Raw genomic sequence first — 72,089 nt, 5'->3', positions numbered from 1 at the left:
AAAGTTTGCATATGGTCTCCAAACAACTGAAGATAATCCTATCAGTTTTCACGTGGCATATGTCTCACAATAAAACAGTGGACATAAATAGGCACCCACCACCAACCTGCCTTCCTGAAAATTGAGGTACATTACTTCGTGTGGTCTGTGCTGGACTTGATCCCGACTATCACACCTTACCAACTGGAACTGAAACCACCATGTAGATGCCACATATTTTCAGCCATTTACCATCCAACCAATATGTTCCAATGAATGTTGCAGCCAATAGCATTGAGTATAAAAATAAGACATTCAAGTTAGTCTAATAAAGTTCTTCAAAGAGCTGTCTGCAATGAGTCCATCATGTGCATAAAATCAACGGTTCTTGTAATTCCATGTAATGTGTCTTAATCATAACTCTATGCACAAGTCACTTATAACTTTTCAATCAATAAGCAAGCACGGTTCAACAAGTGTGTGGCAAGTAGTGTGGCTTTTGATACTTCAGTGTATAATAATAAGGAAATTTACTTAGAAATGACATAATAGATAAATAGAAGATAAATGACAATTTGAGAAAACGGGCTTTAAAACAAACTTAAACAATGAGAAGTTTACTGAACTATCCCTTTTTTAACAAAGAAGTGCGGCATTTAAATCTTGGCAGAACAAAGTAATCTTCCATGCTGATGACCGACCATAACATCTCAATTTTAGAAAATTTGAGTATACCAAATACATGCCCTCATTTTGAACAGTGGAAATTTTTCAGACTTATACTTAAGTTTGGAAAAAAATAATATTAAAAATAGTTTTTGGTATAAGATCCCCCCTATACATCCACATGCAAACAAGAAAGCAATTTATACTGGTATCATGGATAATTGAACATACACTGTAGCAAATACAATTTGTATATCCTCTTAAATACACTGTTTTCAGTAAAAAATTGAAAAAAAATATCAAGTTATATTTTAATTATTTGTCTTGTCCTTACAAAAGATTCCTCACTTCAAAATATACTTCTTTTAGTCAAAATACTTCTTTTAAACACATCTTATTCACTATATTTATTAACACAGATATGTTGGTTAGATTATCAGATGAATTTGAAATAGCACATTCATAAATGTCTAAAGTTCACTTGAGCTCAACAACAAATGCAGATTTTAAAAAAAAAAGTATCTTTTACTTGCAAACATGGAAAAAAAAATTAGTAGAAGATAATAAAAGTCATTAGCACAAGCGAATGCAATAAAAATGGCCTGAAACACTATATTTAAAGAACTCAGCCCCATGCAACTGACTTATAATCGAAACATTTATTTGTAAAGTTATTATCTCAATATTTAGACAATTAATATTAATTTCATATTTCTTATTAATCTGTAATTTATCAAGGTTTTTCATACTCTTTCAGGAGATAAGTGAAATAATCCACTGATGCACATGTACTGAAGAACAGCATGCACTTGACACTCTGCATGGAACGAAGGAAAGAGACTAAAACACTGAATTTTTTCTCGGGATCACACACCTGGATAAAAAGGGGAGAGAAAAACACAATTAACTACAAATAAATGAAAAAGTTTTAAAGTCTGCAAAATAAATAATCATAACAATGTCGTGAAGTGACCACAGCTTAAAACACAACACTCTCATGCTAATGGTTGTTGTCATTATTAAGTTAAGTCAATATAATTTTTAAGTCTGAACCCACAGGATTTTTGGAGCCTTACTCATGATGCCTATGAAAAAATGGACTTCATCCTCAACACTAGTTCTGATCTCTATAAATGAATAACTGGCATTAATAAACATACAAGAACAATGTTTTGATTCATTATCAATCTGATAGACCAATGAAAACAAAATTTAAAAGCCAATCTTTACAGTGATGGTTTCAAATCAAGAGCTACTTATAATATCCATTTTTAATTGGATTTTCTCTAAGTTTTTCAAACTCAGAAAGTCTTTAAGTCTAAATTTAGACAAATTTGATGAAGAATAGTATGCAATTTACATTGCTCTCCATAATATTTTGTAGACACCAGAAAAGAAATTTGACTTCACTGATTGTCAAGCTGCAATTCATAGTTACATAATCTGTCCCTCTGCCAATTAATTTCATTGTAAAAGCATCACTTTACTATCTACTGGAAAGGAAATAGTTTTGTAATGGATTCCTAGTCATTGCGAGGAAATGAAAAAGCAGACAACCTTGCAAAACAGGGATTTCTTTTAGATCCTTCTGAATCTTCTACTGACCTGAGAAATGACAAACACAAAATATTTGATGAGTAACTTTTTACAGAAAGCAAGCTCTTGATGCTTCTTGGGAGAAACTGTAACATCATGTACTTCCAGGAACCCCCCTAGGGCTTTTAGAGCTTCGTTTTTCCGACTACTGACTGGACAAGAATTTCTACAGTCACATCTACACCATATCTGACTCGCTTATTTCCCTGACTGCATTTTGTGCGAGTAATATATTAAAATGAATGATTAGCAACTCTGGATAAAAAGTTTTTGCTGGTTGGTATGCTGCAGTCCACTTCGTCATATTTCATAACCCTGAAAATACTCCTATTTTGATAGATAATACTCCTATCCTGCAGCAAACTTCTATGCTTTGGGGGTCAGAAATCCAAATTAGTTGAAAAAAGGTGTTTATTTAGACAAAAGTATGTTTTTATGTTTCATAATTTAAAATATTATTTGTATTTATTAATAAGCATAGTAAGATTAGGTCCTCGAATCATTAAGATTAATTCCTAATATGTGAAAATTAAAATTATTAGAACAAAAAATATTTAAGTTGTTTGATTTTTTTTGTGTGCACTGTACATTTTTATTTGTTAGCTGGGTGGACATATATATCAGATGACTCCTAACATTTAGCTATAGAGACACGTTTTATTAATAAAAATAAATGTTGCACAAATTAATATCAACACATAAATGGAGATCAGTATGTATACTTATTATTATTGAACATGCCATATAAAAGTTTGAAAGGGTAGAAGGCGTCCTCTGATCATGACTCAGGGAACTCTTTTCTTTAACAGAGATGCAGACAGGATTTCTCAAACCTGCTCTAATGAGGTCCTCCATTTCCTTAGTTTGTGTGGCAGAAAACAAACCAGTTTGCCTCTGTTTTGGAAGATAGCTTAATATTGTATTGATTCTGCAAGAAAACAATAAAAACAGACATTATTTCATAAGAAAAGATAAGAATTCAATAATGATGTTAATATTGGAGAACTCTACTCCATTTTGTTAGGTAGCAACTAAGGCAAAATGTATTAATTAAAATAATAGAACCAAAATTTAAATAATGAGGAAATAGTTACTAAGTAGAGGTACTAAGGAGTATAGTAAAGTATTCCCACAACAGCCCACTATGAGTCAGGCTCTTCAATTTTGAGACTAATGTCACAATTGCTGCAATGTAATCAGTAGAGTTCATGCCATTATGGTGACAATTGTTGCCAAAAGTTCCACAAATGTCGCTAAAATCATACGGGTAGGCAACAAAATTTGTCATCTTAAAATAAGTTCTAAAGTTAAAAAATAGTTTTTTTTTGCATGGAATGCCATGCATTTAAAAAAAATTGTTGCACTAATTTTATTAGACGCCCGGTGGCTGAGTGGTAGCGCTTCGCGCTGCCGTGCCACAGGTCCTTGGTTCGATCCTTGGGCCGGGCAAGGCCGACTCAGCCTTTCATCCCTTCAGTGGGTCGATAAAATGAGTNTTGCGTGGAATGCCATGCATTTAAAAAAAAATTGTTGCACTAATTTTATTATTCCACACATAGGTTAGATTATAATTTTATAATTTTTCAAAAGGAATAATTTAATGTGTCTGGTAAAAAATATTTTTTAATTTAAATGTTGATATTTCGAATTTACATGTGTGAGGTGCTTTGTACTCATGTACTGACAGCATAATTTTTCATCAATAAAACACTGGTTTTAGTTCTTTTAGACTTGACTTTATTTAGAATTACATAACTTTTAGATAATTGATTTTTAATATAATATTTTATTAGTTCTTACATTCTCTGTTTCCTTTCTTTATTTATTTGGTTTAAAAATTTTAATCTATATGTTAAATCTGTTTACCAATATTATCTTAGCTTCTTTTATTTATTGAATTTCAATGAATACTAATCTTTAATCATGATGGGGTAATGAATTAAGGATGGCAATTACTAATTTTTGATGTGTACAGGGGTAGAAGTGACCAATGAGAAAAAAATAGGATTGTTTTGAAAAAAATATAGGATTTTCTAGAAAAAATATATAGGATTTTCTGGAATAAAAAATAGGGCAAAAAAGATCTAAATTAAATTGAAAAGTATGGATCATATATGAATAACTTTAAAACTTAATTATTTAACACTATAAAATTCGATAAAAAAATTATATAAACAATTTTCCGCAGCTGAATGGTGACAATAAAATCATACATACCTTATTATTGCATTAAAAATTAAAAATCACATAAAAAAATTGACTTTATCAAACTAATGACTTCTTCAATAATTAACATTTTATTTACTCCTCTTTATTACATTAAATTATTTCAAAAATTATGCAGCATTGTTTTTATATTCATTTATCATTCTGCAAAGTCTTTAACTTTTTGTTGTCAGCATCAATAAGTGCTTGTCCAGCCTCAATATCAGCCATAGATTTCCATTTGAGTCCTTGTTTAAGCCTCTGGTTTCCTTCTTCAATCATAGCCTGAGCTGAATAAACATTTTCCTTAAAACCTTTCAATTTCTCCTCAGTTGATTTTTTTACAGAAGTACTGGGCCTAGGCTCTAAACTTTTTTCCTTGAGGTTTTTGAGCTTTTCCTTTTCTTTTTCTGCCTTATATTTGCTGTGGGCTTCTTTGTAGAACTGGATCATCTCTTTTGTTATTTCCACACAAGAAGCATTTTTTCTAACTGAATCTTTTATAAGTCTTAAGCCTACTAGCGTGTTTAAATTCATTCTTGACCTTTCATTTGTCATAATTCGTTTGCTAATTGAAAAGCCACGTTCCACAGAGGCTTGCCCATGAGAAACAGAGAGGACTGACTTCACAAGTTTAGTTAAAAAGGGATATTTTAAATTACCATTACCATCTTTAAGAACAAACACATTGTTCCAGTACTTGTCAATGGGAATGTTTTCAGTTTCCTCGGGAACATCTTCATTTGCATACAAATGCCACTCGTCAGTCAGTTTATCAACACAGTTCTGTGGTACGATGTGGGGTAGCATGTTACACAATCTTCTGATTGTAGGCAAAATATTCACTACAGGTTCTTTCTTCACAATAGGGTGCACAATTTGTAAGGATTGTAACAGTTTATTTTTCAAAGGCAATTTCTGGAGGAGGTATTCAATTATTATAACATAAAATTTCTTAGCATTAAATAGAAATAACTCCTTTTCTTCACTTTTTACCAAGTTAAGTACCCTACGAACATTATTGCCCACATCGATCTTTTTTAGGGGCAAGGCATCTTTGTTCAAATCTACCTCAAGTAATTTGTCGCCACCTTTGTCTTTCAAAACTTCTTCTTTAATAAAGCGTTGCATGATTTTTATTATCAAATCACATAACTCATTGTATAAAGTGTGAATCAATGAGTTTTTTTCTTGTAATAGCTTTAAAATATTATCAAAAATTGATCCAACACTGATAAGGAAATGCAAATAAGCTGATAATAAAGGATCTTCTAAAACTTTTTTAATGCTTGGAAATCTATAAAGCTTTATCAAACTACTTTTCTGTTTAGGTAGATCTTCTATAAAATACTCCTTTAAAGGAGGCAAAAGATGCAGGACTCTTTCGCAGACAGTAACAACAGAAAGCCATCTGTTGCTCACATATCTCAACACTTTAGAATATTCACAACCAAAATGATCAATTTCTTTTTGGAGATCCACTTTCCTGGAAGGAAATTTGGAAAACCATGAATAAATGTTTTCCAAAAAATCAATAATATTCCCAAATTCTTCAATAGCTAAACCTTTTCCAAAGGCATTATGAATAACATGTAAATTACATGTACCCACATTTATTAATCCATACTTCCTAACTTTCCGTAACTTCTTTGTCGAATAGTTGAAAAACACATTTATTAACATTCGGCCCATCAGACCCAAGCATCACTATATGCTTTAAATCTATTTCACAAGAATTTAGAATTGATTATATTGCATTAAAAATGTTGAGAGCAGTTGCATGCCCCAACAATTCTGAACCCAAGTATCTCTCGGATATACCACCATCACAAGAGCACCAATATCGAATGTGCACATCAAGTTGTTTCAAGTTTTGCTCATTAAGGGTCTCGTCAAACATTAATGAGTAATAAGGTTTTTCTCTCTTGAATTCGTTGGTGATTTGCTTCAAAAAGTAAGGACCAAGTCCATGTGATATAGAATAAGACACTTTGGTGGAACATAAGGTCATCCCAGTGCACAAATTTGAGTCTGGGAAGACAGATGAAAATACTTCTTTTATAGCATCCTGCGACAAAAAAGGAATAATTGTTCAGGGCAACATGGATTGTCCATATAATTTCAGATCGCAATATTTTGTCTTCAGAAGTAAGAGTCCATACTTTTTCTGATTCAGTAGAGCTGGATCCTGGCTCCAAACAAACACTATTGCCTGCAGCAATTATGAGACGCTTTTGAGAAATATCCTTTTTCTCATTAAAAGTCTTTTTATGTTTTTTAGTGTCTGAATGCTGCAAAAGCTGAATTTTGCCACTATTGCTGATGTTTACAGTAGCCAGACAAACAGTACAGTAGGCAGAATATTCATCTTTACCTTTTTGGCACCAGTCTTTATCTTTACCATTATTTTTTATCCTCTAAATCAAGCCAATCATCACGAAATCGTGTCAAATGATTTGGCATCTTTTAATTGTACTTATTGTACATCTACTAATCTTTAATTGTACATCTACTCAGAAAAAAAAGTCATACAAAGTAGTATAAGCTTAGAAAGCACTAAAACTAATTTTCTGTGTAGTCAATGACAACACTCACTACTTCCAAAGGGTAACTTAAAATGGGTGATGAAGGTCCAATCAGGTAACAAGTTATATTCAATCCTCTGAATGAACCAATGGAAGTTGACAGAAAAACTCCCCCAAAAAGAGGAGGAGACAAAATTAGTTAGGACAATTCCTGTTACTTCCATAGAAGAAAATAAAACTGGTGAATAGAAAAAAAACTGACCTTGAGGTGTCTTCATCTTTGAATAGAATGAGTGACCCGTGGATATTGAGGAGAGATACAGCAGATAAGGAAAGAAAGAGTTTGACAGACAACTGCAATTTCCACAAAACTCCCCTCTGACTTTTTTAGTGACATTGATAAATAATACTCTATGATACATTCCATTCATGCTACTACTGGTTCTCTGTTATTTCACCCTTTATTGACAAAAGGGGTGTTGTTCCACAAATCTACCCAGGCCCTAACAATAGGACTCCACACACTAACTTAGTCATTGTACCTTGAAACTTTTGTTAAACTACAAGAGATAGGGAGGGGGGGGAGAACACTATTTATGTGTTCACTTACCCATTGTCATTAAGCAGTATTGAGGACAAGTGAATTTCAAAATGATCATAACTATCTAAGGAAAGAAAAATCTATAAAATTGTCTTCTATAGTAAAAAAAAAATATTAGAGGGAAAAAATATAGGCCAATTTTGAAAAATATAGGAAATAAAGGAAAAATAGGAGGCTTTCTTAGCTTTTTATAAAAATATAGGAAAAATAGGAAATATAGGAGGACTTCTACCCCTGTGTGTACCATAATATTAATTATGCAATTGTAAAATTCGATTTTATTTCTCAAGCTTGTCTACCATATTAAGTTTTTGGTCTACTAAATGAATACCTAAGTGGTGGATTGGCTTGTGTGCCAATCTTATAGGGGCTTATTGGTGCCCTGTAATTTGGTTGTACTGGCTGTCCTGAATGGGTTTTTAAATATATGGAGGAAGGAGCTGGAGAACAGTGGCTTTCATTAGATTAGCACAGAAGGTTCTTCTTAAGAAGGCTAGAGCCCACAATAGTGAAAATTATTAACCTTGTAACAGAACGGATCGATCTTTCAATTTGATTTCCACACAACATAATTACTCCTAATTAGGGATGTAATGAATATTTGGCATTAGGAACTTTTGACGAATATACAGTTGGCCGAATATTTGGCTAAATATTCAGCAAATTATTTTTTGAAAAAGTATTTTTTGACTAAGTTTATTTATTTTTGCTTTTAAATTTCTAGCAGGTGTTCTCCCTAAGCATTTTTAAAAGTGTGGCCCGCCCTGCCTGCCCAGTGATCCCTATAAATGTGCCATCTTTTCCCTTCTTGCAAAAAAATAAGCTGCCATCCCAGAAAAACATTTTTTTTATTTATTAATTCATATTCCATTCTGAAAAAAACTCACTGTTTAAATAATAATTACACACTGGTAAAACTATCTGTAATAGGTTTTATAGGAGGTTGTATATCTGTTTATAGGTTCAATTCTGATTACTATTACAAATACTATTTACTTTGTTAGGATTATTCTCAACTAGTTAAATTTTTATAAATATCTTTTTTTCGGGGATATATTAATACATTTTTTAAGTGATTTTAAATTTAAATTTTTTCTAACAAATACCTTTTTTTAATAAAAAAAATGCATTTTTAAACATTTATTTTCTCACAGTTTTCAGTTTAAATTATAGAAAAAAGCTCAAGTTAATCAATTAATCATATTTCGTTAGTTTACTTTTTACTAAAAAAAATATGCACAGAGAATGCCTTTAAGCATGCTTGTAATTATTTTTATAAACTAAAATTTTTTTCTTTTATTTTAATAATGAGAGATAATTATTTTCTGAAAAATACTCATAAAATAGTATAAAGGGTAATTAAACTTTTTCATGGATAAAATTTAGTTATTAGATAATGTTACACATTTTGATGTATTTTTACAGTGCTAAGTGAGAGCCCATTTTAAATTCAAAGTGCACTGCCCATTTTTATTTCTAGTGAGAACTGCGTGTGTGTTATATATATATATAAATTTTTCTATCCTTTTTGTATTTATTTATTGTGCTATATATATATTGATTATTTTCATGGCTTTTATTCCAGGGATAACCGAGTTCTAATGGTTTCTTAAAACTTTAATAAATGGTATATTTTTTCAATATAAAATTGCTCACAATCAATAAGAAATGAAGAACAAAAATAATATTGCACTAATTACTAAAAATTTAAGTTGGCTGTAAAATATAAAGTAATAAATTTCGTAAATATAAATTTATATACAATTTTTTTTATGATTATAATCTACTTAAATGCATAGTTTGGAATAGTTGTAATTTATTTCTGAATAACATATTGGTTTTATAATTTTGCTAGTGCTAAAAAGTAAATATTTTTGCTAAAAGAAAGATGAAATATTATGTTTGAAGGGAATTTTTTCGGGATATTTCACAATTTTAAAAAATTTCGTTCAAAACTAAAAAAGAATTTTAGATCAAGAAATCTAGAAAAATTCAATTTAAAAATTTTAATAGAGTTAGTAACTCTGCATTTTATTTAAAATAAAACAAAAAATAAGTTTACTTACGCTTTTTCAAAACCCATTTCAAGTAATTTGTCTGCCTCATCTAGAATCAGAATTTCCTAATACAAAATAAATAAATTAGTTAACAAATATAGATAATAACAATAATGAAAGAAACCAAATATTAAATCTTACCAAAGCTTTAACAAATGCAGCAAGCCTTAGGCTTTTATGGTGGTGGCTGAAGAGGTCAGCAAATCTACCAGGAGTGGCAATTATGATGTTTGCTCTGAAAACATAAATTAGGATTATTACACAAACTTCAACACTTTTGTGTGCCAAATATCATTTTATATATGAATAACATTAGATAAATATTTGAATGAAATTGAGTTGAAAATTAAGATTCTAAATTAAGGAAATTATGAATAATATGTTATGAAATTGAACATTTTCAGAAAATGGTTTCAATGTGCATGTTTCAGTTTTTTTAAGTATTTCTTCTAGCCTTTTTTTTTTTTTTTTTTTTTTTTTTTTTTTNTTTTTTTTTTGTTTTTTGCCAATAACAACAACTGCTTTATTCATTTTAAGTAAATAAAATGCTATTTAATAAAGAAGAAATGTTAAAATGCTATTTAATAAAGAAACAGCAAATTAATACAAACAATATGATATCAAAAGTTTAATCAGAAGAACAATAAAAAAAATTGGTGACCCTTAGTATTAAATTTACTTTTTGCATACGTCACTACATCTATAGAACTATTAAGCTTTTTTTTGAAGTGGGGAACACAAATTTAAGCTTCATTTACCTATAGCTAAATTCATTCAAAAATATTTTCTCCTAATTATTTACCATTTTTTATGTATTTAATTAAGGTCAACAAATTTTTATCTTATAAGGTAAACACATTTTTATAGCTTTTAAATCTACGTAATTCGAAATAAAAAAGTTCAAAATTGGTCAAATTATTTCTGAGTTAAGTTTTATACTTAAAAAGCTGAACAAATTTTTTAATTTTTGTTTCTTGAAAATGGTTTGGCAAATTACATTTATATTTTTTATTTTGCAATTATATATTACATGGTTTTAAAATGATGTAAAAAATATTATACATAACAATTCAAAAAATCTATGATTAATAAATTAAATAAGTACAATAATAGCTCCAGTAAGGAGCACCCTCTATTTGAGGGACAATTCTGTAAGTCCTTTAGAAAAGAAGTCTTAATGTCATATAAATAATCTCATGAAACTTAAGTCGTACAATATCACCTGATTAAAAACTTTGTTCGCTTCAAAAATATAAAAATAGGAAATAACAGACATGTTTCAAGTGTGTTAAAAAATAATAATCAATTTTCAAGACTTGCCAGACAGAAAAGCCTTACACACCTGGCAAAGCTTGAAAATGGGCATCTATTTTTTATAGACAAATTTAAACAAAGGCGCAACATTATAAAATACTAGGAAGCCTCGCCCCCTACTCGCTGGAGCTCGCCAACCCTCGGAACTGCTTTCGTAGTTCATTTCGGATTGCTTCGCAATCAATGCTCGCTATGCTCACTCATTGGATACGTTCTTAACGTCTAGCTTTAGTATACTTTTTTTAATACTGAAGTTCCGAAAACTTTTCACTGTAGAAAATTCTAAACCTGTACATTTCAATATTAATTTGAAATTGCAAACAGTTCACATATTTTTCTTAATCACACTATTCTAAATTTCAGTTGTTGAGAAAAGTAACTGTTGTAAGTTTTGTTTTAAAGTCTTTCCCACCNTTTATTTTTTAAGTTGTTTATTTTTATTTCTTTTAGAATTCGTTCTTTTTTTAGCAAAATGTTTTTTAACCTAACAGAACTCTTTGCCGACTGTTTTCTCTATAAATGAAGAAAATAAAGTAAATATTTAAGTGTTGTGAAAAGAATCTTATTTAGTTGTACAAAGTACTTCAGAAAAGCGCTTTCGACAAAATACTAAAATAGAGATCTACTACTCACTTCTGCCTAGCTTAATAGTATGAAATTGCGGCAGTTGAATTGAACAAGTTGATAATGCTCACTCTGGTTATTGTTTCCGTTTTTAAAAGCGCTACATGTTAAGCCACCTCACCTAGATTTGGCATGTGACATTTTTAGCAGCAATCATTGGTCGATTTTCCAACGTTGCCATTCGGGGAGTTGTAATGAGGCTTTTTTTTTTCGGTGTAAGAGAAATATATATATAGATTTATAATAAAACAGATCAACATGTATAATATTTAAAGAAAATTTAATTTATTTCATAATTTTTAGTATCCTGTGAATAAGGAATAAAGTGTCTGGCCTATTTCTTCTCGGAGGTATCACTTTATAACAAATTATTAAATTATTTTTAGATGAATAAGTTGTATTTAAATATACTTTCAAAGTTATAGATAAAATAAAAAAAAGTAAAAAATTAACATTACAGGTGCTTAAGATTTTAACTTAGTAACTATTAGGACCACATAATTGTTTTCCAAGTTAAACAGTATAATAAATAATATATCAAACAAAAGATGTAAAAATATTTTTTAGTTTGAAAAGGACAATATTTCATAAAAAGGAATCTTTTAATCGAACTAGAAAACCTATCTCAGTAAGTAACAATTTACCCTTTTTCTGACAACTGTCTGATGTCTGTGTTAACAGACCCACCTCCAATCAAAAGCATGCTTGTAAATTGAGGCAATTCTTCTAGAAAAATGCTGACAATGTCAGAGATCTGAACTGCCAACTCACGTGTAGGCGAAAGAATGATGGCAGCAACCTACAGAGAAATGCATTACAAGAAAATAATAATAGAAAATATATATATATAAAATTTCTTTAACACGAGGCAATTTCTTCAAACCCACCCAGATTTTTTGGGACGGCATACTTGAAGAAAGATGGGTTTCTTCAAAATTTATTGTACAAAATCAACAGATTTTAAATCAAAAGTAAAATAATTGTAAACTATTGTCATTTTAAAAAAACTTCCAAACAATTCAAGATAAATTAATTGATGATGTAACTTTAATTATTATAAAATTAGAGTTTTATGTCTCATTCGAAATACATTAAACTTTTTTCAAATGCGTCTTTAATTCGCAGTTTTAGGAAGAAAACATTGTTGATTGAGGATTGTAAAATCTTACAAATATTTTCTTTATTTATATAAAATTATTATTTTGTTTTTATCAATCAAAATTTCATCACAGTCTCTTAACTTTTGATACAATATAAGTTTTGCATTTTTCAGTCATATACTTCATTACACATTTTTAACTTCACTGTGGAGAGTCCGAAAAATAATGTTATGTCTACTTTGAAACTATTGGAGTGACCCACAGTGTGTGTGAAAATTTTCTATCTTTTAACAAAGCTGCTAATTCCTTCACTCTATCACGTAGCAAAGTACCACTAATAGGAACTGCATTATTCAAATTCTTATGCTGTTGAAACCATTTAAGAAGAGCTGATTCTACCTCAGTAAAGGCACACTTTTTTATTCTTTTAGAATGAGGGTTCATCCATTAATGGGGTTTTAGGATGATTTTTTTATCTTTTAAAATCGTTGAAAGAGTATTGGGTGGAGCTCCATATTTTTATGCTAAATCTTATTTTTTCCAGTTTGTATTTCCTTCAACATAATTAATAGAATTCGCTTCAGCTTCTAAACTCAGAGTTTTTAATTTTCGCTTCAATGTGTTTGATTTTGTAGGAACTATTTTAGGCGTCAAATGATAGATGTAATGGAATAAACTAAATGAACAGCTGAAGAGAAAAGGGGCTTTTCACTTGAGTTGTCTAAATTATGATAAGCTAGAAACGAGTTATTGTACTTCAAATTATCGTGAATCGATTGTATAAAACTGTTATTAGGAATTAACTTTACACTAACATTACTAAACGATCTAGACAACATTAAAACGATCTGTTTTACATAAAACATTTCAATAATTTTATAGTAACTGTAAGTTGAATAGGAATTAAAAAAAAACAAAATAACAGATTAATTTTCAACAGAGCAAAAATTTTAATTTTCTTCGTAATCTGCGTTAATGCGATAAAATGTTTTGGGAATTAAATTTTTTAATTGAATACTTTCCCCAAAAATGTGCAACAAAACAAGGGATAAATAGTTTAATTTTCATGTTCCCAGCAATCTTATTAAATACCCAGGAATAAAAATTTTAAATACCAAAAGAAAAATTTTAAATCTTGACATATATCACGTTTTCTTTTTAAACGTTTTTAATTGTTTAAAAAAAAACATTTTTTTCAATAACTTCTAAAATTCTTTGAAAAAATAAAAAGGAATGCACGAAAAAATTGTATGCACAAAAAAATTATTCATCATATAATATCAATAAATTCTCATTAAAGCTATGTAATATACAAAGTGAAAAAAGGACAAATAATAAACAACAAGAAAAGACTTTACATCAAGTTTTCGGAACGGTGCTTTTTCTAATAAAATTTCAAACATAGGCACAAGAAAGGCTAACGTCTTTCCACTTCCCGTTACCGCTTCAACAGCAACATCCTTCTTCTTCAAAAATAATGGAATAGAAGCAGCCTACAATAAAAAATAAAAATGCAAGTAAGTTGCATATCTTTGAGAAAGCATGTTTATAACATAAGGCACTAAACTTAATTTTGAGAAACATTGAAAAGATAATTGGAATTATTTAAGTTAATCGTAAATTGTATAGAATAATTAACAGGATATTCCAGGATGTATTTTTACTGTTTTCAAGTGAACTGAATTTATTACAGCTTTTAAACTTTAAAAATATAGTTTTCAGTTTATTTATTTTGAAGTTATGTACAAGATACTTCTAAAAGTTTTTAAAATTCCTTGTATGTATAGGGAAAAATTAGAAAACATTATTAATAACCTGTAGTTGTATTTTTAAAAGTGGTGATTTTTTCAAAAATTGAATATTCTAAAGAATTAAAAAACAAATCCTGTTGATATTATTAATAATAATGTTAAGAATTTCTATAAACCTAGATATCTGAAACCTATTTCTTTCTAAGATATTAGCGAAAGAGGATGAAACGGGAGAAACTTAACATGACCATTACTAGGGACAGACAATTTCTGAGTGCCAGGTCACCCAGGTGACTTGAAAAATTCCTTCCTAACTTTTCCATCATATCATTCTGCTGGTTATTATTTATTATTATAAGCAAGAAGGAGGCTTCATTAGTAGAAAAAAAAATTTAAAGTTGATAACTTTTTCTTCGTTGTAAAGCTGAATCAATTGACAGAACAATTGAGAAAATTATTGCAAAATTCAATCAATTGATAATTGGTGTTTTAATGTTATAACTCAAAGTCAATGTTAATGTATATATCTATTAAATATTTGTACTAGAAGTAAACCAGGGATATATTTTATTCTTCTACAACATATTTCACCACTCAAATATTATTAAATAGCATATTTTCACTCCTTAAATTAGCAGGATTTTTTTTTTCTCATCTCAAAACACCAACAGAGTCTATTTTAAATAGGATAAAAACTAATCAAAGAAATTGACAGAAAAACTGTTGAAAATATTAACTTTTAATATGACTTGAATTTAAGGAACAAAACGTAAATATATTATTTGAGATTACAAATTTAATATTGCTGTAAAATTATGGAAAGTTTGAAAGTCAAAAAAAAAAAGATGCTACAGAAATTTTAATGAAAGTAGTTTATTTACTTGCTTTATTTTATTTTATACAAAATATGTCGAATATACTAAATATGAAAATTCTAAATCATACAAATTTCTGAATATGAAAAATCTAAATTATACATCCATAAAAATTTAGTTTTTTATGAAATTTGCTTCTGTAATTCATTATATCATATGTTTTTACTATTTTTGTATTTCAGTGGGCCAAAATAAATCTCAATAACTAATAAATGTCAGAGTACTTAATTTTTTAATTGAATATTTAACATCTTTACTGTGAACAGACACACACATGACCTATATCACTAAAAAATAACCAAGTATGTCTATAAGAAACAATTTCTTTTATTTATTTTTTTTGCAGCTAATGTGATAAAGTCCTAACAATTCTAGATGCTGTATCTTTAGATTTTTCTGGCTCCCAAAATTTTATAACTTTAGCCAATCTCTGTCCATTACTATTATTTAGCAATAACAAGAATCATAAGAGTAGGTTAAGTTTAAATTAATAAAAGTTAAAGTAATAAAATAAATTTCAGTTTTTCACATCTATTTTTTTAAATGGCTATTTTCATATTTTTTATATTAATCTTATACAAAATTTAAAATTCTCTATATCATCTTATTTAAAAAATGGTTCGAGTATTCATGTCTAATAACATTTGATAACAAAAATTTGAGGGCTATGTGAAATTATAAGATCAATATGTGATTTGTTAGTTTTCGATTTGTGTAAATATTCATTACATTTATTATTTTTTTTCCAATTATTACTTTTTAGTTTTCACTTGTTTAAAAATTATATATTAAATATCTTGAATGTTAATCTGGATCTCAATTCTGGTCTAACAAAATGAAAGTTAAAAATAACTCCGTATGTTATCAGCATAAAGGATCTTATCATTCCTCAAGGAAATGCAGATACAAATCAGCAACATGCAACTACTGCCATAAGGTTGGACAACCGACAAAAGTATGTTTGTCTGCCGCTAAGACAAAGCAAACTAAACATGCTAATCATAAACAAATTGGCACTGAACCCGGACTGGGGTTTGCTTACGTATCCCAGTTTATTTAGGTAAATGTGAAAACATTTTTGTTACTGATCTTTAATATCTCTGCACTCATGTTGTGTAACATGGATCACTGTCTTTATTTTGTCATTATCAATCTGTGCAGGAGGTTTCTTCAAATCAAAGTCAACAAGGCACAATTTCTTAAACCAGATTTTCCATTGACATTCTAGTAGACCATCGACAACATAACATTATGCGATCTTCACACGTTTTTCCCTCTACAGAAGTAAAATCTGGTGAAAGTCATGTGCATCATACTGTCAAATCTCCAAAACTCAATGAATACACTCAATTTGTTCTTTACAATGAATCCTAAGCAAATCAGCTATCAAAGATGTCATAACTACTATTGCAAAGACTTCAAGTATTTTTGAAACTTCAAAATGTTGCACCAAAAAAAAAATTAAAAAACTGTATGATTTTTTAGTCAATTTGATATTAGCTATTTAAATAGTTTCCATATTTGATATTCTGTTCTTATTTATTTCATTAAATCTATTTCTTCTAGGGTTGTTTTTTTAATCTGAAAAAAGCTCATCATCACTATTTAGAATCAACTACAAGCAAATGATGCATAACTTTTAAGTAAGCAACAGGCTATAAATTTTCATGGAAGAGTAAAATAAACAAAATCTTACAACTCAAAACAAAACTTTAAGTGTAAAGGTATTTTCATAAGAAATTTCACTTTCTTCGGGGGAAAAAAACTGTGAGCAGACTATTAAAATATTAAGAACAATGATTTGAAAAATGTAAAACATAAAATAGATATAATAAATTGAAATAATCATGAACATTACTTGCACAGGAGTTAAATATTTAAAACCAAGTTTTTCTATGCCTGACAAGACACCTGGGCTAAGTTTGTAATCATTCCAAGATTTGGTTTCCATTTCTAAAAGAAAAATTTAAAGATACATTATTTTGTAACACAACTTATAAATATCAAATTCATTAATTAAAAATTTAAATTTTATCATTTATTCCTTCTTAAAATAAACTTTTCGACATTAAAATATTTACGTTGTTTTTCAAAGGCTTTTTTCTTCCCATCTTATGAAATAGCATGTTTTAACTATTACTCGCAAATTTTTTAATAAACTGTTGTGACTTGCTTATCACTTATGTGTTGTAAAGTATTACTTATGCATAGAAAAAGTTATTCGCTTTTTCTATGCAGCATATATAAATAATAATATGAAGAAAATGAAAAGTACTTGTGATCTTATTAGTTAATGATATCTGAGAAGTCACTCCATGAGTGTATATTTTAAGCTAAAAAAACAAGGCAAAAATCTGAATCGCTAATACACTTAGGATAACTTTTTTTTTACAGAAATTAGCATTTTTTTTAAAAAAAAGATTAACTTAATATAATTTTCTTATTTAATTTGTAAAATATTTAAAAGGTTCTGACGGTTTTTTAAGCTAAGCAAGATTCATTACTTTTATTCGTATAATTGAATAAAAGGTATTATTAGGTATGTCTTTGTTTCAAAGAGAGTAAAAGACTTATTGTCGCACAATACTTATATTAGATACCCCACATGGCAGAATGCCAGTGACACAGAGACATTATTGCAGAAAGTTACAGAATTTTTGCAGAGAGATTTTTCAGTAACCCCTTTTTGAAAAGTGCTAGAGTACAATTTGCTTGATTTTGACTTCACGAATGTTAATTTATTTTTTTTTTAATTCAATGACGATTTACAAAAGACAAAAAAAAAGGAAACAATTAGGGCATTTTTCTCCCTTCAAATGTGAGAGCATCTCTTATAATATTAAAATATAGATTCTTTTATATGCAGAGGAAAAGAAAATCATTACATTCAAATTAAAAAAATAATATACAATTTTAGTTAGTCTACATGTGTAGGCTATTTATTTTATTTTTGTAAACATAAAGCGTTTCTGTTACTTCAAATTATCAACATAAATATTTGTTTGCTATTACAAATATATTTCAGAAAATGCTAAGAAATTTGCTGCAGAAAACCCCAAAAAATTCCGCCACAGGGATTAGGTATGTCTATTATCCTAATAATAGTAGGTAAGTACCTAATAAATTGAGCATATAATATATATAAATTGAGCACTGGCTTCAATAATTTTATGATTTTTTTTTATAACCACTCTGAAATTAAATAGTTATGCATGAAATCAAAGTTGTGCTCCATGTTAAAGAAACTCAAAACTATAGCTCTTTCATTTTTCTTGGAAAAAGAACTTTGAAAAACAACTTAAAGCAATGCAAAGAATAATCACTAAATAGAAAATTATAAACTTCTTCCAACTGTTATGCAATAACAGTTACATTTCACATGAGAATAATATATTTTTAATTTTTATACTATAACAACATTTTAACAATAGCAGGAAAAAAAAATTTTTTACAAAATGCAAAAAAATAACATAAGAAAAAATAAGCTCCTTAAAAAGATTACTAAAAAATACACAGTACGTCAGTAATTACACTGGGAACAAATTTTTTGCTGTATTTTAAATCTGATATTAGTTTTGCTTTTAAAAACTGCTGATTTATCTTAAAATGGCATTCTTAGTCCATTTCTTTTCAAAAATGTAGTTAAAAAAAGTAATATAACAAGGGGTCGTGTAAATGTTGCGACTAAATATCATATGTGGGTAGGTGTATACTTCCTCATTACTATCTGTTTAGAAGTACACAAAGAAACAGTTCATAATAAAAAAGCACCTCTTGCCACATATGACGACATTTCCAGGCATGGGTTCTTATACAATTTTATTCTTGATGATGTGATTTAACTTCTCTTAAAATTTGTTACAACATTTACAAATAAATCAGCGCAAATCAAACACATTAAAATGTGAGTACTTAAATGCACAATTTCAAAGTCATAATTTTATATTAATACCTTGAGATTTTATTAACGATTCACGTTTAAACAAAAAATTGGGGACAAATATTTGCAATTGATTTAATGTATATTTTATGTATTTTGTTACAAATCGGAATATTGTAACCCCAATAGACAACAACCATTTTATGTCAATAAAAAAATAGCCTTATCACATCATAGTATTTAAAATATATGTTTAAGAAAGTTTAGAATAATAGTAACAACTTTGGACTCAGCAATTTTTTAAATAAACAAGATTTTGGAACAACATTTTGTGGTATTGATTTTATACCACAATTGTTTCATTACTAGGGTGTAAAAGCAATCAATATAACATATGAACTATAACTCAATAGGAAAAAAATGGTATAGTTGAGAAAGAACGAATAAGTCCCATTAACAGGATTTTGCGAAAATTACAGAATTCAAATTTTAGATTTGTGGAACTCTGTGAAAGTTTTATCAGTATATAAGATTTCAATTAATGTTGCTTTATTATTTTAAAACCTGGAAGAATGAAACAAAAACCGAGAATTTCAAGGTACACTCAGAATACAATGACCCCTGATATAGGTTTGAGACAATGAGAAATTATAGGTCACAAGCAACAACAAAAAAAATCACAAGCAAAAAAAAAGTTTAACTAATACTTCTAATCATTATTGTAAATTTCAATGAGTTTTAAAAACTCACTGTTGTTATATACATGCAACTAATTACCTCAGAAATCGTAAATTTTTCCAAATATATGAGCAATTTAAATAATTAGAATAATATAATTTAATTACTTTCTATCATTCATTTATCTATTTTTCTACTATTCATAAAATTTTTGTTTGTATTTTTTCTGTATAACTTCTATATTAAAAAAGAGGCACAACCAAATACATAAAATTCACAGATATTTACACCAAAGCTATCAATCTAGCTTTAGGTATTTTTCAATAGTTCTACCTCAAAGCGTTTAACGAAGTAATAGTTTTTAATAATTTAATGCTCAAAAAAATACATAATATCAATTTGATTCGACGAAAATTCAAAATTTTGAAATACTCACTTTTATAAAATAAAGTTGATTTTTAACAGGATAATTAATATCGAAAAAAATAAAGAGTTTTTCGTTACGTGTTTAAAATTAAAACACATCAGGACTTATAAACAGAAAAAGCATGGAGCAGGATGGGGATGAAAGTTGAAGTTGGAATAAAATCAAAAATACTATGAAGATAGTTATAGGCAGGCATTTTTATTAGTGATCCATAAGAGAAATGTTTCTAAATGTAGCATTTGATAATATTTGTAGTTACAGAAATGATATTTTTTGAAAATTATCACTCAGTTTACCTAAAAAGCAAATNTTTTTAATTTTAAAATTTAAAAATTATAAATCTTTAAAAAAATCTGAAAAAAAAATTTCATAAAATTTGCGAATTTCAGATTTTTCTGGCAAAGAAACTAAATGTTATCAATTATTATTAATCATTACAACTTATATAAATCAAATAAAAAAAGAACAAATTATGTACAGCTGCAATAAACAAAAACCGCAGTTCACTAGAGGGCGTGGATATAGAGTACAAACTGGTTACTAGACCAGTGTTGTCAACGTTCACCGTGACGTCCGTTTGGTCGAGTGATTGATCTTTCTGCCTTTATATCTATGATCTGTGCTAAATAGAGAGATCAAATTTTCTATATCTAAATTTCTACTCTCTTTTATTCTTGCTAATTGTGTAAGTTATTCATTTATATTATGGTTTCTTGTTTTATCTCAGTTTTTCAAGATTGAACAAATTCCATTGTATTATTATAACAGGTTCAAATAATAGTGCTTTTCTAATATAATAATCGCTAATATTTTTTTTGTAAATTTCCCTAGTAAGCTTGAAGTATAAACCATTGCTTTCTTGTCCTTGTTATGATGAACTAAGCTTTTATGAATTCCTAATAAATAATCCACTATATTTAGGTCATCCACGCACTTCGTTTTTCTTTCATTTTCTGCATGGTTTTAAGACGATGCAGTTACAGAATAAATGAATTTTAACAATCCTCCTAATCACTTTCAAATATCGAACAATTCTTAAATGCCAACTGAACTAATTTCTTAATCGATGAATTGTTTATTAAAGAGTGGGTTTTGTTATGTAAAAAAAAAATGTGACTCTTATTTGCTGTAAAGAGCGATTCTAAATTAGCTTTTGGATTACTCATTTTTTCAGCTCAAAACTGTTTTTCATTTGTTCATTAAAAAGCTTACTTTATCATTACAGGCTGCGTTCCTCATTAACCTACTCCAAGGCCTTAACCTAGATTATTTCTTTGAAGGGATCTGGTTAAATCTAATTATATTAATGTATCTAGAATTAATCTTTAAATTAATGAAACTATAACAGTAGATATTACTAAACATGATGGTATTAATTTAGTTTATTTTTATAATTCAATTGTTTGATTTCTGTTTCTGAATATTAACAGAAAACTATATATTTTTTCTCTCTTATGCTCAATGTAAATTAGTTTTGTAATTCAGAATTTTTTTTAAAGGCAAAAACAAAAATGTCATCTGAAGTAAATCAATTGCAGTGCTACAATCGAGCTTGTGGTCAATTATTTGATCCAGAAACAAACAATGAAGGTTAGTTGCTTAAAGTATAAGTAGACCTTTTTTTTTATATATTGGTCTCTTTACTATTTAGATTTCCATTTAGATGTTCATGCTGAATTTCATTAAATCTGTCTTAGTTGTTCTGGAGGTAATGGACTGAATATGAAAATTCTCTTCTTAACATCCCCTTTGCAGAATCACAGGGACATTGTTGCAGAACGTTATAAAGTTGGTGCAGAAGTATTTTTTTGTTGTAATGACTCAGCTTATTTTTTTCACAGTTATCGCTATTGATTTCCTCATAGTTTTTAAAATCCGATATTTTTAATACGATATTTATTACAACAACCGAATTTGGAAACAAAGCATGCATTTAGCTATCCTTTTTTTAAAGAGTTCGATTCTCGCGATTTCTTGAGTTAGTTGCTACTATGGATTTCACGATTTTTAATTATTTTTTTTTATGTAATGATGATTTACAAAAAGCGAAAAATAGAATAATGAGTGCGTATTTCCTCCTACAAAATGCTAGATTGTCGTCCATAATATTAGAATAAAAATAATAATAATACATATTCAATTTATAAATTTATATACAATTTTATTTTATTCAAATAGTTGATTTTTTTTTTTTTTTCAAATACAATGTTTCTGTTACTTAAAATTATAAAGTATTATTTCAAATTCTATTTATTTTTATGCGAAAAAAGGATAAACTATAAGTTGTCATTGCTTGTTCCAGATTCTTGCCAGTATCATCCTGGAGTACCAGTTTTTCATGATGCTTATAAGAAATGGTCTTGCTGTGATAAGAAAACGACTGATTTTACTGAATTTTTAAATATAAAGGTTTTGTTCACCATTATTTTTTATGTGGCAGATTTATTTATTTTCATAATTGAACCTGTCTAAAAGTATAATGTTTAGATTAAAATATTCTTTTTGTTTTTAGAGAGTTATAAAAATTTTATAAAACTGTTCCTTAATAAGCTGTTTATTTGCTTATTACTTTATGAACTGAATATGCTTGTTTATGTTTTAAACATTTCTAATTTAAGTTCGTGAGGTTAATTTGTTATGTTACAACAAGATTTTAAAAAAAGTTTTTTATTTTTTTTTATTTACCTGGGTGACTTTTTTTAGGGTTTTGTTGGGTCTTTAAGTTTAAATTTTTTTAACACTCTTTAGGTTTAAATTTTCGCAAAAAAGAATATGAAACTTTTATAAAAAAATTAATTATTAAATTATGCATTAAAATTTTAAAAAAATAGCTTTAATTTTAATGTAGTACTATCTTTTCATACTGGCATTAATAAAAAGCTCTTAAATAAGTTATTTTTTTTACTAGAAATGAAACCATGATATTTGGTTTAGAGAAATATGCTGTTTTCGGTTTTATTCATTTTTAAATACTTATAATTTATTGTTTAATTTTTTTGTTAAAATAAAGTAAGCCTTTTGCAGACCAACTAACTGCAGAACTACTGTTTATTTTACAATTTTCTTAATATTCTTCTTGCTGTCTTCAGAAGATCCAGCTTTATATAGCTTCTACCAATTTTTGAGGAAATTGAGAAACTGCCCAGCAAGTTCTGGACTTGTTTAAAGAGTGTTTTCTACTTGTGGGCTGGTTTGGTCAAAATTGAGGAATTGTCTAGGTTTTTTAAATCGAAGCAAAAATAATTAATCAATCATGTAAGCTTTTATTAAATAAAACTTATTGTGCAAAATAAGTTAACTTTTATTTCATCTTATTCTGTATTTTATCATGTATTGAAATTTAATGAATTTTTATATTTAAATCATTATTTTGTTGCATGAAAATATAACTACCAACAAAATATTTTACTTCATTCATTTATGTCTTTTATAAAATAAAAATATATGTTTGAAAAGAATTTAAAAAAAAAACTATTTTTCAATTTGTTATATTAGTTATAAATGTTATACTTATATATATTATAATAGCTTTAAATTTTGTGTTTGAACACTTATTTATTAAGGAGATAAAAGAAAGACTAAGGTATTCCAGCCTGTACTCTGCACCTGTTCAGTTCATAACAAATAACATTAGGACAGCTCAAATTATTGTTTCTAAAAAAAGTGATTTCTCTTAATGTTGAAGCAAGAAAAATTATTATATTAATTCCTAAACACACTAAATTTTCAAGGTACGGTTATTTATATTTGTGTATTATGTGTTAAATAATTTGATAAATTTGTGTATTATGTGTCAAATAAGAAATAACAATTAATATAGAAAAGGGCAGATTTTGATGGCTTTTTTTAAAAAATATAAATAATAAAAAATGAAAAAAACATTTGAGCCTGAATTTGTCACTGGGAGAAAAACCCTGTTTTACAATAGTTTGAATTATATTTTGAATTATTCATGACTAATAGTCTTGATATTTCTTAATAAATTTTTTGTCCAATTAATTTAAATGGGAAAAGTATAATTTATAAAATTAAAGTATAATTTAAAGTATTTTTTTCTTTTTTACAGATACAATTTAGTTACATAATAGTTTTATATGTATATATTTTTTTAAATTTTGCTTATGTCTGAGATTTAAAGTAGTAAATTAACAGGGTTCTTGCTGTCCTAAAATGTCCTAAAAAAGTGCTAAAATTTTTTCCCAACTTTTTTAGGGCCTAAAAAGTGCTAAAATTTCTTCTGAGTGCTAAAAAAGTGCTAAATATTNTTATTTCAGTACAACTAGTTAACCAATTTAATTTTTTTTTTTTAATTGTTGTAGGGTTGTGCAAATTCATACCATAGCAATGTGAAACCACCAGAGCCTAAGAAACCATCAAAAGAAGTTATGGAAGAAGAAGTAAACATATCTTACTTGTTACTTACTTACTTCACTTTTTTTTAATTTATTTTTATTTGTTTATTGTTTGAGCTAATAGAACTTGTTTTATTGTTCAAAAGTTTTTTCTATCTTTTACAAGATAAGGAATAGTTGTTTAATTTGTTTCTATTTCCACTTTTATTTGTTGCTTTTTCTTAAAGATTTATTTACCAAAAGAGTGTAAATTTTAAAATTGATAGACAATGAATCTTAAAAGTCTCAATTTTTTTAGTTAATTGATTTTTAAGATTAATCAGTGTTTTATTTTGATTAAAAATAATATTGCTTCCTTTATAAATAGATCATTCAATTTTTGATTTGTATGTTTCATGGAAATAAATAATAATATGAGGAATTCTACTCCTACAAAGCTATCAATTTAATTAGTTAAATAATTTAAAAATTTCTTTTTTGAAGAAAATTTATTCACAGATATAGTCTTTCACCATGCCTTTAATTATTTTTGATAATCAAATTTTTCTGTTATTTTGATAATAAGTGAAAATTACTTTTTAAAATATTAATGTACATATTATATAGTATAAGAAGCTAATTTAAAAATTGTGAGGATCAATTTCAGCTTTTACATAATATTCAACATTTTGATAAGTTTTAATGATGGTAAGTGAGTGCCCTTTCTAAACTGAAAGTGCCCCTTACAGTGAGGAAACACCTTGCCTTTTTTTGCTCCTTCCATTTTTTAATAGGAAGAACTCTGATTACTTTGCAACTAAAATTTTATTTCTACAAAAATACAAAACTATTCTAACTAATTCTTAATGTATGTAATTAAATATTTTTCACAATTTGAATTATTTCTTAAGACAACCAAACAAAATGAATGTAAATAAATACTTAATGTATAACTAATTTTTCTACTCTACTTAAATAACTACTTAAAACAACCTAACAAAATGAATAATATCTATAGAGTTGTCAATAGATTGAGAACTAACCAAATTTGCAGTACCACATAAGAGAAATATATAGAGAGATAATCATAATATAGGATTAGTTATTTTAGTCATTTTTATTCAATCAGTTGGAAAAGTTAACATTTGTAAAACATTTTACCTCATGCATATTTATGTATTAAATTTTAGTTTTATGTTAGTATCAGTTACTAAGAATTTTTTTTAATCTGTTGACATAATTGTATAACAAAAGTAAGATAAACGTTCTCTCCTTTCTTAAAATGTAAATTAAAAATTGTGGTATATAGTATAAACTTCTTTTGCACGCAGGCTCCCCCTGTGCGGAAACCCTTACAACAGCAACAGAACAGGGTTCGACCTGATGTGAACGAACCAATGGAACATATTCAGTCGAAAATAGGAACATCACTCAAACCTCTCCTTGAAAAAACATTAAAAGAAATGGCTCTGGAAACAGAAAAAAGTAAGTAATGAAATTTGTTTATTTTTCATCTTTTGTGTTTAAAAGATATAATTAGACTATAGTGTGAATCATCTCAAAAGGTGAACAAAAGTACTCAAGGTACTAATGATTTTTTTTTTTTTTTCGTTCCTCTCTCCACAATATTATTTGAACAGTATAGCTGATGAACCAGCATTAAAAATGTCAAAGATCGTGATCCGAGCATCAGATCACGATCCCTCAATATGTTTGATCACTGTTTCTATCTCTCAGAACTTTTTCATCTTGTTCACTTTTTTATGTTTGGGATATCTATATATAAATGTTGTACTAATTGACTGAAATAAATTATCTTAAATCTTTAACGTTTCAATTAAAACTAAAAACTTTGAATGAATTTATATTATTATTTTGATTTCTGCTAAGCTTCTTTTCTTCAGTTCGGGCGATGCCTCTTACCTTACATAAATGAGTAAACATAAATGAATAGTGTAATATCTTGACATTGATGTCGATAATTATTTATTATAGACATGTGTGCTCCTAATTATTTTAATTTGTACTTAAACAACTATTCGCATATTCTGTTTTTATTATCTAATTTTTAAACACTAATTTTTCATTTATTTATTTTAATCAAAAGCTGGCAAATTATTTCTGAATAGATAGGTTAGGTCACAAAAGCTCCAAAAAATAATAAATAAATAAAATAAAAGAATAAATGTTTGTGGCTGAAATTAACATTAAAGGTGCAATGGTAAAGGTGAAGGGAGTATTCAGATTCTATTTAAAAATATGTATCAATCACACATGCATAAATAATTATTTGCTAAGAAAGATGATAATAAAAATATTTAATGTTAATGAATCTAAATTGTACTTGCAAAATTAGAAAGTAAATAATTAAGAAAAATGTATTGATATGCAGGAAAGAAAGAAAAAATAAATAAATTGTCTTTGTAATTAATGCTAAGATTTGAAATGCTTTGATGATAGATAAATAAAGCATTTTTATTTATCAATCATTAAATATTGTAAGAAATTATTATCAGTTTTAATAAAAATTACATTTCAATGCAAACATTTGACTCATCACTATAAACAAAAATTTCAAACAGAAATAGTTATAATTCAATAATCTGATAGGTGATCAGATTATTGAATAATCTGATAGGCAGTGAACTAAATTGGTACTGGCAGAGGGCGGCTAAAAAGCTTTTTTTTTTCTTTGATATTTTTTTTCTTTTAATCTTTAAGACAGTTTATTTTTATTAAAATGGATTTCAATGATGATCTTAAACCGAAGAAGCCGTAATTGTCTGCAAAATTCCTTTTTCTAATTTCAGGACTTATGGCATTCTGATAGTTTGCTTCTTGTTCTAAGTCGACAATCTTTTTAGCAATCATTTTGGGATTGTTGCCTTTTTACCACAATACATATATTTTGTTTTCTCCACTTTCACCCTTAAATTCTTTTCTACTTTTACCTTCGATTTCATTTCAGTGTTAAAAAAGTTTCACCCAATTCAGCTATAGATCATGCACTTATATCTACATCATTTGTATTTACCAAAATATGTGCTGATTTATTAAATATAGTTCCTCCAGTATTAATAACAGCATACCTGATTACTTCCTCCAGAACTTTATTAAAAAGAACCCATGTCAATACACCTCCTTGTCTATCTCCAATCTAAATCTCGAAAGAGGTGGCTCATTCCCCCTCAATACATACCAGTGAGATGATTTCAGTGAGAGTGAACATCACCTCAAAAGAGGTGGCTCATTCCCCCTCAATACATACCAATGAGATGATTTCAGTGAGGGTGAACATCACATGTTTGCTTAATTACGATAGAGCATTGAAATCTGAAAAGATCATAAGAAGCTCGTCTCTATAATTACTATCATAGGCTACCCTAACGTCTACAAACAAATGTATTTCTGTTCTGAATTCTTCGCTACAAGAAATATTTTTTTCAGGATAGGGGGTAAGATCTATGCCCAACCTAAAGCATCAAGGTGTTCCTTTTTGTCTGTTGCCTTTCTTTTGATCTGTCGAGCTTGGGAGAAAAGTGGGAGCACTGTCCCAAAGAATGTAGAAAATTAAATTTTGTTTCTGTTTCACTAATTTGTATCCTCTAAGAAATTCTTTCAAATTTAGTTATCAATTTTATACAAAGTTAAGATAGCTTGACTATTTAGATGAGTGATAAAAAAAATTGTTAAAACATTACCTGTAATAAAAAATGAACAGTTATATATTTTTTTAAATAGTGGATTATTACATTTGTTTTTCTATAACGTTATAGATTTCTTACAACAGGACTTGTTATATTATTTATTAATACGAAGACTATAAATGTCTCTGCTACTATAGATGTTTTTCAGTCGTTAACCATATAGTTTTATAAAGTATTTCAATTATGATGTTACACAATTAAAAAATTTTAAAGTGTTTTATTTATATTGTTTTCTTTTACAGTTAATGATGGGGAAATTCAATTAAATACTCCTTGTCATAACAAAGGTTGCCGAGAGGTACTTGCAAATTATTTTTATATTTATCTATAGAATTGTTTATAATATTTAGTCTAGTTGATTTTGGATGCAGATCTAATTATTAATATTCGAAGTGTATCTTAAAGTTTCATAATAAAGTAATCTAATTTGATCACATGCTAATTCTAAAGTAATCATAGAAGTTGCCTCTTTTCTAAAATTTTACTGTGTAACTTAAAAACTCCCCTGGTAACAATTTCTTCAATAGAATGTTTAAATTTATTATGATGCTAAGACAATCCCCGAGATCATTTCTGCAAATGCTTTTAACTAAGATTTTTATCACAATTTTAAGTAAGAAAGATATTCCATTCTCAAAGAATTAAGTTTTTTCTTCACTGTAATTTTTTTTTTAAGTGTTAATAACTAACTTCTTTTTTAAATATTTAGACAGTGTGACAAACTCGTATTATTCTAGTTTCTTCAAATGTCATTATTTTTGTTTGTAAGAAATTATTAACACTAAAATCTGCTGTAGCTTTTGAAATTTCAAAGCTATATCATTTTATTTTTGAAGTAAGGATTTTCATTATATTTTTCTTTATTTCGAAAAATGACATTTTTTTATCAGTATTTCATGTATTGCACAAAGAAATGTAAATATGTTTAAAAAGTTGTTTTTAACTGAAATAATTTATGTTTTATTGTTTTTAATTGAAATAATTACACTTTAATTTATTAAAGTATACATTGCAATTCTTTTTTCGTCTAACGATCAAAACTCTGAAAAAAATTATAAATAATACTTAATATTATTTAACAATAGTGCAACTAAAATTATTAACACCCCAATGATAAAATTGTTTATAGTATTATTTAATTATATCAAACTAATTACTGAATAATTTACTTCTTTCTATCAAACCCAAAACCTTAATGAATTATAAAGACAGAAAATCAATTTGCTAAATAAAAAGTAAATTAATATGGATCAGAAAGCATTTTAAAATTAAATTATTTTTGACAAAACAAGTTTTTATTCTTTAATTACATGTATATACATTAATTACACATTAAGATTTAAAATTACCTGTATTAAAATAAATATGTATAAAATTAAATGGGTATAATTGAAATTTTTTTACTGATAGTGAAACAGCAAATTATTTTACATACTACAATGATCACATATGAATTCATTTTGCTTTTAGCTAATGTACTGCAAAAAATTATCTACTTTACTGCCAAGAGCTTGAAACTACAAAAAATTGGTACTATTTGTTGGCCTCCCAGAATTTCTGTTTGAGTCTTTTGTGCACAAACTCTACTTATCGCACATAATGTTTAAATATTGCATGAAAGGGGAATTTTTATAAGCTCTATGTTGCTTTGGACATTTTTTTTCCAGCTTTAAAATTGGAATGCTTTTATTTTTAGGTTTATAAAGGAGAATACAGTAATATTGAAACTTGCATGTACCACAGTGGAATACCTGTTTTTCATGAAGGGTTAGTATCAGACCTGTATAATATATGTGAACACCGTTTGTGGAAAATTTGTCACCACCGTGGAAACTAAAACTAAAAAAGAAAGATAATTTGCCTCTTCAAAATTTTCCTACCTTTGCTACACTGATTTAAAATTACATTCACATGATTTAAAATCACACATTGCTATTCGTATTTACGCGATTTGAGACTGTTCAACGTTTTCTGTATTTTCACAATTTTTAAAATCAAATTTTACTTTTCACATTCACATGATTTAAAAGCCACTGTTATGATTCGTGTTCAAGTGACTTAAAAATTATACATCGGCTTTCGTATTCGCACCATTTTATAATTAAATATCAAGATTTGTATGAGCGTGATTTTAAAACCAAACATTGAGAGATTTGTCTTCTTTGTGATTTGAAACTCGCACATGGAGATTCATATTCACACAATTTAAGTAAATAAAATCTCACGCCGATATTTTTATTAAAAGGTTTATAGCATCCTGTGGATAAATATTTCCTACATACATTCCGGTTGATACATCAGCTTTTGGTTAGGAAAAAGTTTTTATTGAAACTTAATAGAAGTTTATTTACTGTAATGTTTAAAAAAAAATTTGAAGTTAAATCATTACTTTAAGGACTTAAAAATATACTTTTTTTGAAAGTTTGTTGATCAATGTAGGAAGCAAATGTGTAATGTTTGTATTTGATTAGGAATTATCTAGATTGCAGGCAAATAATATGAAGTTATATTGATATCGATGTATATGGCTTTAATTTTTCATGCTTTTAAGATTTTACTAATATATTTTGTCCACTAATATTATACTCCTATTTCCTTATGTGATGTATTTTATTGATTCGTCTATCAGTTTTTGATACAATTGCTCTAAATAATGGGGATTTTTTTTCTGGACTTAAAGACGAACACTGAGTAAACATTTTAAAATAAATGACTTAATGTCATTATTGTATAATTGCTCATCATTCAAAAGGCAATTTAAAATATGACTATGAGAAGAAGCAGATAAAATTATATAATTATTATATATAATAATTAATTAATAAAACAAGAATTCGAATCTTGCTTGTCTGGGAATCTGTTGCTTAAGAAGAATATTTCAATTACTAATGTATGAAACCTGTAATCTATAAAGCCTGTTTTACACTTTAAAAATAATTTCCTTGTGCTTCTGTCTGTATATTACTTTTTAAAGTACTTTTTATTAATATATTTTAAATTAGAAAGATAACAATGTGCTAATCCTATTGTTTTAGGAACTTAAAATTAAAACTTTTGCACGAAAAACAATTTTACTAATTTATTTGTAATGAAGAAATAAAACCATTACAGGATGAAATATTGGTCTTGCTGTGTAAAACGTACAACAGATTTCGATAGCTTTTTGGAGCAAGTTGGTTGTACTACCGGAAAACATAAATGGCATAAGGATATAGTAAGTAAGAGTTTTAAAAAAAGATTTAACACCTTTGCTGCCATTCTAGTGCCAGCATAGTATACTACTCTATCTTGTGACTGTTACACAATGGTATGACATAGACAACTAAAGGTGTTAAAAAGATGACTCAGTTGCCAATAAAATAATTATTCTTAATTTATTAGCTACAACAAAATAATTTATTGTTGTTAGTAATACTAACAAAACAATTAGATATACTAAGTATATCTAATTGTTTCGTTGCCAAAACTAAGATTTTACAGCATTCTTTTTTTGACCATGCTATTTGTTTTAAAATTATTGGAAGACAAGCCAATTGCCTGAAATGTGTGAAATTAATTAATGCAGCATATTAAATTATAATAATATTAAGTATGCTTAATCTTTTTTTAAAAAGAAAACTCAGAAAAAATTGTGCTAGCTTCTTAGAGAAAAAATAATTTAGATCTGTTAGAATAATATATGAATTAGGATTTTCTTAAAAAGGGTAACATAAAATCTTGGATACTTTAACGGTATAGGCAATTTCACAGAAAATGACGTTTGAAGCGGGATAATGGACACTATAACACTGAATTTCCACTGTATAAATATGTAAAAAAAAAATATTCTGACATTTTTTTAAAATTGATTTGAATCCAAACACTTACATTAATTCTTTAGAAACGTCATTATCACTGAATCTCAGACATTTTTTGCATTTTATTTATGATAAATTTTATTATTGAAAACATAAATGTTTGCCATTTTTTTACTGTGTTTTATTTAATACCAATCAATAATAACTTCTTTATTCCTCATTTAAAATGATCATTTTTTCCTTTTTGTTTCAGACAACTGAAAGCCAAGCTAAGTGTCGATATGACTGGCATCAAACTGCCCAATCAGTTATTATTTCAGTTTACTCTAAATGTCCTTTACCTGAACTGTCTTACGTGGAAGCAAATCCAGTAAAGCTACACATGCATATAGCCTTTGGTAAAGAAAAACAAATTTTTGAAGAAGAAGTTATTTTGTTTGGTGTAAGTATTTTTTCAATCCATGATAATTATACAAAATAATAATTAGTTCTATTATAGCTTCGGTATTTTCTGTTATAAAACATCTACCACTTAATCAGCCAATAGAGTGTCTCTTTAATCTTTTTCAAAAACCAATGAGAGTGAGTCAGCAGACTCTATTCTTTCTGTCCTTTCAATATATATTTTTCAATATGTTGTTATAAATATTATTAAATTTGTTTAATTGAATTATCTTTATTCATCATCCTTCAAATCATCTTGTCACAGCATCTGTGTGCTGTTTTTTTTTCTTTTTTTTTTTCCTTTTTTTTCTACATACTTCAACCATACACCTTCATTCAGTTTTTCAGGAATCAACCTTTTAATGACCTTGTTAGGGTTTCCACTGGTGACCAAAAAGCCACTATTACTATCTTTTTTACCTTGGGAGACTATGACGACTCTTATAAGTTAAAAGTATTGTTTAATATAGTACATAAAAGGTTAGAATTGCAATTAAATCTTTTCAAATGATGTCTTTTTATGTCGCTCATAAACTTCAGCCAGTCATTCAGTGCTTTTTCTAGAATTTGCTTCACGAGAATGTTGTTAAGAAATTAAAATACGGCTGCCTTTAGAAATGCATCACAATTTTTAATTATTTAAAAAAAAAGTAATCTTAAAGGATAATTTAGCAATTTGTTTTATTCTTCTATCCACTTCCTTTAAAATTTCCATTCTAGCTGGTTGGGAGCTGCCATTTTTTTTCTAAATAATCCAGAAAATGTGAATAATACCTTTCACAAAATAAGAATGCAATTTTCAAACAAGAAAAATATAATTGATGGATAGTTTAAACTTTTTGAAAAGTTAAATGATAGTATAGGAAACTCCGATTTCTAAATGATGTTGGAATATGTACTTCAAGTTCTCAATAATGGTAATTGATCCATATTTCCTTCGACCATAACCACGCCCAGAACCACATAGGTTGAGAATAGGTGGTCCCTCATTCTTTATTCATAGAGGATTCAAGGTGTTTCATGTTTAGTGAGCGGTGACGTCAAAAGAAATAGTGGTTTGAATAGTTTTCTCAAGACTTTTGTCATCTATCGACTTGTTGTCAGTCAAAGAGAAAATTTTAGTCTAGAAAGCACAAATATGACTAGCAACTATTTTTTAAGTCATATTCTTGATATTAAAAAAATTAGAAAAAATTTTGGTTGTTATATTAGAAGGAAACATTCGGCCGAGATATTCTAATAGGCATTGAAATAACATTGCGTATATAGAACCGCAAACGGGACTTCATGTAGCTGTCATTATAATGGAAGAATCCCACTAATAGGAAGTCATATTGAAGAGCATTGACTGTATTTGAATTAAAATTGTAGTGGAAGCCCTATTTTGATAAAAACACCTCACAATTTTCATTAATTTTATATTTATCAGGACAGTGGCTGAGCTGGTAATACGAAGTAAAATTTTGTAAGAAAAAGATTTTTCTAATTATTAAATGAGAAAAGATTGCTTCTTAAACGCAACTTAAAACTCAATAGCCTTGATTTTAAAAAATTGTATTATCACTAAAAAAATGACTCATTAAATTTTTGCACATTGTAGCCCACCTGTATAAAGGAGAAAGAAGTTATTTGAATAACAAGTTAATATCAAATTTTTGTTTTCCCCTTAATTATTCAATTCAAAAGTATAAATAAGGAATATCTGTTAAAAAATGTCAAAAATGTGTATCAATAAAGTTGTGATCAAAAATATTTTTTTTTAAATCTATACTATCAATTTTATAATTAAATTTATTAGATATTAATTATAATGTAGATTTTTTAGTATGGAATAGAAAATATTTTAAACACAAATGATAGCGTTTATTGTATAACAGATTATGTAAATATATTTTTCTCATTCAGGTTGTTGATGTTAAGGGCTCTACTGTGACATACCTGGGAAGCAAGGTAGAAATAATCTTGAAGAAAGCTGAATCTCAGAGTTGGAAAGACCTTAGGCTAAGAGAAACTATACCCAATTTCAACAATATGTCTCTAGACGATGATAATAAATAATTGTTATTTAAAACGCACATCTTATTTCAAGCATTTTGTTATGCATAATTTATTTAAATAAAATTACTACTTGTTATGCAACAGAAATGTTTTAACCATGTTTTTCTTATGGGGTTATTATGCTATGTAGGATTTTTAGCTGGGGAAGCTAACATCCAAGTCCCGCTTTTATTTAAAAACCTAAAGAATTTTTTTTCACTTGATTTTATTTGTAGTTTTCCATTATTTGAATAGCTTTTAGAGAATTTGAAATTAAGAGTCACAATTGAACATTTTCCCAAGAAGCATTATGCATGAAAAAAAAGGCAAGGCGTTTCCTCTCAGAAAAGCACGCTTTGAGTATTGAGGGCACTCACTTAACACCGTAAAAATTTATCAAAATGTGCAATATTATGTAATAACTTAATTTTATGCTCTACTATTTTTAAATTACCATCTTATACTATTTTATGCGTATATTTCAAAAAGTAATTCTCTCTTATTATCAAAGAAGGAAAAAAATTTGTAGTTTATAAATATAATTAAGGTCATGATAAAAGGCAGCTTCTGTGCATATATTTTTTTTAAAAAAGTAAACTAACAAAAAATGATAAACAACTTGAAAGCTTTTTTATATAATTTAAACTGAGAAAATGAGCATTTAATGATGCATTTTTTAAAAGGTAATAATAGAAAATTTTAAAAAATAGTTTTAAAATTCACAATCACTTAAAATTTATTAATATTCCCCACTTTGAAAAAATCAGTAAAACTTTAACCAGTTGAGAATAATCCTAACAAAATAAATATTTATAACATTAATTAGAATTAAACCTATGAACACAGATAATTTTACCAGTGTGTAATTATTATTCAAGCAGTGAATCAAATTTTCTAAAAATGGAATATGAATAAAGAGGCTGTGCTTTAAGAGATGACGACTTATTTTTACAAAAAGGGCAAAGAGAGCGCATTTCCTTGGATCAAAGGGCAAGCAGGGTGGGCCACCCTTCAAAAAATGCTTTGGAAAATCATTGAATTATGCTTTGGTTTGCTTATTGTCTGCTGCCTATTATTTTAAATATTTAAAAATCATATAAGAATAATAAAGTTTTTAATGACAATAAATATGCTCCCTTCTATTTTCCTTAAACTGCAGTATAAAATTTCATTATCGACAATATTTGTAAACCGATACTAAATTATTTTTCAGGCTAAGAAAGTGAAGTCCATTATGTACCCACTTTACTGTAAGAGACAGTTCCCTATAGATCATCTTAGTCGAATAACAACTTTGTTCGTTTCTTGTTAAACTGATCCCCTCCACAAAGGATTCAAAATTGTGATGGCATGTCTTCGGATCATCATATACCCCCCCCCCCATTGTACAGCTCTAGTGCGACATACTCAATTTTCTGCTAATATTTTTCATATCTGACTTTCGTAGTCTATCTTAGCCAATTATTCTTAGAAATATAGTCTTATCACAGTGGGCGGAAAAAAATTTCTCACTTTTTGTGATGTGGTATTCACTAAATATATTGTCTGCACGAATTAATTAGCATATTTGAGGTCACCTCTTCAACCATTAAGATCGAGTCAGATCCGATAATTAGATTAAAAGTTATTCAGGATTATCCGTTTTTATTTTGCGCACTGAATTGTAAACCTGAACTGTGAAAAGTACACAACCCTACAATAATGGAATAGACGCCAGTGTTTGATTTTTTTTTTTTTTTTTTTCCCTTCAGATTTCTCACGAAATACTTAGAGAATTATTTTGTAACATTACAGGTGTTTAAATGATGATTACTTATACTTATCAATAAACTCATGCTCTCAGAGATTCGAGGGGCCGGCAATACATTACGAACGATATTGGGTGCTTTTAAACACCCTGTGCCACACAATATATCAAATAACTTATAACTTTTATCAGTTAATTTTGTTATTTTATGTAATAAGTGAATAAAGTTTCGTAAAAGTAACTTAAATTTTCATAAAGATGTGGACATTTGTATATTANCACTTTTGCACATGCAGGTATATCCGAACATTTGTACAATCTGGGACAATTTCAAAGAAACTTCACACCTTTTGGTAAGGGCAGTGTGAAATAAATAGTACACAAGTGTTTTCATGAAACTCAAGAGAAATCAGATTTGCTCACGCTAGTGTAAAGTACACAACCCTACAATAATGGAATAGACGCCAGTTTTTGATTTTTTCCCCCCTTCAGATTTCTCACGAAATACTTAAAGAATTATTTTGTAACATTACAGGTGTTTAAATGATGATTACTTATACTTATCAATAAACTCATGCTCTCAGAGATTCGTGGGGCCGGCAATACATTACGAACGATATTGGGTGCTTTTAAACACCCTGTGCCACACAATATATCAAATAACTTTTATCAGTTAATTTTGTTATTTTATGTAATAAGTGAATAAAGTTTCGTAAAAGTAACTTAAATTTTCATAAAGATGTGGACATTTGTATATTAAAAAAATAACTTTTTTTTGTCGTACATTTTTTACTATAATTGTAGAAGTATTCAATAAAATTTTTATGCACTTTTTAATTAATAACAAAAATATTTTAAAATTTGAAGGAAAAGAAATGCATGAATAAATATGGGCATATAAAATAGACTTCTACAAACCCTAAAATAATTGTCCGGAGAACAAAATATCCACGTATAAGGAAAACAATCGAAGGCCTATTTTAAATGCTCATATCTTGCGTTTCAAATTTTATAATGTTATTTTTGTTATTAATTAAAAATTGCTCCGAAACTTTTGTTTAATTTTATTAAATATTTTGATAGTAAGAAAACGCAACGCAAAAAAATAGTTTTTTATAAAAATATCCATATCTCCATGCATATTAAAGCAAGATTTAAGAAACACGCAGTTATTCCATATATTACTGTCAAATTAGGAGTTCAGGTTTTTGTCGTCGTCGGCCATTAAGGCAGAGGAGGTGCGATTGTTCTTGTTTTTCAGTGGAGCCATCTAAGGTCAAGAATTCGACTTCTGCCACATCCATACGTCACACCCGCTTATAGGGAAGACCAGGGCCGGATTACCCATTAGGCCATGGTCCCCCTTAAAACGGATTTTTTTGAAAATAAATTACGAAAAACAATGATTTTTCAAAATGTTATGATTATTTTTTAGTTCTAATTTAATAAAATAAAGTAAAATTTAATTTATTATTATTTATTTTAAATGTGCTTTCTTAAATGAAAAGATATATAAATACTTTTATATTTGAATAAATAAAAAATATACTAGAAAAAAATTTAATCTAAGGGCCCGAAAAATTTGAATGGCCTAGAACCCCGCTTACGCTTAATCCGCCCCTGGGGAAGACCCATTTATTAATTCACAGATCGAAATTTAGACCTGAACCAGAGAACGATCAATCTCCAATTAAATACCTCCAGAGGAATTGATTTGTTATGGGAACATGGAGAACTTTGTGACACGATAAATTTAACGTACACCAGTACAACACGGGGAGTCCTCGGCCGGTTGGATTCGAACTTTAGCTCTCACAAACGTGAGTCCAGCGCCCTGCCAACCTCGGCCAGGATTTGAGGTAGACATGAAAAATAACAAACCAGGACCTATTAGAATTGGTTAATGGGAGTCACTGGTGGCCGCACATGAAACTCCTGTGACGGGATTTGCAGGACGGGGGAGCTGAAAATTTAAATACTGACATTTGAACAAATGTGGTATTATCTTTGCTCAGTATTTTATGGTGAATCGAATGAAACTAAAATCGAAACGATCGGACGAGTTGTTTACGAGTTATAAGGGTTTTATGTATAAAATGTACTTGCTGACTTGTATGCGAGAAAAATAAAATAAAAAACAGACTACCCTGAATAAGTTTTGATTCGAAATTTATAATACAATTTTCTTGCTCTATACTTTTTAACAAATATGTACTTAATAATCATTTTAATGAATAGTGGGTCCGCAGCCAGTGATGCTTGACACTGAAAAACAAATGTGTAGATCGGAAAATTTAAAGTTAAAAACTACTACATGCTCTTTTTTTTGTAAACTAGAATTCAATTTTTAAATTATGAAATTTGCAATGGTAGAGTAATTCCTGATGATAACAACATTGAAGTGATTAAAACCATTAACTAAAGTTAAGACTCTTCAACATTTTTTTATCATTAACTATTTTTTCATCAGCCTATACAATAAATTTATAAATAATTATGCAAAATTTTAAACTTGTAAATTTTGAAAAAAAAGACTAAAAAATGTCAGTTGTGTCCAAGACATTTTAAAAATTGCTCCCCAGTGTAATCCATCATCATACTCGAGAAATATAAATGTGGTTTTTTGCATTTAAATCTATAATAAGAGAAACTTTATAATTTTTTAAATTAATTTTGTTAAATTCTAATTCATAAAAGAATTCTGAGTGATCGAAGCTCATTTCTTATAGAGGAGATCTTTTTTATAGATGAGAAAATATAATAATATATGCCCATAGGAGGAGAGGAACTGATTCTCTCCCCAGATGTAATAGAATTTCTCAGGCGAGTCATTCTATATTAACCGATAAGCTTAAAACATATGTTTCTTATCAAGTTTAANAATACCTCTGGGGGTACTGATCCAGGAGTTTCCTTGTCTTCTGGATTGGTTCAAAATTGCAAGGCTACGGAGTTGAACGTAAGTAGTCGTAAACCCATGAAATTGGGTCGGCTGTTCAACGACGGTTATAAAATAAAATAAAAACCATTCATACGCCGTGATGGCTCAGGGGATAGTTAGTCAGGGGAGCGTTCGCCTTCGAATGAGATAATCCGGGTTCGAATCCCAGCAATGACTAGTCGACACGAATTCCTCATCCGGCTTGTACCGACCACAGTGCTGACGTAAAATATCCTCAGTGGTAAACGGAGCCCCCTTGCTGTTAGGCTAACCGTGGGTAGTTTTCCTCTCCATGTAATGCGGGTTATTTCCAACAAAAAGTCCCCCCACGAAGGCAAATTTCTCTCAATATTTGATCCAGGAGTTCAATTGTTTTTTGGATTGGGTTCAAAATTACAAGGATACGGAATGGAACATCAGAAGTTGTAAATCAAAAAAATTGGCTCGGCTGTTCAACGAAGGTTATAAAATAAAATAAAACAATCCATACATACTTACTTGTCAACAAACAGTAACGCTGAGGAAACTTATAAACCAAAAACCTTTTTATGACATTTAGTCCATAAATGTCATGAAAAGGTTTTCTGTTTGCTCCAAGTAGATTTATTTAATGAACACACAATAAATGAAAACATCTGCATTTTTTTTTAATGCTAGGATGTTCCTCCTTCTGCTGACCTATCTCCCTAATTGCTTCTGAATTATCAGTTTTTTCTTTCTTTCTTTAAAATCAATATTTTCCACAAAAATGCAGAGTATTTTGTTATCAAAATATACATAACATAAGAAATAACATATTAATATAAGACAACACAATAACGAGACAACAAATAACATAAGTACGGACATTTCTTAACTATGTTAATCGTAATGAAATGGACCATTATCTAGATTTGAAAGAAAAAAATCATCCTAAGGAATACACATTATGTGACCCAATAAAAAAGAAATGAAAGAGGAGTAATTTTAATCATGGACGAGACTTGCAACGATTCAAATAGGTAACAAGTTTTATTTCTCTTTATTAAGCTAGCTTTATTTTTAAAAATTTCAATATAAACATTAATATTTATACAAGGCAAAATGTAATTTTTTTGTTGTTGTTATATTTGATTTATATCAACTTGGGGAGAGTTCATAAAATTAAGATATCAAGATGGAAAAATAGTCAATATTTAAAGCAAAAATCTTTAACTATGTATGTGTGTATATACATATATATATACGAGATAACAGCTAATATATCCCCGCTATGATCGCCTACATTCACCTAGGTGTTCGTTGGAGAGGAAATTTTTTTTTTTTTGGTAGTTGGCTGGCACCTGCATCACTAAGAACGAAAACACACCACCATATGAAATTCATTTCCAGTATTGTCGGAGTTATCTGCAGATCATTTCTGACAAAGCAAATTTTTCATTCATCGGACTTTGAATTGTTGTTTTCAGAGTAACGTGCAAATATCTAATTCTGCTTTTTGCTCGAGATTCGCCTTCTGAGACGCTGAAGAAAGCATACGAAACTAAGTCATGAGAAGAAAAAAAAAAATCCTCTGTGTACGAGTGTCATAAGCGTTTTCGTGAAGATCGCACAAGCTCGGACTGGACGCCACTTCTCTTCATCCGCAGATGAAAATGTCGAGAAATCGTGCGTGCGACAGACGAATAAATATTTGATGCTACTGTCTCTGAATTTGAATTTCACATGGGAGTGTTCACGGCATTCTTCACGATGATTTGCACATTGTTCTAAAAATATTATCACCTGATCAAAAAGAAGTGAGAGTGAACACGTGCAGTGATTCGATTGACATGGCTGATGAAGACGACAGCTTCTTGAAGAAAATTATGAAATTGCCAGACAAGTGAACGGAAAGCAAAAACATCATCAAGGAAGGAAAAGTTTCTCTTGGACAAAAGCCGAGTGAAAATGATGTTGGAAGTGCTTTCCGATTACAAGGGTGCCATTCACAACGAATTTATTCCTGAATGCCAAACCGCCAAAAAAGAACTTTATCTGGAGATCCTTAAACAACTATGAGATGCAATCGAACGAAAACGACTTGGAAAATGGGTTAATTTCACTCGATTGGTTTCTTTTACACGACAATTATTTATCACATCACGCTCTGATTGTGAAAAAGTACCTTGGCAGACGCAGTAAACACCCTCCTTATTTTCCCGACCTAGCACCAGCAGATTTTTACCTGTTTTCACGACTGAAAATGAAATTAAAGTGGCACCGTTTCGTCGATGAGGTGATTGAAAATTCGACAAAACAACTAAAGGACCTGTCAAAAAAAAAAATGAATTCCAGGAGTATTTTGAAGTCATATGAACGCCGGAAGAAGTGTGTGGGTGTAATAAAAAAATACTTTGAAGGTCAGTAAAATAAAATTGTTCCATTTTCTTAATAAATTGTAATTGGCCAATTCCGGTAATTTTTTGATCCTACTTCGTACATATACCAATAGCTTACTTCAAATTTAAAAAAATTAATTAATAATAATTGATTAAATTTAAAAAAATGAAAGTTATGATTTAAAAAAATTACAAAATAAAAACTTTATAATTCCTCTCTTTCTACTGGTCTAGATGTTAAAATGAAATTATTTAAGTCTATTTAAATCTAAATTTACGTTTAAAGTAGCCATTTAAAGGTGCGACTATGTTCTTTTTACTTATAGCACATACCGGTTTTGAAATATGTCTTGCCAATCAACAACATCCCATCTTTTTGAACGTTCATCTGCTTTCAAAGGGTGATGTTGCAAAATTCCTTCCTTAAGGGAAAAGGGTCCATCTTCAAAGAAAGATATGTTTTGGAAGAGGGTTGTCCAATCAACTATCAGAAACTAATGGAACAAAACTCTTTTCAATTAGTTAAGTTTTCATATAAATCGCATTTTCTAATAGTAAGACTTATGGCTGTGTTTCTTGATTACTTGTCAAAAAGGGCCCCTAAGACTTATTCGATGGCTTTGGAAGCGATAACAATCTAAGTAAGAAAAGACAGAAGCAAAATGAGATTTGAGTGCCTGAAAACCTTATCATTGAATGGAGAAAATTAGGGGTCTGAGGTCCCCGGGCACTGCCAGTGCGTAAAGACAGAACTGAATTTAAGATCGATTTTATGCAGAAATGAATATTACTAATTTATTTTTCCCTTGTAATGGAAAAAAAAGGATGGAATTCTCCTCTCTTTTTAGAAATGACTCACTTAACTTAGTTTTTTTCTTTCTTTTAATTTACCATTGTTATTCAAAACATGCTACTTGGTTAGAATGCAACATATTTTTATTTCAATTAAAAAAAAAAATCGTATTGCTGCAAACTTGTACCGCCATCAGGAAATATTTTAGTAAGGAAGAATTTTTAAATAAGCTCTTTCAATAGCAGTTTAGAGCAACATTATAGATTTGAACTAGAAATATGATTAAATTATTGATTGCTCTTGGATCGTAAAAGTTTAAAAACAAAGGTTTATACATTTACACATAAATGTTGCTACATTTCCTTTCAGTTGGCACGATGAAAGTTATATAAAGATAAATCTGCATTTATTATTCAAATTTTTTTCTTTACTGTTTCATAACAAATAGTTTTTACAGTACATACATTACAACATTAAAGCCTCAAAGTGGTTAAAAATAAAAAGCATTTCACAAGGTATTTTTGAAGCAATGATCGACTAGTTTTAAGAAGGATAAACAAAGAACAATGTAATCCACTTCTTTGATAAATTTGTTTCATGCAAAATATTCCTTCGACTTCAAAAAAAAAAAAAAAAATTAATAAATTGAAATAAAAACAAGGTCAACACTCAACTGTGTAAATTCAAATATACGGCGTCAAATCTCGGAATTTTTCTTTACTTTGGAAACAAATTCCTTAATATGAAGATCGATTAAAATGAGTTTAACCCCTTCGTTCGCTCCGCTGAAGTAACACCACTGAACGGTGCACCGCGAAGTGTGCACACTGCATGTCGGTAAGCTGATGTTCGGATTTTCTTATGAGTTGTGATGGCTCAGGCGATAGAGCGTTTGCCTTTCAATGAAGTGAACAGGGTTTGAATCCCAGCTATGGCTGGTCGATCCGAATTTCGCATCCGGCTCGCACCGCCCACAGTGCTGACGTAAAATATCCTTAGTAGTAGAAGGATCATGGGTTAAAGTTCCTTTGCCGTCAGGATAACCGTGGGAGGTTCAGGTGGTCTTCCTCTCCATGTAACGCAAATGCGGGTAAGTTCAATCTAAAATTTCTCCAAGATGCACATTTCTCCCAATACTTGATCCAGGAGTTCCCTTGTCTTCTGGATTGGGTTCAAAATTATAATTACATTAGTAGTCGTAAACTCAAAAATTGCATCGGTTGTTTAAGGACGGTAATAATATAATATATCAATATATTTGGAAATTGTGCAAGTATAATAAATAAAAATGTAGTTTAGGATAATTCAGAGTAAACCTTAGTAGTTTAAATCAGTATGATAAAAGTTAAAACACGGGTCGAAAAGTTAAAATACTGGTAAAAGTGAAAACACAAACCCAGATTATAATTTTTACACTGATACTCAAGACTTCTGTCATCTACCGTTTGTACTGCACTTTCTAGTGCAGTTTTTTCTTACCGATTTATAAATCGAAGGAAAATGTCTTTCAGACTTACAAAACACATTGAAAATATACTTTTAGTGGAATTAAATCCAATATAAGTCAATGAAATAGTGGCAGTTTGTAGCAGATTGGGTAAGTTATCAAACACTGACACCGGCTTAAATATAGCACATCGCTTGGATTCATGTAACAAAAGTATTAAAAGAAAACTGCTAATAAATAGAGGTATTTTCATAAACAATAAATTACTTCAAAACTAAATCATATGTAATCTAATTGCTAAAAAATAAACGTATACAAAAATAAACATAAGAAAACGTAAGGCATCATAATTTGAATATAAAAAAAATAAATTTATTACTTAAAATGGTAGGATATTAAAAAAAATTATCGACTTTGCAATAAACGGAATATAATGCATAAGAAATGGAAAACAATGCTTTCATTGCAATTTAATGGACCAAAGCAAAAAAATAAAAGTTACTACTAAATAATGTTAATGAGTTTTATTTTTGACATCAATTTCCAATTAACAATCGAACACATTAAGAAAAAAATTTTGACAGCAAAAATGCTGAGTTTTTTTCTTATAAAATAACCAACAGACTCAAGCAAGATTTTAAATATGAACGATAAATAGCTAGTGGACGATCCCAAAAGTTATACCATCGCACGTTTGAGATTTTAAGAATTAAGATTTATCATTTTTAATTGATCTATTTAAAAACGTTTAAGTTTTGAAGTGTATGAAAACTATGCAATCTAATATTAGCTAATAACCCCCGAATTTAAAAACTATTTTCACAATTTACTAAATTAACACAATAATAATCGTTAAAAGGATTGATTGTAATCTGGAAAATAGAGTGCAATATGACTTTATTATTTCTTATTTTTAGATAATGAAAGAGAAAACTAAGAGTTTTTATTTTACACAAAATTTATGCAATTTGAGGAATTTTTTGTTACTCAGATGTAAGCCTCTTCTCTGAGAAGGGAAAAAATAAGATCATCTGTTACAATAATGTAAGAAAATGTTTGTAAAAGAAACCCAAATAACACACAATGTTGAGCCCCTCAGACAACTTCAAGAATGACAGGTCATTTTAGGCACAAAATAATAGTTAATTTATAACACATAATAAGCTTACAATACACTAAATAAACTTGCAATATTTTCTAGAATAGGAGCAGCAACAGGATTTAACTTTATATATCAGGCATATTTTGGAGTTCAGTAAGTGCACAGTTAGATTTCTGACTTGTAATGAGAAAAGATGTAAAAAAGAAAAAAAAAGATTCTGTAATAAGGGTGGGGTTAATTAAGAAAAAGATTTTTTTTCTTCCAAATACTGATTTAGCATTAATGCATTCTTCTAAAAAGGAAACTAATGCATTCTTTTCACTAAGAAACATTTTTTTTTTCAAAAACTGATTTAGCATTAATGCATTTCTCTAAAAAAGGAATGATAAAGAAGAGGTTCCTTTATCAAACTCTTTTTCTAACTGAAGCACCTTTTGGATATTACTTTTTGAATAAAAACATATTAGTTTTGACATCGATAAATTTTTTCGTATTTCTTTTCCAGTAAAGAAATTAAAAATAAAAAAAAATCTCAATTATTTTTAAATTATCTTTTGTCATCTTTTCCTTTACAAATAACTAAAAAGGAGAAAATCAAATTTTTTTTAGAGTTTTTATTCCCAATGTAATGAAAAGATATAGAACATTTCTTTTTATACATAGCTCATTGAAATTAGTTGTTGGGGGGGGGGTAGAGAAACAGGACTTAGAAATGATGAAAAAATGTTCACTATGTCAGGTTTGTAAACTATATTTAAATAAAATTTTTTACTTACATATATTCTTAACGTTTATTTACACGGGTCAGTTTTTGTTGAACAGATGAATGCATGTTAAGAAAAATCAGAAATATTTAAAGAAAAAATTAGGAGTCTTAATCTTCAGATTAAATGATTATACCAATAATAATGGGTTTGAGATTTAAAAGCTTTAAGATAGTACAAAATAAATAATAAAAAAATTCTCCCCTAATAAATGTCTGAGATATAACTTAATTGGAAAAAGCTTGACCTTCCAAACTACTTTAAAATTTCAAACGGGAACCCTCATTTTTCTATTGTAGACTTCAAATTAAGCAGAAAAAATATTCCACTTTGATTTAGTTCTTTGCTTTTCAGTTTACACACTGTGCTGCAATCGCAAAATGAAAATGAGGTTAAATGATATAAAATGAAGATCCTAAGAAATATACGGTAGATTAATAGTTGATTAATAATATAAATAGTTATGTTTGATATTTTGAAAAACTAATTGCACAAAATTTGACCCCTGCCCCAAAACTTGGCCCCACCCCTGGGGTTGCCGCAGTTAGTTTTTGATCTTTCACATCTATTTAAAATAAGTTTTTTTTTTTAGATTATAAGATAAGAGCATCACCTCATAACTAAAATGCAAAGATCAGAAAAGCTTATTAAAGTAGTCTTTTCTGGAAAATTAAAAATTGGCAATAAAAAACAGGGGCTTCCCTTTAAAGTTGCCCTTGACCACCAATAAGGGGTTTGTTTAGGAGGTCAAGTTTAGTTACCTGCATTACTTAAAAATATTAAATTTGGTGTTCTTAGATTTTTTATCCAATGCCTATTTTTTTCATGATAATTAAAGGCTTCAATACTTTTCGAACACCCTGTATATATTTGTTTCTATTGCTCACCAAATTCACTTCCAGAAAACAAAGGAAATTTTTTTAAATATATATATACATTAAAAACATCAACATCTGAAACATCAAATGACATCTTAATTTCTCTATGAAATGATTTTAAGGCTGTAAACGAAGATCAAAAATGAATGTATAATGCTATCTTGAATAGGTGGGAGGTTCAATATGAGGGGGTAGTTTAGAAGTTTGCAGTAGACTCTGTTCAAAATCTTCCAGTAGTTTAATTAAATACTTTCTTTTGAACCTAAAAGCTTCATTAATGACCTCTCTAACCATGTATATTTGAAAATCTAAATTATTGTCCACAGCTTCCAGCTGACGAAACAGTTGAGTGAAATCTAATAAAAGGAGAAGAAAAAATTAATCAATTATACATTGTTTAAAGAAAAATAAATATAGAACCATATCAAATTCTACAGTTATACATTGATAAAGGTCACATATATCAAAAACATTTGTTAGTTTAAATCACAAATGCAAAAAGTACATAATTTCCAAATTTACAAATAAGTTTGTATGTATATATATATATAAAGTCAATGACCTTAACTACAAACCCCATAAGTTAGAGCAACCGATAACAGGGGTGATAGTGGGCCCAACTCAAAAATCCTGAAAATTTCTTGAGTAAAATCATTCAAACAAAATTTTAAAAAATATAAATTTAAATCATTGAAATTTTCAAAACATGATATTCTAAATCAATTATATGCAGCAAAATTTAAATGAATAATTATGTGAAAGTTACTACCAGAAAAAATATTTACAAATTCAAGAGATGCCAAGTGTAAATTCTAGTTCTAATATTTTTAAATTTAATATACAAGAATTTTTATATATAAATGTGATCAATGACTTCTTGAAACTTTTGGATTTTGGAAACTTTCGCATCGCAGTTAGCGAAAAATCCGGATATCAGGATTTTTTCAGGAGCACAATCACCCCTGACCGATACATAAAGAACCCTTTGTTATTTCATAGAAGTGACATTATTTTAATGTCCTGTAAGAAATACACACTGAACAGTTACAGCTCATTATGATGTACACAGACTTGAGTTTTTTTTTATTCTCATAAAAATGAATTTAAAAATAAATGTCTAACATTTTTGGACTTCCAAAACAAATGACAAGGAATTTTTTATTTTTTTTTTAAGCAAAAGATTCAAAGAAAATATTGATACCACTATTTCGATTTTAAATATTCATAATTCCCTATGAACAAAGATTGCAATCTTCCTAGATTCATATCCTAGGTGTTCCTGATGTTAGTTTCTCAAAATTAGATTTTTTTTCTCATTAATAATCAAAAGTGTGCATTGAATCATTATGCACAAATTTCATTTAAATCAAAAGTGCATTCAGAAATTTAAAAGGATGCATGCACGATATTTGTCAACTTCTTTTCAATAAGCTTTTACAACCTTAAACACTATTTTAATAACCTTAATTTGGTACAGTTAATTTTTCAGTGAATTGAAAAACTTTATTTTATGATTTTTTTTTTAAACAATTAACAAGAAAGTCATGTTGTAAGTATCTCTTTTAAGATAACATCAACTCATACTATGTCGATTTTGAGAGCATTTATTGCAAAAATATTTCCCTAGTTCACTTGCCTTTAACCATAACAAGAAATTAGCTTGAGGCAGAATGGTTTACAGATATAGGGTTCCTTTTTTCATCACATTTGTAATTGCCAATTTAAAAGCCTGTAACTAAATTATGGAATTATGGTGAAATAGATTAGGAATAAATAAATAAATTTAAGGAAAAAGATTTTTTTAGTCACATAGCTATAAAAAAAGGAGAAAAAGACTGAAATTTAGGAAGAAATTCTTTCAAACAATTTAACTAATTTATATTTGAAATTTCACGAATACCCCCCAAAAATTGAAAAAAGATATACTTGAAAAAATGAAATTGCTTCAAAATATATGAAAATGGTAATAAAGGTTAAAATGTTTTGCGAACTCAAATACAGACGCTCATTCTCAAGACTCACCAGACGTATATGAGGAAAATAAAAGAATTTTGAAACAGAAAAGTAAAATTGTCAACGAAAAATAGAAAATAAAATTAAAAATTAAAACTAGAAAACTACTGGAGTGAAACAGAAAATGGAAAATAAATAAAGTTGAGAGAAAACCTAGTGGGCGAGAAACGCATATCAATGCAAAATACCTTTTTTACACACCAATGCTTTCACTAATGATACATACTAAAACTATTTTTAATAAGAGGAAACTGTGAGCTAAAAAAATGTTGTAATTTGATTTGAAATTGTTGCTTTGTGTGGCATATTTCTTTAAATGTCCAGAACCTTTTAATTCTAATTTTCCAACAAAAAAATTAAGTTCGAACAATTTAATCAGGAATTACTTTAAGAAGAGGTATGATTTCAAGCATGCATACATACAGTAAGAAATTTGTGAATCTGATATTTTTGGATTTTGGAATTAGATTCCTCAATAAAGAAATGGACCAAAATAAATTTAAAAATAAAATTGAAAATTAGAGATATTTTTCTGCAATAATAAATTTAATCATATATCATCTCTATACTAAAGATTAAGTATATATGTTACTGGCAAAGTATAAAATGCCGGCATTCTATACAATGCCTAGGCATTGTACATAATGCTGGATGCTTTTAGGCACGGTATGAAATATGAGAAGTATTACATATTTTTCTTAGGCATTGTATATAATACCCAGGCATTCTATAGAATGACAAATGCTATTTGCTTTGTTAATGCCTTGCCATTCGAAACGAATCGGAGATGTATTTTATACTCTGCCGGAATCTCATTAGACATTCTATAGAATGCCGAGGAAATGTGTGAAATTTGAATCGTTTGATACATTGGCGGCTAGTTTCAGGTATTATATACAATGCCGGATTTCAAACTTTGCCTGTAACATACACAATAATAAACAAATGAAAAGAAAACATAGTACATCGCTATTAGCAAACAACAATTATAAAGTATAAGAATTATAAGAAACTAGGCAATTCCATGGTTACTCTTATTACATGCATTGTGGTGTTGTTGCACATCAATTTGCTTTTACTTAGAAGCTGTTTATTTTCAATTGAACAATTTTTTAAAGATTAGAAATCCAAATCCGCCGAAGAAAGGTATGCGTCTGATTTTTCAACTGAAAATATCGTCTACACAAAGTAATTAGCATATTTAGGGTCATTCCTGTAATCCAGTAAGTTCTAGAGTAAGAAGCAAGCAGTTTTTGTGCAATGCACTTAACAAATTTAATAAATTGTATGGATCAGTTTCAAATCATTGTCCATTGTGTAAATACATACAAGCAGCATATCCATATGGAATTTTTTGATTTTAAAAAACTATTTCTAATTTAACATAAACTTTTATAAATTTACGATTATTCTAGTTACATTTCAAAGAACAATTAAATTTATAATCTTTTTTCACATTTCTCTTTTTATCATAGTAATACATACTTACATAATTTTGTTAACTCTGACTAAAGGACACTTTTTATTGATATAAAAAAATAATACTTTAGCACTTTGACTAAGCAAACAAAATTACTTAAGAATTCGCATTTGGAAATCAGCATGGAAATTCATACATTTTTGAAATTAAAAAAAAAGTTATTTTCCAAACCATTTACAACAAAAAAAAAGAAAAAGAGAGAGAGAGAGAGAGAAAGAAGGAATATTTTTTTCAGTTTAGTTTTTTTTGTACTTTTAAGTAAAAAATTATGTAGAATACGTCAATTTTATTTCATGAAAAAAATTCATCCACTATAGGGAATTGCCTAACTAAACATTACTTAAAGTAAATAATAATTTATAGTATTTTCGATTTTGCAATAATTTGCTGAATCAGAAGATGGATTCAGTTGATTCATTTGGATTCTTGAAAATGAAATTCTTGAATGAAATTAAAAGTAATAAAAAATATTAGAATGTTTTCATTGCAAATTGCTGGATAAGAGAAAAGTATTTCTACACAAAAATGTTAATAATAAATGTTCAATCTTTAAACCACTTTTCAATTTGCAATTGGACATACAGTGCCCGCCGTTTATTAAAATCACTTTCGTTTTATGCTCTTTTGATTTTATTAAGAGGCGATTCGACATTTGAAAAAAAAAATTTTTTACGATACATTCTAAACGCACACACTTTAAAAGCTGAAATAATGACCACATTAATGCTTTATTTTAACTAATTTAATTATTTTAATGAAGTAAAACCCTACATAAGATTAAATTTACAAAAGTTTTGCAAACAACCGATCAATGATTGCTTGAGTTGCAGTATTTAAAGTTAACTTTTCAACATTTGAGAGTTTATAGAAGTTTTTATAGTTTTTGATATTCCTCCTCTTTGTTCTAAAGCTTGCCACAATCCATTAAGTGCTTTTCTGACTTCCATTGAAGATGGCACTGATGAGTTTATTTCATCTTCTGAGTCTGATTCCTCCATTTCTTGATGGGAAATAACTTTGCTATTTTTGATGTCTGTAACAATTTCAGAATCAGATTTTTCTCCTGATGTTTGCAGGTTATTATCAATAGCTACGTAACGTGAAAAATTCTCGTCCATTTCATTTTCTTCCTTGCTGATCATTTCTTCGAAACAGTTATGAGCCCCATCTCCATTGAAGCTTCACGTTGACTACATTTAGGAAGCTTATCATAGTTTTGCAACACTTCGAATTTATCTTTAAGACTCAAATCCTTCCTTTTCGGCATGCTGATAAAATTTAACACCAAACGAACTTAAAAATGATATGTGCTCTAACTCTAACTATAATTTACTCAAACGGCTTAAATAATATGGAACATGAGCACAGACAGTTTTTGGAAATCTATTCATGTTCTCTGTTAAGATAGATAACAAAAGAAACTTCTCTCCCTTCTATGGTTCATTCAATAAAAAGTAAGATAAGAATTCGACCCCCTGTTGAGTGAGATAGGTTTCTCCAAACTTCATTCAAGTCAAGGAATTAACATTGATAAATTGATTTCTATGAACTCGCCGCTTACCACCCACATTTTTCCTTAACTCTTACACTATGTATATCGCAGGAAAGTGCTAACCACACCTGTTTCACAGGTTTGTGAGTAACTGTTGCTTCTTCTAAAAAAATCTTTAAACTTCGAAAAAATAAAATTTTATAAATAAGAACAAAAAAAGCTGAAATATTGCACCTTTGATTTATTAAGTAGTCAAAATTTTGATTTTAAAAAGAGGCGGCACTGATTTTATTAAAGGATGTTTTTAACATGTATTAATATTATAACGATTCTGTCTTTGCCGATTTTATTTTATAAAGCGGCTGATTTTATTATCCGGTGATTTTATTAGCGGCGGGCACTGTATTAAGAAAAAATTTTATCTGCAGAAATGTGGAGTTTCTTTTTCATAAAATGACCAAAAGTTGGAAACAGGAGAACAGCTGAATTTTGCAATTTTTACTAGCATTATTTATTAAAATAAAAAAAAAATTCTACTGAAAATTCTTAAAATCTATTATTTTAAAATTCACACTTTTATTCGTGGAAATAGGAATGTTTTGAACACACACTAGAATCAGGACAAAAAGCTAGAAATCCAGACAAACAGGGACAAAACAACTTGTATCAAGAGAATCAGGATAATTACAAACCCTGTGATATGCCTCTTTTTGCAGTTTTTTTTAGTTTAGTTTTCCCCTTTTTAATTGTTGTTGATAACTTTCTGCTTTGAATCTATTTGTTTTTCTCATTTGCCACTGGCAAGTCTTGAGAATGGGTGCCTATTTTTGAGTGCTTGAAACATGCAGACTTGCAAAATTATCTTCACATATTTTGAAGCAAATATAGTTTCTATTATTTAGTAAAACCAATATTTATTTTACATAAAAAAATAAAGAAAAAAAAGTAACAAAATCTTACACATTTAGTTTACTGGACAATAAAAGCACTTTGCACCATCACTGTGGTCAGCAGTGAGTAAGAAACTAATCCAGCAATCACATATTGAGCTGCATTTTTCTGCCACAGAAAAAGAGTTTGTCTTGTGTTAGGGAGTAAGAAAATAAGTGGTTAGAGAAGAAACAGAATTTGGAGACACTGAAAATTAATTCAAGAAAACAGGAATTTTTTTTTTTTCATTTTGGCACCATTCACATTTTTTCTTCATGTTCGTTTCAAAACACCCTAAAATTGATTCTAAACACACTACATAAGGTACAATGTGAAATACACATGATATCTACATACTCCTTCCTGGTTTTCGGACTTCCTTAAATAAAGAGCTTCTGACGCGTACGATTTCAGTCCGAAAAAGTGTATCTTGGAAAATATGTTTTACATCATTCACGCAATTTAGAGTGGGCGGCGCTAGGTCCAGACCGGGGTCTTCATCGTCCCACAAATCGTCCTCCTCGTGGTCCACAGCATTGCGTGAGTTGACATGGTTCATGACTTGCATATCTGTATTATTATTCCATGTGAACAGCCCATCATCCATGTGTGCTAATTAAAAGAAGAAAAACTCAACTTTTAATTAAAAGGAAGATGATAAAAAAATTAAATATAACATTTATTTCAAATGAAATTAAAATCTACTAGAAGTATAAACTTGCGAATTACTAGTTTTAAAATGTCAATAAAGTGCTTTTTTAATGATATGACATACAGTCAATTAAATAAATCATTACGTTTATTTTTTTGCAAAACAGCATTTTGTGATTAACTAGCTCCCAGGGAAAAAAAAAACAGTTTTACTCAGCAGGGGAAAAAAAGAAGAAAATACTCTACACTGAGTCAAGGGTGTAGGTTCTGGATTAAAGGCCTATATAAATACTGTTTGATATAAAAGAAAATAAAAGCTGTTTGTGTTCTCTTTGTTAGATGAGACATTTTATAGCATATTCTCAGAACTACTTTTAAATTCAAGATTCGAATTATGCTTTGTTGTAAACAGGAATTTTTTAAATGGAAAAGATGTATTAGATTAAATTAAAAAAATAAAAGAAAACTGAATCCAGATAAATAAAAACATAAGTACACATTAAAACAAATCTAAACTATTAAATTGAATCATTGTATGATGTATTTCATTTCAGATTTATGGAACAGTTTACACACTGGTTAAAAAATATGAAGTTTAATTAAATGTGACAATACTACAATGCTATTTTTTTACTACTTGAGATTGAATCTACAAATGACTCGATGAGCAGTTAAAAGAAATTAAATTAATAAACTAAATTTAAAAGTGATGAAGGCAAATTTTTTTTTTTTAAATAACTATTTTATAGCTACTGTGTAAGTTAAATTCAAAATAAATGTTTGTTTCAAAAATATCTATCGTTTCTCACATTTAAACATGAATCACAGAACAACAAATAAATCTGTTTGACGAATTTAATTATTAAGTTTCTTTCTAACGGTACTTATTAAAGAGGAAATATATTTCCCCTTAAAAAAATATTTATAAATTTGTCCCATTTACTTATATAACTAAATAAAGAGAAGAAAACACTAAAATTCTTGCCCTTTAAAAAATATTAAATTAGAAAGAAAATGAAAGAATGTGAAACAATTTCAATATGTTATTTTTTAATACTAATGACTAAACAAAAAAAAATTTAATATTTTTTATAAAGATTTGTTAAGTAAATCAAGTCAGGTCAGCCAAATTAATTTTTTATTTTGCATTAACTCAGAATAAATAAAAGTCACATCATTTAAATTAATATTTATCTTTATATTAAAAATATCAAAGTCATAAATGAAAAGAAGAAAAAAAAACACAGTAAAAAATCTTACTCAGTGGAGGAGCATGGCGCTCTTTTTCTATAATAAAAAGTTCATCATCCGTGTCATTTGCAGGATTAAAGGGTAAAATATTAACGTCAGGTGATAAATTGTTTAAATTGTGGGAAACGGGGGTGGGGCTTTGGGGCCTCCAAACGGGAAAATCTTTTGGCAAAGGTCCAGGCTTGCGTTTAGCTTTAGGTGACCCTATGGGGGAGTCTAACATTCGCTTTTGCCCCCTCACTGGAGAGCTTCCCCCACCACCTCCACCAACAAGATCAATATCAGCTTCATCCACCATCATTCTCTGCAAAGAATGTAAACAGATTAATTCATGCATTAAATAAAGCAAAGTAAAAATGTAAAATTAGAACATATTCAAAAGACGTAAAAATAAACTGATTACCTTATCTATTTTGAAAGGATTACCGAACATGTGCTGACGGACTGGGATGGATTCAATTTCTCTCAATGGGGGAGTGAAACGTTTCAAGTATTCTTGATAATTTCCCATTTGACTCACAGGCAGACTGTGCATCTGATCTGGAAATAGACAGGATAAAACACTCTTTTATTCCAAGTCTTTCAAATATTTTTTTACAAAATCACATTTTTGAAACTAAAAATTTTTGATATCAATTGAAACATTTTAAAAACATTAATCTTTAAACAAATTAAAACATTTCACTAAAAAATGAAACAAAGAGACTCAAATTAGAAAGCGTTGGAAGATAGTTAAATAGGGGATAAAACTGAAAACCAATTTTGTTTACCAGTAAAATATCTAAAATTATACTGAACACTGCAATGAGAATAGCAAATACATTTAATTTTAAAACTAAATTAAATACTTTTAATTTTAACTTAAACAAAATTATGTACAATAGGCAATGATGACATAGACTGGTCACTAAATGATACTGAAAAGTAAATAAAAGGAAGAAAGATCACTAGGAATCGATTTAAAAATAAAGTCCTTTGTTACTTTTACAGGCTTAAAAAAGCACATACGCAGAATTTATGAAAAAAATCAAGACATTGTTTTACAAAAAAAATAAACAAATAAAGGCATTTTTTGGTACACTGTACACAACCTGACTACTTTTAAAAAGAGTAAATGATTAAATGAAAAATTATAATTTGCTTTACTTAAGCACAATAAAGACAAATTTCATTTAAAAAAAATAAAAAGAAGACTAAAATACAGTACATACTGGTGTATAAATCAACACCCTATTTTTAATTATGAGGTAGCAAATTTCTGGTATGTCTGGTGTGTAAGTCGTCCATTGAAAAAACACAAATATGAAAATTTCTAAAATTAACATTAGAACAACCGGAGTGGTAATTTTGAACCGCAATTCAGCTTTGAGAGGTGCCAAGTTCAAAAATAATTATACCAGCCTGACTTTCATGACTTTTTCTAACGTTTTAAGATCTTCAAAAGCATTAAAGTAAAATTTTATTAGAATATACAATAAGCGCATAAAATGACAATTTTCCTAGATTGATCATTTGTGTTTAGAATAACCGCCATAGAGATTTGGGTGTATTACTTGGATTTAACACGTTTGTCATCCACTGCTTATCTTTATTTTACTTGAATAGATCAGCACTGTTTTTTCACTCCTCCACGCTGATGCTCTCCAACCTCTCTTAATTGTTTATGAAATTGTTTCTATTTAGATTGCTTTAATATAGCAGCTAGCAAACAGCTTAGAAATAACTAACTTGTCCAACTATCCGAGAAAAGGTAAATTTTTTAGAATATTCTAATTCATATTTTCTAGGAGAAAAAGCTAATCAAATTCAATAAACCGCTCTTACCATGGAAATTTACGAACATTAAAACACAACGCTTTCAACAGAAGTATATTATTCCCAATAGTTACCATTATCAACAATAGTATTCCTTAAATCTGTGCCTCTTTTGGCAGCAACAAGATCTTGCATGAACATGTCTATGAACTTATTCATTTCACTGAATAATTGTATAATCGATTCTATAATAATTCACTTTGAAAACACAGCGAAAATGTTTCAAAATGTTGCTGGAGGATGAAAGCTTCTGAAGCAGTGTTGAGCGCTATTTTCATGAGTAATCTGCTTGAAGCTGATAGTTTGAACATGTGTAGCCCTGATTTAGATAAGAGCATTCATTCGAGTTGGGGTGATTTATGTGCTATTTTGCATAATATTTTCATTTTTTAGGAACACCAGCAAAATTCTAGCATATTTTAAGGGGGGGGGATTTTTTAGGGGGAATGTGACCCTTATGATAAGGTAAAATTAGGAGTATCTTTTTAGTAAAATGAATGAATATCCAAAAAGTCTATAACAATGAATCCTGCAGATATGCCTAAACCATAAGACAAATGGTGGAGAGTCCCTAAGTTTGAGCTATCGATTTTCGTGATTTTTACTTTCATTATTCAAGGATGAGTTGTGTAAAAAACCAAAAACGCTGAAAATAGAAATCCAAAAACTTAATGTGCAAAAAATATTTAAAATAATTGAAAAAAAAAACAAACTGAAATTTGAGCAAGAAAAAATGCAAGTAGCTGAAGTAATTTAAAAAAACTTCTAAAAATTTATTTTTCCTCCACTTATGGTATTTGCTTATAATAATTCTATAAATTCTTTATCTTTTTATGTACGGTACAAATCAGTGTACAAGTTGACCTTGGATTTTTTTTTTTATGAGATAGAAAATTTTTAGTATGTTAGGTGTACAAGTTGACCACTGAAAAAAATATAATAAGCAAATGGAAATTGTTATTTAAAAGTTTTAAAAAATTAAAAATAAATATCAATATCTAAATTAAGCATTGATTAGGGTTCCCACTAAGAAAATGTCAGACTAGATTTTAGATATACAAAACAATAACTTAATAAGTCAAACATTTAAACAGTGGTAAAAGCACTGAACTGCCATAAAGCACTATATAGTACCAGGGTTCTATCCCTTGTGGTGTCTTGAAGCCTACTAAGTTTTAGATGTATGGGTGCCTGATCACCTGAGAAGCAAAGGTGGTTAGTGTGCAATGTCGATAACATTGCAATTGGCACAGAGTCTGTCTCGAAATTGAGGAGGTTTCAAGTTCCCATTGGCCAACAACTATGCATTACTTTTTAAGTAAAATATTAGAATTTGTGAGAAACAAATAGTCACTGAATAAATATCACTATAACTTAAAATTTTTAAAAGGAATAACTACAGTACAGATGTTACAATTATTTAACTTAAATAGCTGCATACAGTTGAGGCTGATTGATGGTCTATTGTAATTTTTGAAGGGGATTTTAAATCTGATCCTTGAGTAATGGGAACCCTGTAATTAAAAGAAATAAAGTAATCTAACCTTCATCTTGAAGTCGTGTGTGGCTCAATGAACATTGTAGGAAGTTAGATCTCATCCTTGCTAGCTGATCCAAAATATTATTTCTGGGTATATCATAAGCATTTCGATAACTTTCATGTTTAATATCTTTGTCTTTAACGTATAAAACAAAATGGTTAAAATCATTTATATCATTTTTCAAAGCAGTAAATCTGTCATTCATTACTAAATGTGGCGTCAAGTTCATTTCAGATAGTTTAGTTGAGGCGCCAAAAGGGCGCTGGGGAGCCGGATTGACGCGAATTCCGTCTGAAATAGTCTTTTTGGTTCCAACGGTCGAGATTAGTTTTTCAAATTCAGTTTTAGCCTAAAAAAATAAATATAAAATAGCCAAGTTAGAACTTAAAATAATCTACACTGTACTACACAAAAATGATGAGATAAGCAAAGAACAAATCCAATAAACAAAAGCAATATTAATAATTTTGCCAAATAGTAGTACTTACCTGGTTTTTTAGCCTTTTTAAATAGTTCAAAACACTATAACTCAAGCAATTTTCCATAGTATCGGGCACGAGGTTAGGAGCACCCATTCTTTGTAAAGCTCGCTTAAGAGGCTGAGGAAGAAGAAAAATTAATTCAACTAAAATTTTATAACTGGGTAATTACATGTACACTTAACTTTTAATTTCAAATTAACAAATAAATATTGTGAGCTTCCACCATTTTCCAAATTAAATTCAAAATGCTAAACCTTACTTTCAAAAATTTAAAAAGTATACCAAGATATTGTAGAATTAGTTTTGAGGGCAAATTTGATCCCTTCCCCCCTGAATTCTTTGCAAAGCAAATGCATTAACGAAATGAAATTTTATTAACAGAAATTACTAGTTACAGGTATAATCGAACCAATTATGCACAACTTAATATTCTTTTGTCGATAAATTGTAATATGGCATTCGTAATTCAAAGCAGAAGGTTAAAGAGAAGCAATAAAAAACACAAATTTCCATATTAATAAAAAAAAATTAAAATAATGAGTAGTTAAGTATTAAGGAAAATAAAGTTAACACAAGGAACAATTTCAAAACTCAGAGAAACATTACATATGAAACAAAAATGAAATGCATATACAAAACGGTTTTGCAACAAAATGTTACCTGCTATAAATGCTACTGTATATGAAACTTTTAAATACTATTTTGATTTCGTTTTTTTTTTTTTTTTTTTTTTTTTTTTTTTTTTTTTTTTTNAGATTTTGCCATACGATACATTGTACACATGAGATTTTGTTAAAAAATATTTTTTGTCTATGGGAATTTCTGTAACATGCTATTTGGCCAACATACATTTCTGTCTAATGGTTCTAAGTAATGATACAATAAGATTCTATCCTGTGATACTTTGTCTAAGATTTTATGATTTTTTGTCACAAATATCCACTACTTGATTTCAAAAAAATTATTTCAGGTGAGTTTAGTGAGAGTGATTTTATGATTTTTTGTCACAAATATCCACTACTTACTTTCAAAAAAATTATTTCAGGTGAGTTTAGTGAGTTCCCCTAAATCAAAAGGATATTTTTTTCATAAAAGAGGAAAAATAAAATGGAAAATATAAACTTACAGCTGCATAATACAAAGGCATATTTTTCAGATAATTGTCAAACTGCTGTTTCCATTCTCTTGGAGGTTTGCACCTATGAACTTTAAACAAATCATCTAAAAAGAAAAAATAATAAAATGTTACTTTAATGAAGAAGGAAATAAATAATGATAAATTATAAACTGTGAATGGCAATGTTTAATTAATTTTTAAAAAGATATACAAAGTGGCACAAAATTATTTACTAATATATTTTAGCTGATGAGACAGTGCAGGACAGTATGGAAATCACTCAAAAATAACGCCCTTAGAATTACTACAGGGGATGCATTCTCTACTCCGATTCTGGGCAAGCAAAAGCCGACTAGAATAACGCCTTTTTCCCATCATAGAAAAATTGGTGTTTTTAAGTTGGTGGGTAGACTAAAGAAGCGAAATGACTTCTGGGTGAGCTATACCCCGACAGTGCACAGGTTAAAATCACAAATAATTTTTTTACAGGTGACAACAGAGCTGTCTACTGTTTTTGACATCCCTACAAAGAGACAATTCTTATCAATAACAACAATGTTTCATAGACATCTGAGCTTGGCTGAGTGTAAACTGGATTTGGTTTTGCCTGTTACTAAAAAGAACAGACATAGTTGAAAATGAATAATGAACTTAAGCAAAAGATTTCCAAAACAGCACTGATATTCATACAAATGCTGGTGCTTACTTCAGGCACTTTAGCCTCAGCATAGCTGTTGGTAAGCATTGTACAAATTTTGATAGTTAAGTGGATGCTGTTCACATGGCAACAACTAAGATTGCAGAAAGAGAGGAACAGAACATTGTGATTTTTATTGATTCACAAGCCACTATCAGAGCTATCTCTTCAGTTGTGCCAGCTAAAAATAGTTGTTCTTAAAGGTCAACTTCTGATAGATTTTCTGACAAAAAGTGGACAAAATCTTGCCCTACAATGGATGCCAAGTCATTGTGGTGTCGTAGGGAACGAGTTTGCTGATTTGCTTCCGAAGGCGGCGCCTAACCTTCCTCAACCAAATACCATAGTATTAAAAGAATTATTACAGCTAAGTTTAAAGCTATATATCATGAAACTATTATCAACCTAACCAGTGGGAAGACCTGGGATTCCTTGTTGGAAAATCCCATACCATATGATCTGCCCAGACATTGCAGGGGGTAGTTGATTTCAGGATATTTACCAGACATAATTACCTTAGGAAGCACCTTCATAAAATTGGATTGGTGAGCTCTCCAATATGCCCACCACTCTGTCTGACTGGGTCTGACATGAGCAGTGATCACTTAAATTGCTGTCCTGGACTTACTGATATAGCAGCTGTAAATGCTGCAAAGAATTTCAGTCAATTTTTTTTTTGTGCTTCTGAACTGTATTGGGCTGCCCGTCGTAGACTGATAGTGACACAGCTAGGTCCGGCGTAGGATTAAAAGAAAATATTTTAGCTGATGACACTGATAATCAAAACCAAATTTTAAGCATAATTTGATAAATGGAGACATATTTTAATGCAGCCTCTTTTCTTGTTTTAATTTTGATACAGAGATTTAATTGCTTCACAAATTTTTGTTGCCAAAAATCACAACTCAATATAAAATAAAATAAATTACTAAATATGAAAATTGTTTATAACAAGTTAATTCGAAGGAAGTTTCAATTATTACATAAGAATTATAAGTAAAGTTCAATTTAAATAATAATAAAAGATTTAAATAACAAACTGACAGTGAACAACTGATACCTAAGAGAGGTAGTAAAACAGGATAGTTGTAAGGCATAACAAACAAATTGACACAAGTGAGGCTTGTACTAGCTTTCAGGTAGCCAAAAGGATAATCTACATCACTATTTTTGTAGCTGCTGCTCACAAATACCTGAAGAATATAAATATCATTAAAAATATGAAAGACAAAATTTTCTATACATCTATAATAATAATAAAATGAAGAGCTTGTGTGTGGGAGTTCCTCTTATTACTCCAGAAATATTTGTGCTAACGTCGTGAAATTTGGGCAGTGAGTATCAATCTTAAAATTCATTCAAAATTTCAAATAGATTGTTCAGGAGAGACATTTAAAAAATGGAATTTTCTCATTGGCTTAGAGCTAGCAAAACTAATATGAATGAAACCCTAGACGATTACGATTTTAAAAGTAGCACAAGTGCTGCTTACTTGCTTATAGCTCTCATTAATCCAAAAAGGAGCTTATTGCACACACTTAGATATTTAATTATTTTTTAATAGTCATGTTAAATAAGTACAATCACTAAAGTGAGCATGGTAGCATAGGCATACTAGGTTACCAAATTAGTTTTATTTTTTATTTCTAAGTAATGAGAATTAATAGATTTGTATTTCGTTTATAATTCTGCTTTTAAAACTTATTTCTAAGCAACTAAATAATTTTACTTGATGCACTGAGATGCAAAATTAATGGAGGAATAGCACTAAGTTGTTTAGGAGGAAGGTAAAATATCAACACACTATTATTGACATCAATGATGCTTGAATAATTTTGGTAAAAGGTATTAATTGGAATAAAAAAGAGCTATGTAATAAAGTGAAAAATAAATAGGGAAATGGTACTAATTCATTTAGAAGAAGCGTCGTAAATTGTCATATGAATATTGATGCCTTTGAAGCTAAATAAATTTTGTAATAGGTTACTAACGAAAAAAAAAAAAAACGCTATGTATTAAAGAGAATAACTAATGGAGAAATTGTACTAATTTGTCTAGGAGAAAAGATAAAATACGCTTAATTTCAGTAATAGATACTATAATTGAAATAAAAAAATAAATAGTGTATTAAATAGCAAATTTAAAGGAGAAATGGTACTTATTTATTTAGAAGAAAAGTAAAAAACCACCATAATATAATCGAAGCTGATGATGATTAATTAATTTTGGTAATAGGTACTAACTAAAATAAAACTTTAAGCTACATACTAAAAAGCAAAATTACTGGAGAAATGGTTCTAATTCATTTAGATAAGACCTAAAAAATTGCCATTCTATTTTTGACGCTAATGATGTTTAATTAATTTTAGTAATAGTTACTTAATATAATAGAAAATAAATTTTGTACTAAGAAGCAAAATTAATGGAGATATGGTACTAATTCGTTCAAGAGAAATATAAAAAATCGACATACTACATTTGGCATATAAATAATCGCCATACTATGATACCAATAGTGCTTAATTGTGGTAATAGGCGCTGTTTGTACTATGGCAATTTATGCAATTTTAATCAATACTAAATATTCTAAAGTAGGTAAAGTTAAGTATATTTGGTAACAATTAAAACTGCATCATTACTATGTAGTTTCATATAAATACTGCGGAAAGAGGTGTTTTACTGGCCTTCATAAGGGATAAGTACCAGAAAAATTTCATTTAATTGAAGTAAATTTTAACCAACATGATTTGACCTCGAGCAACAGCATCTTTCCAAAAGACACTGATTACAGTCAACCATTATTTTGATGGGATGAACTTCTAAAAACATGTTAAACTTGATCTAATGACGTAGAGCCCCCAGCAAGGACAAAAAATAATAAATAAAAAAATCAGAACTATTTTATCTTTATTAATTTTGTTGGTATATGTATTAGTTTTGTGCATGGTTTTGTGGTGTTGTTCAGTATTGATTAAATAGCACTCTAATTTTTTCCACCCCATACAGAGAACAGGTATTCACCTGGTATATAATAAAATGTGTAGGTGTTTTAAGTACTCAAATATTCAGAGCATTTTGGGCATAAAATTTTATTTTGCAAACATGAAACAGATATTGGCAAGCTATAATATATCTTAGTTAGATTTTCACTTTTTTTAAAAAAATTAGTTTGTATGTTAAATTTTTTGACCATGATGTTTTAAAGATTTTTCTGCAAATAGTAGCTCTTTTACACAAAACCGTTTTGTAGTCCTTAAAAAAAAAAAGCTTTTCATTGTTTCCGTTTTGAGGACAGTTTTTCCCAAGAGAATTTGAAAACCAACTTTTAAATTTTTTGCCCTCTCACCAATTTTTTTAAAAGTATGATATCCAGAAATCTAATACACATATAAACATGATATTTGCAAAAGAATATGGACTAAAATTTCCACTTTTATTTTTAAAAAAATCATAGGAAAAACCTTTTTTCCCCATGAGGTCATGGATTTAAATAGATTTTCCCCTGATGTGCCTTAAAATATCATGCATTCATGAGCTATGCTGTCAAATGCAGCAGGGATAAAAGTGTTACTGCAAAGCAGCAGGTTCATGTTGGAGGAGGACAATTCAAAATGTTATTTATATACAAACATGTATTACTCAATAAAAGGTCATAGAGAGCATCTCCAAAAGGTTTTGTTTTATCACTAAATAAAACTGCTAAAGGAAATATTGATACAAACCAGAATATATAATAACTAAAAACAGTTGCCATCTCAATGTCAAACCATTCTGATAAATAAAATTACATTTTTGATACAAAAATTAAATGAAAAAGTTTATTTAAGTAAATGTTATTCATAAAAATTACTGAATCTATGTGTGCATCCACCAAGATATGAAAAAGTTGTCATTATGTCTTTCAATAAAAACATTCTCAACATAGTTGGTAATACTTTGATGCTTCAATTCTATAGCATTGGGATGTTTTGGTAATTTATCTTATTTGCATTAAAACACAATAAATAACTTCACGTTAAATACTTTTACATCCTGCACACAAAAACTCCAGATTTTATGAAAACTTACATATTTACCAGTACTATCAAAATAAATAAATGGCTCAAGCATTTTTAATTTTAAAAAAAATTTTAATATAAAAATGCCGCAATATTCAAGTAATTTTATTTTCATTGTATAGAATGATTTTGAATTATTATTCAATATATATATATATATATTTGTTTGTTTTTACGTATACATTTTTTACTTAATGTGTTCTAATTTCGTTTCAATTGTTTTGAGTGCTCCTCACACTATTGTATTGATATATTTTGCTTTGGCTATATTAATACAATATCAGAAAGCACTCTTTTTTGCGGATATAATTGCGTGGGCTGATGAAGAGATAATATCTTTTCTTTGTTTTGTTTTCTGGATTTATTATTATTTTTTTTTTAGATATCAAAAATTATATATTTTTAAATATATTTTCAATAATTTTCTTCTCTTGTCTCTATTTTTTATTTTTTTTCTATATTTTCTCAATATTTTAACTTATTTTCTGAGTTCTATAAACTTGCAGCTCATGCGTAGTTAATAAAACTTATTAATTTTCTTCGCTTTTCTCCTTGTTTTATTTGTGCTATATATATACTTACTAAATATATATATATATATATATATATTTCAGCCTTGCAACCCAATAAAGCATCAATTGTAGCGAAAACAAAACTTCACTTAATGTCAACACTTATCTGTTATCATTAATGTTGAATTTGTCCCAATTCAATAATGAATAAGCACCAAAGTTATAATTGATACGAAACAAAACATTTATTTTTAGGATGAATTCAAAGATGTTACTTATTTTTGGGCCACATAACGCACCTATTTTCTACCCCTTACCCCTCGTTCTATGCTCAGAGAGAAAAATGGCAGCCATGGTAATTCCCCGTAACGTATTGGAAAAGGCACATTCTTTTCTTTTTCTACAGTGTACGGTTCAAACCCCGTGTAATCTCGTTTCCTTTTTTTTTTTTCCAATTCATTTACGTGTTAAAAATGGAAATGTGTTGTAAGGTGGACTAATTAAAGAAATACTTCCAATACAGTAAAAAAAACAAGTTTAATTCAACTTTTAGATGTAAAATNAAGGTACTATGGAACATATATATATATATATATATGGTTTCCATAGTAAATAAAGTTGCAGTTCAAATTGGGAAAGATGAAATTTATAAAAAGTATTCACATACTATTCAAAAACAAAGAAATGTAAGAATATGAACCACAAAAAACAATTAAGTAATAATTCAATCATCCGAAGTATAAATAAAGAAGGAAGCATGCATTATCAACTGAACAAAACTTTAATTTAAAAATAAATTAATAAAAAGACTTATTTTAAAAGAAATAAAAATAAGCTTTAACCCTTTGCTTACAGAGCTCAGAGCGATGAAGCCCTGCATTCTGGTCCGCCTGTTATACCAGCCGTAAGCAAAAGATTAAAGGAACATTTCACTTACCAATGCAGGACTGCTTTGATCAGGCCAAAATGATTCAGGAAGTGGCCAGTGGCCAACAGTGTAGCCTTTTTGAGCAGACCTCTGTACATAGATCAGCTTACGACAAGATTGCCAAGATGCATTGTTGCTCATATTAAAAACAGCAGGACTAGACCTCCCATTTTGAGCCGGAGTGGGTGGATTTAAACTTGGTGAGGCAGGTTTTAAAGTACTTCTCTCTTCTACCATTTCTAAGTAAAAATGAATTTAAATAAAAAATGTGTTTTAGAGTAAAGAATAGAGAACCATGATAAAATGTGTAGGAATTTTGATAATAATAAAAAGCAAAGTTACCTTCACCATTCAGTGGTGGGGGATCAGGGCCTATCTTTTCAAAGTTGATAACTACACCCCCTTGTAGTTTCTGAACAAGTGATTCTAAACACTGCATTAACATTCTTTGTGATATAACGGCATAAGAACGACCTGCAACACAAATAGTCATACAAAAATATAGTAATTATAAGAAAGAAATTTAAAATAAATTGTGCAAACAGATAAATCAGGTGTAAGTACTTAAGCTTAACCATTAATTGATTCAGCATTTTTCTAGAAAATGAACTAAAAGTTGTCCGTCAGGTTTATATGCAGTGAGCATCTCAGATTGCAGCATTTTGGCACTATAGATTATGTGGGCAGATACATTTTGTTTGTAACGCTATACTGGTTAATATGATAATATAAAATCAGTATTTCTAAGCCTTCTTTTGTTGCTAGACCTTTTTAAGGAATGAATTATAAACAAACTCTGCAAATATCATTATTTCATGAACAACTGTTTCACTAATTTCCTAAAATATAACAATTTTCAATAAACAAAATCTTTTGCTCTTTACTTAATATGAACAAATGCCTGCATATTGTTTTTTTATAAATATTTATTTCACCATTTTAATGTTTATTTTAAGCATATTGGGAAAACAAATGTTGAATCTACACTATGAGAACCACATTAGACACAAAATAGTAATTCAAAATGGCAAATGCATTCATTGCTAGATTTTTCAACAATTTTTCCATAACTTGTAAAATTAACAGTATAAAATAACAATTCTATGTCTCTTTAACTAAACAATTGGGACTATATCTTACTGATTATGGCTATCCTTCTCAGTTTAAAGATGAGAAATCTAACTTTTATCACATATTTTTAAAAAAATTCTAATTATGTAGCCATTAAAAAATAAACCAAATAATTGAACAATTAAAAATCATGAATATAGTACTAAACGTCATAGTCTGATACTCTTGTTGAAGTTAAATATTGTAAGTTTTACAGAGAGCTAATTTTCTATCAGCTTAAAAGCTATACAATGAAAAATGTCACCAGCTTCATAATCTCCTTTTTAAAATTTGGCGAGCCAAAGTGAGGCCCAAAAATAAATACATGAATTTATGATAAGAATGTTACACACACCTCCTGTTACATCACACATTGCATCAACAGGGGAATTATCGGGAGGGACGACGGAAGAGGGCTCTCTGTCAGCAGGGGGGATTCCAGTCAGCCTGAGGACGAGGGAGAAAAGTCTCTGATCCCACCGAAAAGGCTCTTTTGTCAGTTCAGATCCAGGAACAGAAGAGTGCATAGGAAGATTTAGCTATAAAATGATAAATAAAATGTTTTAAGCACGTTGACTTTATCACAATTGACTAATTTAGACTGCAAAAAGCTTTTTCATTACTCAACACTGTACGAACATAACATAGCCAAATGACATAAGATAAGTAAGGTAATTGCTGAGGCATGCCACTCCCTCACTCACCAATACATGTCTACTCCAATATAGAGATATTGTTGAAGGAAGGACATGTTAGATGAGCAACCATATTACCTCATAAAATTATACCAACATATTTTTTTAGACTCCTTTGCATTTGCTTTTAATCTTTCGTTGCACACATTACTAAGAAAATTAGTGCCAATACACACTCTTTCCTTTTTGAACTTGCAATCTGGTCTTTAAAAAAAAACAATATAATTATTTTATTTTCTGTGATACGTAAAATTGCACTTTAAATTTTTAATAAGTTTAAAACTATTGTAACTGCACATAACATGCTGTAAAACAACCATTGTTTACAAGTTTTTTCATTGATAAACTACAAAGGAGATTATCACAAGTAAAATTTATTTACCTTCTTTAACTCTTAACAATTATGTAAATAGAACGCACCACCAGTGTAGATTAGTATGTTTTTCAAAAAAATAAAGATAAAATAGTTTGTGGTGAAAAACAGTTTTATTTTCTTTTATGTTCACAAATTCTTCATATAAGATTTTAATATTGATTCTGACTAAAAAAAATTGAAATTTACTATGTTCAGCAATATTTTTGTTTTTTTCTGGCTCAAACAATAGATATCGGGTAGAAAATGAAAAGGCATCTGCTGAACAGTTCAACAATAGAATAATTTTGTCATTTCTTTATCTGATTTGATTCATGTTGTGTTATTCTATGAAAAAGCACATTAACTAAAAGCTTTTTTTGTAACTTATACACATAATTTATATTGGTTATTCTTGAATACATTTTTATTTTAGATTTAAGAAGAAGTTAATTATAATTATTAAAATCTTTTTTTAAAAGACTAAAATTCCATTTTATAATTTTAATTAAATGCTGCAAGTGCCACAATTATCTCTTTAAACCTATGCCATTTCGGCTCTTAAAATATATGATGCCACAGATCCAAAATATTATTGCATATAAATGGGAAGCAGTCAATTTAAGAAGACAAGTTACTTGGATTACAGAAGAATTGAGAAACACTATAACAAAGGAAGTTGAATTCACTCACTTCCTCTTGGACGCCGAGTGTAGTAGAGAGGCGTCCACCATCAGTGATGACAATTATGATCGATGGTTCCAAATAGAAAGGACATCTGCCCTGACTGTAAGTATCGATACCCGTCTGCATTCGATTTATATTCAGTAAGTCAAATGCATATTTCAATGCAGCACCAAGAGTAGTCATTCCAACAGATTGCAAATTCTTGAGTTCCGTCATGAAAGTGGCCAAACTTTCTTTCCAGCCAGCCTGCAAAGAAAAACTCACTTTTATTCCACCCACAAGTGACACTATACAACACCGTTAAAGAGAACAAAGATTAAAATATAGTATACTTTGATATTTGCAGGAGGCTCTTCAAAAGTCAGCAACATGTAGCGATCTCCCCTACTAGCTGAATCTCTTTGCCTTATCTAGAAAATAAAATAATCACACACTAGATACAGCTACCATCAATATAATTATTAAAAATTGGAAGAATCATAATTTTCTTTTAAAACTAGAATTCATTAGTCAACCGAAAATTCTAGATTATCAGTGGATAAACAAATTGGGGGAACAGATAATTAGCTCAGTGGTTAAGAAACACAATGGAAATATTTTTTTTATACAATGAATAAAAAAAAATGGTAACTCTTCAATAAAAGAGGGAAATTGGTAATGGTAAATTTTCTTTTGCTAAATCAAACACCAAACATAATAAACAATAACAATTGCTATTTATTATTATACAAGGGATGTGTAGGACATTGATTGATAACCCTAAAATTTTTTAATATTAAGTGTCACGGCCTGGTATAGTCTACACTGATGTTTTTTTGTTTTTTTTAAAGTGCCATTGTCCCAGGTATTTCCTTAGACTGATGGTTGCATTTTACATACAGCATTTTTTAAAGAGCTTATCTAATAAATGTTATACTTTTATGCCACTTTTTTTAAAAAATAGGATAACAGAAAAAAATTCAATTGAGATTTTGACATTTAAAAATTAAGAACGATTTGTGTTTTGGTTTGGTTCCTATCAAGATTTTTCTTTTTAAAAAAACTTTTGTTTTTGTAGACATTTTTATTATGAAACAGTAATTAAGAGGGTTTCTAGTAGACTTAAAACTTCACTTTTTCTTGAAAATATGGTAATTGTAAATCTGATATGTTTAGCTTTAAAATTTTCTTTTAAAATTTAAAATTGATTTATCCTTTCTGGTAGACATTATCTCATTTAATACTTCATAGATTATTTTTTTTCCGCAAAATATTATTTTTAGCATTAAAAAGTTTTGTTTTAAGAATTAAAACGGAATTTTTTTTTCTATTTATCTTTTTAATTCATTATGAATTCAACCATTATCAATTTTTCAATTATCATTCCAACTTAAGTTTTTTTTAAATAGCTGTTTCTCAGTTTTTATTTATTTTAAATATTTCTAATTATCTTGATATCTAATTATCTTTTTTATCTTAAAAATTTTTAATCAAGTTTTATTCTCTTTACCCCTTACTAATAATACAGATAAGTTTTGATAATTTTTCAAGAATAACTAAATTGATCTATATATAAAAAATAATATTTATGAAAAATTTTAAAAAAAAAAATTTAATTTGGCCAATATTTTTGGCAGATTATTTGGTATTTGGCCAGATTACTATTCGTTACATCCACAGTTATAACTGCCATTAAAAAAATTTAAAAAGTAATCGCAAAATTACTGGATTTATGATGAATTCAGCAGAAATAAAACAAGTTATTGTTATTTAACTTTATTATTTCCCATCGTAACATATTAAAAATATTGGTTTCTTTAAAAATCCTGCAAAATTCCAAAGCAAATACTGCATTAAAAGTGATCGAGAAACAAGATAGATTTACAATAGAATCTGTACAAACTGAGAGCGTAAAAAAGTAATGACTCAAATGTGCAATTCAAAACATTCCCACCCCCAGAAGCATCTGCAGGCTGCATTTTAGTAGTCCACGGGATGTTTTCTCAAAGGATAAGGGATTTACTAAGTAGTATAAGAAAATACCCTTTTTTTATAACTCTAATCTATATGAATCAGTAATTCTATTCTATGTAAATTAGGTATTATTAGTTTTAATACTAAATCCAAAGAAACCAACACAATGCGAATAGGGCATAAAGTTGAAAGGCCCTTCAACAAACAATGTGCTATTTTATCTACATTTATTTAACTAAAAAATACTAATAAACAATAAATACTAATAAACTAATAAACAATTTTAAAAATTTCTTTTTTACAGTCTGAACAATTGAAACAATCGAGTAATAAAATGCTATTATTTAAGTTTTGAAACTAAATAAAAACTACTTTAAACAAATTAATAAAACTAATTTAAAATATCAACAAACCAGCAATTTTTTTAAAATATTAAAGGTAATTTATTATTTACTAAATAAACAGTTCTTTTTTTAATTATTCCTTTTTCTACTGATTATCAAAACAAAGACGTTTATCACAAAGTCAATCATGTAAATTGACACAATAATAATTCTAAAAAAAAAACGTTTAAACTAATTAATCACAAATGCTCAAAAAAAAAAAAAAAATCAGATTGAAAATTTAAATTTTTTTTCCTCATCTCATATGAATTGGCTATGATAAAAATAAATATCCCTCTACCTTAATAAATCTTTCCACCGCATCCTTAGCTACATCTAATAAAGTTGGACGTGCCCCTAAGTAAGTCCTTTGATTCATAGAAGCACTCGTATCAATTAAAAATAGAATAATAGTCATCTTGACAAAGTGTTCATACGTATTTTATAAAGTATCTAAGTTATTATGATTAAAGGAAGAGAGAATATTCTGACTCCTTTGCGAGGTGTGCGATCTCTGATCGTCATATAACATCAACATCATCATATACTGGATTATAGCCATCTTTAAAAGATCTAAATGAAATAAATATATCGATGTAGTACATGAAAGGTAGTTAAAATTAATCTTAATTCTTGCATTCTTTATCATTTTATAATGAACGTTGCTTTACAGTTATCATTAATAATTAAATAAATCATTTCTATTGGCTAATTCTATCATCGTTGATATCGCTATCATTATTTATGGCTACAAGATATGGCGACTGCAGCCTTTTACTTGTTAAATTTTTTCTCCTTTTTTTTTTTGAGTTCATAAATTTCCGTCGTAAGACCTTTCTATTCGGCATTTAAGCTATGTCTGGAGAAGAATGACTTTTTCACTTTAGTAGCATGAGGGTTTAAATATCATTCAGCTCATTGTACTGTTTGTCTACGATAGGTACTCAGACATTCGTTTGGAGGGGTGGCGTGGCGGTGACTATGGTACCGAGGTATGATTATTTCAAGTAGGGGTGCGGGTCCCTCTTTAATGACTGGTTTTGGCTCGAGAAAATGAGACCTCTTTCTTCGGTCTATTGTGTTAGCTCTAGACTGAAAAGAAATAAGTATTCGCACCTGAAACATCGTTTAGATTGTTCGATTTTCTATTTTTTAAAAGAGTCAAAACTTTAATAGCGGTAGCACCCAAAATTTGATATCATAATTTTTAAATTTTTTGTTGTTTTTTAAAAAGTATATATTGTACAAAACAATAGCCCAAAACGATTTGTCCTATTTAATATATTTTACAAGATATTAACAATTAAATTTCAAAG

General features: G+C 28.6%; 3 protein-coding genes across 3 annotated transcripts in view; 1 reads left to right on the top strand and 2 right to left on the bottom strand.

Annotated features, from left to right (window-relative positions):
* Positions 1-20,430, bottom strand: part of LOC107457333 (ATP-dependent RNA helicase DDX55) — a 31,035-nt gene extending 10,605 nt beyond the window's left edge. Inside the window, exons 1-8 of the mRNA XM_016075478.3 lie at positions 20,288-20,430; positions 17,152-17,246; positions 14,026-14,160; positions 12,212-12,366; positions 9,771-9,864; positions 9,639-9,694; positions 2,983-3,169; positions 1,395-1,519 (exon numbers count right to left, since the gene is read on the bottom strand). Coding sequence (XP_015930964.1) covers positions 1,395-1,519; positions 2,983-3,169; positions 9,639-9,694; positions 9,771-9,864; positions 12,212-12,366; positions 14,026-14,160; positions 17,152-17,244 — 845 coding nt within the window. The 5' untranslated portion in view covers positions 17,245-17,246; positions 20,288-20,430. The remainder of the gene's footprint in view (positions 1-1,394; positions 1,520-2,982; positions 3,170-9,638; positions 9,695-9,770; positions 9,865-12,211; positions 12,367-14,025; positions 14,161-17,151; positions 17,247-20,287) is intronic.
* A 359-nt stretch (positions 20,431-20,789) lies between these two features.
* LOC107457310 (CHORD-like protein) lies at positions 20,790-34,702 on the top strand. Its single transcript, XM_043040272.2, has 10 exons — positions 20,790-20,963; positions 21,778-21,868; positions 22,581-22,687; positions 24,598-24,675; positions 25,941-26,094; positions 28,559-28,614; positions 30,013-30,083; positions 31,428-31,530; positions 32,367-32,555; positions 34,463-34,702. Exons 2-10 carry the CDS (start codon positions 21,790-21,792, stop codon positions 34,613-34,615), a joined length of 990 nt encoding a protein of 329 aa, XP_042896206.1. The 5' UTR covers positions 20,790-20,963; positions 21,778-21,789; the 3' UTR covers positions 34,616-34,702.
* Positions 34,703-44,391: 9,689 nt separating this feature from the next.
* LOC107457300 (integrator complex subunit 6) lies at positions 44,392-71,734 on the bottom strand. Its single transcript, XM_043040273.2, has 14 exons — positions 71,075-71,734; positions 68,770-68,847; positions 68,444-68,683; positions 67,059-67,242; positions 65,936-66,067; positions 65,599-65,832; positions 61,156-61,383; positions 59,408-59,502; positions 58,288-58,398; positions 57,803-58,148; positions 54,847-54,983; positions 54,453-54,747; positions 52,899-53,153; positions 44,392-46,982 (listed from the first exon to the last, which is right to left on the bottom strand). The coding sequence occupies exons 1-14, from the start codon at positions 71,189-71,191 to the stop codon at positions 46,783-46,785; spliced, it is 2,652 nt and encodes an 883-aa protein (XP_042896207.1). The 5' UTR covers positions 71,192-71,734; the 3' UTR covers positions 44,392-46,782.
* Positions 71,735-72,089: the final 355 nt, after the last annotated feature.

This window comes from Parasteatoda tepidariorum, chromosome 1 (assembly GCF_043381705.1).
Source record: "Parasteatoda tepidariorum isolate YZ-2023 chromosome 1, CAS_Ptep_4.0, whole genome shotgun sequence".
In the NCBI taxonomy this organism is placed as follows: Eukaryota; Metazoa; Arthropoda; class Arachnida; order Araneae; family Theridiidae; genus Parasteatoda; species Parasteatoda tepidariorum.
This window is presented reverse-complemented; position numbering and strand designations above follow the sequence as displayed.

Bases quoted from the DNA above. Each gene is read 5' to 3' on its own strand.
- LOC107457310 (XM_043040272.2), top strand. From the start codon at position 21,790: ATGTCATCTGAAGTAAATCAATTGCAGTGCTACAATCGAGCTTGTGGT. The intron at 22,688-24,597 runs GTTTTGTTCACC...TAATTGTTGTAG, and splicing joins CTGAATTTTTAAATATAAAG to GGTTGTGCAAATTCATACCA. The intron at 31,531-32,366 runs GTAAGTAAGAGT...TTTTTGTTTCAG, and splicing joins ATAAATGGCATAAGGATATA to ACAACTGAAAGCCAAGCTAA.
- LOC107457300 (XM_043040273.2), bottom strand. From the start codon at position 71,191: ATGACTATTATTCTATTTTTAATTGATACGAGTGCTTCTATGAATCAA. The intron at 67,243-68,443 runs GTGAGTGAATTC...ATCATTTTATAG, and splicing joins CACTCGGCGTCCAAGAGGAA to CTAAATCTTCCTATGCACTC. The intron at 59,503-61,155 runs GTATCAGTTGTT...TTTTCTTTTTAG, and splicing joins TGTTTTACTACCTCTCTTAG to ATGATTTGTTTAAAGTTCAT.